Source organism: Alosa pseudoharengus, unplaced genomic scaffold, assembly GCF_046254945.1.
Source record: "Alosa pseudoharengus isolate Yale_2024_CS ecotype anadromous, Long Island Sound unplaced genomic scaffold, YU_APseudo_1.1 YU_APseudo_1.1_scf_2, whole genome shotgun sequence".
Lineage (NCBI taxonomy): Eukaryota > Metazoa > Chordata > Actinopteri > Clupeiformes > Clupeidae > Alosa > Alosa pseudoharengus.
Window position 1 is genome coordinate 36,933,369 of NW_027468663.1, and position 52,904 is coordinate 36,986,272.

Consider the following 52,904-nt stretch of genomic DNA (forward strand, 5'->3'; position numbering starts at 1 on the left):
TCGCCAGGAGACTAAAGGGGGCTCTTCAACGTGGTGGAGCCTTCAGTGAGCTACAAATACATCACCCAGCACACTGGAAGGCAATAGAGGATCTGGCCCTTGACAAGTTTGTCATGTGCCGGATTGGAGCAGAGCTCAGGGCCAGAAACCAACTGGCAGGCCAAATAAAAAAAAGAAAGGGGGGTCCACAAGATGCCACCACAAATAGAAAGCTGGCATGCTTAAATGCCAGAAAATAAAACATATTTGTTGCTGAAACAATGGTTCATCTATTTTTTTTAACTTCCAACTTCATAGCATCATTTTTTGCTTACCTTTGCATCAATGCACTTACATATCTAAACAAAAACAGTACTGCAGTAGCAGCAAAAACGACTGTACTGCTACTGTTCTCCTTTACTGTAACACTTGCCTGGGTCCCGTGCCACTTACTTAATGTTTTGCGCCACTTTCCAACTGTGAAATGGGTAACATTACAGTTTTACAGTAATGCTGGTGTACTTAGCAACAATCACAGGACAGTAAGTGGCAAGAGTAACGACACAGTGATGTTTTACAGTGGTGCGGAACAACTCTGGCAATTGGCACAAGACAAGGAGAGCCCCGTGGGACAGTGGGCCAATATCACGGGACAGTAGTTGAGTGCAACAGCACAATGCCCCAGAACAGCAAGAGTGTGGTGCGCGCCTCTAACCACAGTACAGTTTCTACTCATACTTTCGGTCCCTACTACTGCCTTCTACGTACATGTAACGCAGGGGTGGGCAAACTTTTTGGCTCAAGGGCCACATTGGGTTTTGAAAACTGGCCGGCGGGCCGCACAACAGCGTTTTACAAAACGGAAGTTCGGGAGGAGCATGACGGAATTTGCTACGCCCCTCTTCAATTAGTCAGGCTATTTATTCTCAGTCGGCCTGCCAGTTGCAGCATCAGTGTGATTTGCTCGCAAGACGCGCTACGAAGCTGGCAAAGACGTGACCTAGGCAGCCATCATGGAACTCAACCTACATGCCTCCGGCAGCGACTTCGAGGACGACTCCTCCGTCATTCCTCCAACTCCACCCGCTCTTCCCGGCCCCGCTGCTCCCTGCCGTGGGCGGCCGCGTCAGCTCGCATCTTCTCTGGAACCAAGACGACGCTCGCGCAGGTTGGCTTCCCCAGCCCCTTCCCGGGCTTCCAATCATTCACCGGGTTTGCAGGGCAGCGATAGCCGCACGACCCGTAGGCGAAATGCCAACCCCTGGACCGTCTCAACCCTCAGAGCGGAGCTGGAAGCGCGTGGGATCCTGTTCCTCCGTTCCCCAAGGAAAGCAGTCCTGTTTCAACTCCTCCAACATGCAGATTCCCAGCAGCAAGCTTCCCTGCATTCACCAACGTCTAATCAAGGACAATATCAATATTTTCCTGATTTTTCTCCTGAGCTTCTCCCCAGTCAGGGCATCGAGCAGGAACCCGATCCCCTTTCTCTTTCTTCTCCTTTCACCGAGCACCAGCGCCGCAGCGCGGAGCTCCGTTCCTCCGGTGCCTTTCCCTCTGTCTCTACAGCAGGCTTTTCCGACCCAGCAAGCTATGGCCGCCCGCACGCAGCCCTCTACCTTGCCCTCTGCTACAGCTGTCTCTTTCTCTGTTCCAGCCAATCAACCCTCACCTCGTTTCTCTTTGCCGAACCAGGGTGCTGTGCAACCTCCTCCCCCTCCCCCTGTAGCGACCGCGTCGCTGCCCTTCCCCTTTCCCCATCCTCTCCCGCCGGTGCGAACCGCGTTCGCGCCCGTGTCCTTTCCCCAGCCAGGGACCGCGTCCCTGGTTTTCCCTCACCCCTCTTTCCCTGGATTGGTGCCACCACCCTACCCGGTTCCGGCTTCTCATCAGCTCCTTCCTCCCGCTCACACTCAGCCAGTCAGCCGCCCCTACAGTGCATATCCCCAGGGATCCGTTCCACATACGGGCTTGACAGAGGCCAGCGCCTCTTTCCGTCTGCCCGCCTACTCATTGGCTTCAGCGGTACACCTACCTCCTCCGCCGCACGCCCCCGCTAACGAGCCTCCTCCGGTGTCTCCCACTCTTCGGAATCAGGTCTTGTCAGGTGCGGACACTGATTTGTCTTCCCTCCTTTCATCTCTGCCAGACATGTTTCAAACCAGGGACATTGAGTGCGGTCCGGTTACTTTAACACTCAAGTCCGCAGGCCCCGCCACTCGCATCTTGTCCTTCCCTGAGTTCGCGGTGGCTTTCACAAGATACACAGAGGTTATATGCTCCGTTTTCCCCCAGAGGCGCCGCGAGTTAAACGAATACTTTTCAATCATAGCGGGTCTATCCGTTTCCTTTGGGGGTACTCATTTTTACACTTATCACCGGCTATTTTCGGCTAAATGTGCAGCCAGTCGGGCTATGGAACCAATGTCCTTATTGGGGTGCTTTGGATGTTGAATTGCATAATCGCGTGTTCCTGGGCTGTCGCATGGCTACATGTGCCATCTGCAGCAGCTCACAACATATTTCAACAGCCTGTTCCTTTATTGAAGGGAAAGATAACAGGAACGTAAACCACACAGACACTAGGTCCACATCAGCTATTCCCAAACTCCCTAAGTCGGCCGGAACAGTCTCCAATTCAGGCCAATCCACTGGGCAACAAATTTGTTTCCGCTTTAATGCTAAATGCATGATGTCTAGTTGTAAATATCTGCATGTCTGTAGCTACTGCGCTGGCGCTCACGCGCGTCCTGTTTGCCCTGTCTATGCCTCTAACAATAAAAAACCTAAGAAGTATTTAAGTACTCCTATTAATGTGTCCGCTCTTGCTATGGAGCTAGTGTCTCATCCTAACAAAGAGTTTGTTAACTATTTGCTTTCAGGTTTACAATTTGGTTTCCACCCAGGCGTTTCAGCCATGCCAACTCAGTCCTTCATTTGCAGGAATCTTCTCTCCGCTGAGGAAGATCCAGAGGCAGTGAACACCCTGTTGGCAAGCGAGGTTCAGTCCGGGTTCATGATGGGCCCGTTCAGCGAACCTCCATTTCCAAATTACAGGATTAATCCTATAGGCATTGCGGTCAGGAAATATTCAGGGAAAAAGAGGCTAATTATCGACTTGTCAGCTCCCCACAATCGTCTCGTACCCAGCATTAATAGTCTCATCCCCTTCGATGATTACTCAATGTGCTATCAGAAGGTAGATGACGCCATTAAATTGATTAAAATAGCCGGCCTAAACAGCTGGCTGGCTAAAGCAGACATCACCTCGGCTTTTAAAGTCATGCCCCTTCATCCCGATTTCTGGCACCTGTTTGGAGTCTATTGGCAAGGGAAATGTTATTTCTCTGTACGTCTCACCTTTGGCAGCCGCAGCAGCCCCAAAATATTTGATACCCTTTCAGAGGCACTTTGCTGGATTTTACAAAACAACTATAACATTCCCCTCTTAGTTCATCTTCTGGATGATTTCCTGACCGTTACGCCTAACTCACACCCTCCCGCCGTTGGCATTACTACCGTGTTGGAGGTCTTCAGGAAGCTAGGGGTACCCATTTCAGAAGAGAAAACCAGCGGCCCCGCTCATTCCCTGGAATTTCTGGGTATCACTCTAGATACCCAAAGTTTCACCTCGTCGCTCCCTAAAGAGAAAATCGACCGCACCATAACCATCATAGCCAGTTTCATTGACTCTCCCAATAAAACTAAAGTCGAAGTGCTATCTTTACTAGGCCATCTCAATTTCGCCATGCGCGTGATACCTCAGGGCCGACCGTTCGTGTCTCACCTCATCACTGCAGCACATTCGGTTCCGGCTCTTAGAGATCCGGTAGCGCTCGATTTCCAGAGTTTAAGGGACCTCGAGTTGTGGCGGCTATTCTTAGGTCAATGGAACGGTCTCTCTCTGTTCTATGATGAACATGTGTGTTCCCCCGCAGACCTCCAGCTCTTCACCGATGCCGCGCCATCGGTTGGGTTTGGGGGTTATTTCAGTGGGCGTTGGTTTGCCAGTACCTGGCCAACCGAGCTCGCTAATTTATCTCCAGAAGAGGCATCTTCTGCCGTTTACGAAATGTATCCCATTGTAATTGCAGCACTCCTCTGGGGTGGCGAATGGTCGGGCAAAAGTGTCCTCATTTACAGCGACAATCAGGCGGTAGTTCATGCGATCAATAAGGGCCGGTCACATTCACCCACTATTTGCCCTTTTTGCGTCGCTTAATCTGGACCGCTGCCTGCAATCAGTTCATTGTAATTGCTGCTTATATTCCAGGTAGCCATAATGCAATTGCTGACTCTCTCTCTCGCTTCGAATTTCAGAGATTCAAGAAATTAGCTCCAGAAGCGGACCCAGAGGCGACTCCAGTTCCACCCTATTTGGAAACAGTCTTCCACTAAACCACCCACTCTTTTATCTCAAGACTCACTCCATTTATCTAGCTCTTCACTCTATAGCACCAAGGACACTCCAGTCTTACTGGACTGCTTGGTCTTCTTTCAAATTATTTCATCGCTCACACTGTCTACCATTACCTACATTTGATCTCTTAACACTCTCCTCCTTCGTGTCATATGCCCACTTAATTTTAAAAATTAGGGCCGGCACGATTAAAGTCTACCTAGCCGGTATTCATTTCTTTTACAAAATAATATTCGGCTCCGATTGCGCTGCACTTTCCAGCCATCATATTTCGCTCCTCATCAAAGGTATCCACAAGCTGGAACCAGCTACCCCTGACCGTCGCCTTCCTATCACCATCCACATACTAAGCAGCTGCATCCAAACCTTGAGATTTGGCTTTATTTCCCCCAACTCAGATCTTACACTAACCGCCATGTTTACACTCGCGTACTTTGGGCTGTTGAGATGCAGCGAGTTTACCACAAGCTCCAGGTTTAACCCATCCATTCACCCGCGGGTATGTGATCTTCAGATTTTGGATGCAGACACAATCCGCTTTGTCATTAAACAGAGCAAAACTGATCAACTTAAGAAAGGACAGTCAGTATTCATTTTTAACATTGACTCTCCCCTGCAGCCCTATTACATTTTGGCTAATTACATTACTTATCGCACTTCCCTTGCATCCCCCTCGGAACCCCTCTTTGCTACAGATGACGGACGCTCCGTTACTCGCTTTTGGTTCCAAACACAGCTCAAAGCTGTTCTAACGCAAATCGGAATCCCAGCAGACCGTTACTCAACTCATTCATTTAGGATTGGTGCGGCCACCACAGCGGCAAATAACGGTCTGTCTGATCAAGCACTTAAAACACTCGGCCGTTGGTCCTCTGACGCCTATCACACTTATATCAGATCAAATCTCTCCGATCTGAGGAAAGCGCACCTCGCGCTCTCCCGTTGAATTTGCTCGCGTAGGTTCAGGCCATAAGATCCTTCATCTTCAAACGCAATTTTTGGTGTGTATGACGGAATCCTGCCCGACTCCTGCCTGCGCAGTCGACTCTGGCACGATTCCGCAAATGCCCTTCAGGACCATGGCCAGAGACCTCGCCAAACTTGCTCTTCTATTATGATGTTATGTATTATGCTTTATGCTTTATGTTTGTTGCAAATTCAGGAATGTGAACTAGTGAAATGGCGTTTTACAAAACGGAAGTTCGGGAGGAGCATGACGGAATTTGTTACGCCCCTCTTCAATTAGTCAGGCTATTTATTCTCAGTCGGCCTGCCAGTTGCAGCATCAGTGTGATTTGCTCGCAACCCACCACCTCCCCTTACGCCTCCCGTCTTCCACAGTTAAAGAACAAGGGGGTGTATGACGGAATCCTGCCCGACTCCTGCCTGTAATAGCGAGCAGCCTGATAACCAAATGAAATGCTCGGCGGGCCGGATGAAAGTGCACTACATTATCTGAAAAGGACACACGATAATATACATTCTAAAGATGATGAGTTCTGGACACGCAATATGCAAAATATGACTGAATGCTTACCATCACTTCGATGGGCAGGTACATGTGTCGATAGGTGTTCACCATGTGTTCACAGCTGCTCGTTGCTCCCTCCCTCCAGGACACTGTTACCCTAGAAATCTAGACGCACCCTAGCGTAAAATTAAAATTAAACTTCTATCAGGCCAATCAAATCGTGTATAGAGTCGTTAGGCGGGCTTAACATAATGATTGATGGCAGAGTTGCAACGGTTTGGCTTGAATTCCCTGTTACTTGAAAACAAATAAGATGGATGTTGCTGTTGGCACGAGTTAAACTTTTATTAAGTTGGCAAAAGTTTGAACTAGCCAACTAGCTCCGCTGGTGGGAAACGCATGGGACTTATAGCGCTGTCCTATTGCGTGCAGAGGGAATTTGAAAGACAACCGATTATCCCGCCCCTCGGACTGAGCACTGCGAACGGTGAGTGCCCAGACCCTACATTTTAATGTGGGTCTGGCTCATCAGGCTAGGACACTGTCGTAAAAGGTTAACTGTGCGCTTGCGCCATTGCAACCACATGATTGGCACAATGTTTTCATATGTCGGCTTTTGGTGGCGGAAGGGGCGGGATATGTGTAGACGGCGGCCATATTTGCGTGACAAACGAACCCCATGCATTTCTATGGAGGGTTTTTTGAGTGCTGTGTCTCCACATTAGAAAGTCTCTGGCGAGGCTTCCTTGGCCTTCTGTTGCTGCTTACACAGTCTGTCCATTGTGAAGCCCCCCTGGGATGTTAAGGCATCTCCCACAAGTTCACATACTTCCTCTAGTAGCAGTAATAATTATATCAAAGCTCTCCTTGACCTTTGCAATGTACCTTGAATGATATTTTGTATGTCGCTTTGAGTGTCCCCCTTAGCACGACACAAACACTGTTACGGGGTCTAGTATAGCTGCTTTTATTATGATATGCATAGACCCCGGAAGTTAGGAACTTGTATGGCTTTTGCTGAATACAGAGTTGTGTGCACCTTGCTCTGCGTGTCATTTATTGAACATTCATACACTGTAACAAACACATGCATGGTCTCCCTCTTTTACTTACATACACACATGCACAGCTACAGGCTCCCAACATCACTGCCCATTATAACTGTGGGAGACAGTGTTGGGCATTCTGGAGGTGCCTGCAACACTGCATGAATGTGAAGCTGCACAGAAATGATACAAATGAAAAGGAAGACAGTGACAGAAATAAGAGTGAGAGAGAGAATGGAGAGGGGAGGAAAGGAGTGGGTTTAAATCTAGGCAGCTCATGATTCTTTTTGACAGCAAAGGTCAGCAACTGAAATAATCTCTATGGCAATCAATCACTCAGCAACAATATCAGGAGTCTCAAACATCATCCTTATAAAGACCATGTCTATGCTAAGGTCTAACATCTTTATCTTGTTATGCTGAAGGATAAAAACACATTGACTTTCATGTGAAATAGAGTAGGAGATATGGTTTGGGCCCTTTGAAAATTCAGGTGTTTGTTTGGTGCACTTATCTCTAAAACCAAATGTTCAGCCAGGTGAATACATCTCACCTTGCAGTGAATTAATCCAAACTTAACTTGAATTAAGAGAGAGAGAAGCATGTATAAGCGAAAGGTGGTGGTTATTAAGGGAAATAAGAATGTTGATTTGTGGCATTGATCACAGATAAGTGAAAATTAAAAAGCTCTGAATCAGGAGCTCTGATACTGCTCTGATACTCAGCCAAACGGTGTGGTTCAGACAAAACACAGGAGAAGAAGAAGGGTTCGCTGGCCGGCCAGAGTAACCTTCTTCTTCTGTACCAAAAGACCAAATGTGCCCAACCATTTCATCATACCTGTCAGTGCCAAGGAGCACCAAGACTACTGGTGGGAGAGATACTGGGTGCTTGCAGACAAGAAATCACTATTACCAGATTCTGTTATGTGTTTGAATACTCCACTTGCCAGTTGCTTATGTTGCTACACCTGTTCATCTTCATTTGTGCTCAAGAGATACCTCACTTTACTCAATGGACTTCCCTATGACTGCACCTCCAGCTTTTAGGCCACCTAATGAAGGGTTGAACACCTCAGTTGAAATGTCAGTCAAACAGATCAAACACTTCAAGAGCTACAAATGACCCATCCCCTCCTCCTCATACCATTGACCTCCAAAATCAAGGTTCCCTCGATACACCTGGACATGGAGGTTCCTTAGTATCGGACATCAGCAGTTGGCGGTTCAAATGATCTACAGTTCCAGAATGGCCACATTTTGTCATATTAGCTGTGCAGGTCAAGGACAGGTCAGGTCAAGAGCAGAGCAGAACAGTGTTTTTAGAAGTCACAGTCTACACAACTGCTGAGGTGACCATGCCTCCCATTGAGCAATGCTGTTCATAAAGACAATGGAGCTATAGAGCTCTTCCTGCTACTGTGAAGGACAACAGTGAGACAGAATATGACATTTAATGGAAAGAATTAGTCAGCTACACTGAAACTACACCCACTACCACACACACACACACACACTTGAATTTTCTTTAATTTCCCCTTGGGGATCAATAAAGTATCTATCTATCTATCTATCTATCTATCACACACACACACAAGTGCATGCATTATTGCAATAACACAAATTGCTCTCCATGCTTATAGGTGTTTTGTGAATTAATTTCCTAAATCAAGAGAGAACTTTTGAGTAACTGCATTTTCATAACCGTCGACTGTCAAGGACAACTTCATCAGACACTTAATAAAATCATGGACTATATGCAACGGAAGGCTTGTCAGCCAGCAATATATTTCCGGTGGAGCGTCAGTGTAACATCTTCTGTTATATTCTGCTCCTTTCATGTTCACTGCCCAGCAGGGCAACTCTCTATTTCATTTTGACACGTGCATAAATCCTTCAGCATCTTAACATGCTCACTCACTATGTGCAACACCCTACCGGGTCCATGTAAACAGGTACACTAAAACAATAGCCACTACAACACAGCTGATGTTCCATCGGAAATGTTTGTGCTGAAAAGCCTTCCAGGAAGGACATGATATACTGTAGGCAATTCGATTTGACTGTGAATCAACTTACTTCCTTTATCTTCAGTTGAAATACTGTATCTACTCCCTCCAGTGATTTTTTTTTTTTACATTTTATTTGAACTTTTACACAAAATCCAATCATATTAAAATGGCCAGAATTCACATCGAAAAGTTGGATGGAAACCCAGGTGTGTTCACATTTTCTACCTGTCCCCCGGGCTCCAGCCCTGAATTAACACACCTGACTTTTATTAAGCCTTTGATTGGCCAAGGCCTGTGAGTGAAGGGGGTTGTGAATACATGCCCCAGATTTTGATGGCTGGAATGAGGAGTGAGATTCTAGTCATGTTTCAGATTGATGGTGTGATGGCAAATCATTAACAAGTTTTTGGCGACCCCATTTGGGGTCGCGACCCCTAGTTTAAGAATCACTGGCCTACATAACCAGTTCTCTGACTCACTCCATCTGTACAGCTGTCATCTGCTTAGTTGGACATTTCCCAATTCCATCCTACTGCCTGCGATAGATACAGGATACAGGAACACATCCTCTCTTTAATGTCACTACTAACACTAATGTCTCTTTTTGTGCAGGACTTCTACAGCCACAGTAATTGGATAGAGATGGGGAACAGGGTACCATTGTCCAAACTGATCAGGCCAGATATGCCTTTGGATAATTTGGCAGGTGTGTGTGTGCGTCATTTTTGGATGGCATGAACCATTCTCTATGAAAGGCAAATGTACAAACACACACTGCTAATGAAACATGGGACTTCCCTCACTCTTGCACCCGTATATGTGGGGGAATTTGGGCGGCAGTGAGTCAAGGGAGGGAGGAGCAGATGTCGGCTTAAATACCAGGGACTCACTCATGCAGCTGAGAAGCACCTGAGCACTCCCAGGCCGGTCCTCACCTGAACAGGTAGAAAATCATCTGACTTTTTACATTTGTTGAACTTGATTACATTTCTAGAAACATCTTTTTGATTTTGCTTTGAAGATGTATCATTCTAGTTATGTTTCATATTGGTGGTGTGATGGCAAGTCATAAACATTTTTAACCAATCACTGATACTGCACTGATAACAAATGTACTAAACTTTATTATCCTGGCTCCTTTCCAATGTGGTCTTAACATGAAACCACTCTTATCTCAGAACATGAGCTGTGTTTAACCAGCACAGCACAGCACTCCCTAGAATAAACAAAACATTACAAATGTTCTGATATCAGCTGCACTAGAACTTGGTCTGAACACACCTTTGCTTATTAGATGTCAGTAACAGAACTTTACTCACTCTGTAAGGCTCCATTTATATCAAAGCTGTGCTGAGTTCATTGCCTTCATCAGTTTCTGGCAAATCAGTAGTGCTGCTTACTGACCAGTTTGGCTCCTTTGTACCTACAGCTTTGAAGGGGCGAGTTTGGATCATTTTCTGTCACTACAGTATGTCTTTGAAGCTGTGATCTCTTAGAATAAGTGACCATCTATAAAGAACATACTTTTAAAGAGCATTTAAACGAGCACAAATGTAAATTGGTCTGTTAGGAACTTTTGCCATGTTGGAGAATGAGCGAATGCGTAGGAGTGAGGATGTGTGTTTATGAGAGAGCGACAACAAGGAACGATTAATAAGCCCATTTCAGTGTCCAGGGACGTATTCCAAGTACATGGTGTAGTGATAGACCTGGGTAAGTAAACTCAGAATAACTAGTAAACCTCTTACAACAAGGGACCTTTGGCATTGTTTTGTTAGGAGAATGAAGCCATACAGCTCTTCTATTAGGAAGTTTACTACTTACTCAGAGTTAACTGACCCAGGTTTGTCACTAAACCACGTACTTGGATTACTCCCCAGGTGTCCGGCCTTGTTGATGTTATGATGCCTTAACTGGCAGGGTAAAGGGTCTGACTGTTTCTGTCTTTCCTGTGAACTGTGTTGTTGTAGAGGAAATTGGTTTACACAGTGGCAACTTCTTGTAAAAGGGGCAAATAATTTACTCTTCACAGGAAGTCTTTGTGGGCATGGTCTCTGAGATGACCACCCACGCGTCTCTGCTCTGGGCAGTGCTGCTCATCCCCCCTCTCACCGAAACCTTCAAGCCACTTCTCTCCCCAGGGGGCGGCTCACTTACACACCGGGACATCACCCAGAGGGCCATCTTCCGCAAGACTGGCCAAGTGTGCCGCGCAATGGCCACTGCCCAGGGTCAGAACTTTACCTTGGCTGTGAGTGTCCAACAGGGGGCGCCAGAGTGAGGGGCACTCTGTATTGTCAGCCAAAAATCCCAGATCTGAGTAAAACAAAGCACTGTAGGCTCTAAAATATGTCCCCTCCCACGTGGACCCAAAACATTTCATGGTCCAATAAGTGTGATGAAACACAAGGGCGCCGCTAAGGGTTGTATTCCATAGTCCGCACCATAACGTGCACCGCGGCGGTCGGCGGCTGCGCTGCGGTCATAATAACGATTTGCTCACAACACTCTAAATACATTGCACTGCTGTTCTGGTTGTCCCAAACTTTTAGATGATAAGCCTAGGCAGTCAAGGACGAGAAGGTTGAGAACCTCTGCTCTACGCATTAACTGAATCCCTGTTCCAAACAGTGCTTTATGTTTTTAAATAAGCCTACAGAGGAAGGCAAACAATTCAACATTTTAAACATGTGTAGACCGTGACCGTTGAGGACAATCTCTCACTGCTGTCAGTGTCAGCATCACTGCTACTAAGAACAGTGCGTCTTTTAACGTTACCTGAAAAATATTAAGCTGCTGCTGTTGTTTTCTTTTCATGACTGAATGATTTAGGCTATTATTCTATAATTGAATGGAACGTTGTGTTCTTAAGCGTCAGAATTGACCCATGCAAAGCCACGCCACACAGGCCAAGGCATGAGGATGCGTTTTCATATTTTATAGCACACCATATTCCGGTTTTATTTGGAATAGTGCCAATATTCAGATTGCACATGAGTAAATAAATATAGGCTAGTTGTCACACAAGGTTTTTTTTTTATTGTTGTAGGCTAATATTGAATTTGTATGCACAGTGCGTACAGGATTACGCCTGCCGGCGCCACTGATGAAACACAGTATGAAAATAGAGCTTAGGTGAAAAACAAACGGACTCACTTTTAGAGACAGCCTTTTGTAAAGTTCCACTTCATGAATTTTAGCAAACCTGCATGAGTCAGACTGTTGCTCTATGTTCTGTGTTCTTATGATCTGTGTTCTCATGTTCTGTGTTCTTATGTTCTGTGTTGTGTGTTATGCACTCTAGTCATTCAGTAATCAATGTCCTGCTTTGTTCTACACGCCACTGCTCTCCCTCATCCACCGCCGTCTGTCAGATTGATGACAAGCTGACGGCATACACCCTGCAGCGGGCGTGTTTCTCAGGGGGGTCATCTTTCCAGTCGGCCCTGGCCTTCCAAACAGCTGTGACTAAGATGTACCTGAGCAACGCGGCCATGGACGTTCTCTTGGCTCTGAGCGCTCCGCACCACTTTGACGACGAGACGTTCGTGGAAGGGCGAGAGGTGGTTGCCCAGGCGTCCGCCGCCGTCAAGGCTGCCGTGAAGCACGGGAGCTTCATCTCCGCCAGAATCAGCCTGGGCGCTGCCTGTCACACACTGCAGGTGTGTGCGTGTGTGTGTGTGCGCTTAAGTAGTTGTTGGATGAGGTTGTTGTTGGAGGTTTTTTTTTTTTTTTTTTTTTTGGCCTCGATGATCTTGAGGGAGATTTTGAAATCCTAACTACAAAGGTCAGTTGAGTTTCACTAATGTGCTCTATTGTAAAGACAGGTTCCAATCATGTAATGTAGTACATTTACCAGGTAGGGTAGGCTACTGTGTGGATGGGCTCTGTCATTGTGTGTAGGCGCTAGCTCATGTCAGAGTCCCTGATAAAGGTCAGATAGGGCCTGATGGTAGCCAGATAGTGCCTGATTGTAGCCAGATAGGGCCTGATAGTGGCCTGATGGTTGCCAGATAGGGCCTGATAGTGGCCAGATAGGGCCTGATAGTGGCCTGATTGTAGCCAGATAGGGCCTGATTGTAGCCAGATAGGGCCTGATAGTAGCCTAATGATGCCTAATGGTGCCTGATAGTAGCCTACATAACCAGTTCTCTGACTCACTCCAACTGTACAGCTGTTATCTGCTTAGTTGGACATTTCTCACCTCACATGCCCATTTGTAGCATACGAATACAAATAGCATACAAATACAAGTATTAGCTCATCAATCAGCCCTTCTTTGTAAGAAGCAGGTGTTGGTAAATAGAACATACTGTAACAAACTGCGAAGTTGTCTCAGAATGGTTTTATTGGTTATGCACCAAAACACACAAACGTCATTACACAGGTAACACAAGGGAGGTCAATTAAACAAGCACGATACACAAACAGGGTAGTCACATACAATACACGGGGTAAACACATGAGGTACAACATAAAGAAAGACTATACCAGCTAACACATACATGACAAGGTAAACGCAATTAGTCTCACTAAAACCAACATCAACATTACACACACACACACTGCACAGCATTATGGGAGTTCAGTCATGAACCAGCTAGGCTCAGTTCGCTACACAGCCCCCTGAGACTTAGTCTATGTCCCTTTGACTCAAGTCTTACCCTACGTCAGTCCATGAGCCTGGCTGGGACGCAACGCTGGCGTTGTGGGCCCCCGCTGTTCCGGGGACGGCTGCACGGTGACCGGTGTTAGAGCCACAGCTCCATTGTCACCAAGGTCCACAAAATCACTGTCCAAGTCTCCACGACCCTCAGCTGAGGCCATGGGTCGATACGGGGCCAGTCGATCACGGTGGAGAGCCACATCTCTCCGACACTTGATCAGTCTCACACGATAGACCACGTCAGACAGCTTCTCTAAGACGGCCCGACCCACTGGCTAGTGAGCTTCGGGGAAATGCCTTTCTTTCTCTCTGGGCAGTACACCCAAACTTTATCGCTGGTTTGGAACTCCTGGCCGCGACAGCGCGTATCGTAAGCTCGCTTTTGACGTATTCCAGCTTCACTCATAGCCTGCCTGGCCAACTCGTGTACTCCTTTCAGTCTCTTGCGTAGCTGCTTGTAGTATTCCAGCCCTGGCTTACCTCCAATCTCCGCTTCCGGAGGCGAACCGAACACCAAGTCCACAGCCCGAACATCAGAGCTGCCGGTGTGCATTTCATTGACTCTTGCACCGCTTTGCGATATGCCCAGAGCACCAGGGGCAAGTGTAAGTCCCAGTCCTTTTGTCGGCGGTTGGCCAATATGGCCAGCTGCACTGCTAGCGTCCGATTAAACCGTTCCAGCCTGTCGCTTTGTAGATGCAGAGGTGTCGTTCTCGTTTTCCGGATGCCCATGCGCTGGCAAACCTCAGCAAACACCTCTGCCTCGAAATTCCGCCCTTGGTCGCTGTGGAGCTCTTCCGGTGCCCCGAACCGGCAGAACATTTCAGTGACCAGTCTGTCCGCTGTTGTCTGGGCGCTCTGATCTGGCACTGCATATGCCTCTGGCCACTTAGTGAAATAGTCCATGGCCACGAGCACGTAGCGATTTCCCCGCTCTGTGACTGGCAGTGGGCCCATGACATTGACTGCTACCCGCTCCATGGGAGCCCCGACTGCGTATTGCTGCAGCGGAGCGTGCGAGCGTCGCGTGGGGCCCTTCTTCGCTGTGCAGGAGTCACAGCAGTGAACATGCAGTTCAACGTCCAGCCTGCATCCCGGCCAATAGAAGTGGCTTCTCAGCCGACGATGAGTTTTTGCAATGCCGAAATGAGCCGCCCTCACTGCCCCATGTACCTGTTCCAGTACACGGGCTCGTAATCCAGCAGGAACCAGCAACTGGAAAATGTCAGATTGTCTATCGGGGGCTCGCCAGTGTCTATACAACAGTCCTTGACGTGCTACTATTCCCGGCCACTGTGAATAAATCGCTTTGGTCTCTGGATCGAGTGCTGATACGTCAGTCCATGGCGGTCGCTGACCGGCTTCGATCCATGCCCACACTCGGCCGAGCGTGGCGTCCTCAATTGCGCCTTCCGGATCTCCTCCCTTGACATCACGTCCACCGGCGACTGCGCGTCCATGGCCCCAGCTGCTGCTCTGCAGTGCTGCGTTGTGGCGTTGGGCTGTGGTGCGTTGTCTCCGGTCTCTCGATCACTGTAGCTTGTAGCTGAAGGCGGCGAGACGACCTCGGGGTGCTGCTGGCGAGCGTTGACTCTCTCGCTGGCGTGAAGCTGGCGAGCAGTGGCTCTCTTGATGGCGCGGCGCTGGCGAGCGTTGAGTCTCTCGCTGGCGTGCTGCTGGCGAGCGTTGGCCCCCTCACTGGCGTGCTGTTGGCGAGCGTTGACAACAGCGACTCTCTCTCTCTCTGCCAGCGGTGATGCAGCCTGTAGCCGACGAGCGGGCTCCTCTCCTCCCTCCGGTGGCAGTGCTGGCACTGGTCTGCTGCACACGGACGCCTGAACAGGGCGTCCGCGTTGCTGTGAAGGCGACCCGCTCGGTGTCGAATCTCCATGTCGTAGTCCTGGAGTGCCTCCAGCCAGCGAGCCAGCTGGCCCTCTGGTTCTTTGAAGTTCAGCAGCCAGGTGAGCGATGCATGGTCCGCTCTAAGCAGGAACCATTTGCCGTAGAGGTAGGTTCGGAAATGGCGCACTGCCACCACCACAGCCAACAGTTCTCTGCGGGTCACGCAGTAGTTCTTCTCCGCTCGGTCCAGTGAGCGGCTGAAGTATGCGACCACCTGCTCGCCCTGCTCGCCTGCTTGAGAGAGGACGGCGCCGACGCCCACGTTGCTGGCGTCGGTGTCCAGGATGAACGGCAGTTGAGGGTCAGGGAAAGCGAGCACTGGGGCCTCACATAGCGCCCTCCGCAGCCGCCGGAATGCTGCGTCGCACTCTCGCGTCCACTCGAAGAGCTGGCCTTTGTGCGTCAAACGATGCAGCGGGCTGACGACTGTAGCAAAGTCCCGGATGAAACGCCGGTAATATGACGCCAGGCCCAGGAAGCTCCGCAGCTCAGCACCATCGTGCGGAACAGGCCAACATCTCACCGTCTCCACCTTAGCTGGGTCAGTGGCCACTCCGGCGGCCCCCACGACATGGCCCAGGAATCCGGTTTGCCTCCGGAACAGGTGGCACTTTTTCGAGTGCAGTTTGAGCCCAGCACCCCGTATGGCGTCGAACACCTTTTCCAGATGTCCTATGGCACCGGTGAAGTCTGTTGCATGACACAGGATGTGTCCAGGTAAACCACGCAGCATGTTCATAGAATGCCCGCCAGGAGACGCTCCATCAGCCGCTCAAAGTTCGCTGGCCCGTTGCATAGGTCGAACGGAAGTACCCGGAACTGCCACAGCCCTTGCCCGATGGTAAACGCTGTCTTCAGCCGAGCTTCCGGGGCTAGCTCAATCTGCCAGTAGCCACTGCGTAAGTCCAGCGAGCTAAACCAGCAGGAGCCGGCAATGCTGTCCAGCGCATCGTCAATGCGGGGGAGCGGGTAGGAGTCTTTCCGGGTTACCTGGTTGAGGCGCCTGTAGTCAACACAGAACCGCCACGAGCCGTCCTTCTTCCGGACGAGTACAGCCGGCGCAGCCCAGGGACTACTGCTTGGCTCTATCACTCCTGCCGCGGCCATTTCCTTGATCTTTTCTTCAGCTGCTTGTCGTTTGGCGAACGGTAAGCGATGAGGCGGAAGTCGGATGGGCCGAGTACTTCCGGTGTCGATATCGTGTTGGACCAGGCTCGTTCGGGTGCAGTCCTCATCTCTTGCAGCGAAGATGTCGGTGTACGCACGTGTACGTCTCCGCACCTGGCTACCCTGTGCTTCACTCAGCCCCTCACAGCTACGAGTGCAGAGTTCATTTACGGCTTGCCTTGTCTCTAAAGAGGGCCGCGCTCTCTGAGCGGAGAGTGGTGTTTGCTCAACCCGCTCTCTTGGCTCCTCCCTGGTGGGTGTGAGCTGAGCAGTGGCGTCCTCAGCGAGCGGACCTGGATGAGACCTGTTGTTTTCGCGGGCTTGAGTTTCACGGGCTTGTGTGGGGAGGGGCGGAGTCTGGGATGACGAGTACTCTTTGCGAGTTCGCTTCCTGCAGACTTGTGTGGAGCGAGTTGGAGAGTTCTTCGTTGCGCCAGCTCTCCGCACTTCATGCTCTGTTTTCCCCACCATGTGCAACACTACGCTGCTCGTCCCCAAGTGTAGTGTGAACCGGGAAATGTCCACCACAGCCCCCCATTTCTCTAGCACGTCCAGGCCGAGAATGCAATCATCCTTAATGCTAGCCAACCAAAGCCGGCGGCTCGCCGTCTCACCGTTGATGCACACGCACACCACTTTTTGTCCATACAGTTCCGCTCGCTCTCCGGTAACTGTTGTGATGCGCGTTTTTGTCTTTTCCCAGCCTCTGGGTCTGGCTACCAGCGTGCCGGGTAAGAGACCGGGGCGCACAAGCGAGATGGTGGAGCCAGTATCGATCAAGGCACGACACCGAGTCCCATCTAGCGTGCAGTCCACATACAGTCCTCTGGTTTGGCCGAGCCGTATGCAATCCATAGCCCCTCCCGCCGCGCCACCTTCTTCTAGTAACTGGGGCGCGAGCGTGAGGGGTGCCGGGGCTTGGCAGTACCACGCGATGTGTCCCGGCTCGCCACACCGGTGGCATCCGTCTCTGCTGGCCGGCCTCTTCCACTCGCGTGGGAGCCGTTGTGATGGCTGTGCCGTGGTCTGCCGTGTCACCTCCAGTTCCTCCCCGTCTTCGTCCATCGATGTGTGGCGTACGCAATGCCGCGACTCTGTTGTGCGGAAGATGTTTTCCACCCGTTCGGCTTCCGCGAGCGCCACGGACAGCGAGCTGTGGGCGCTCAGGCGAAGGTGTTCTTTTAGCCGCTCTGGGTGGATGCCTCGCACGAACGCTTCCAGTGCCATCTCTTCATGTAGACCCTGGCTGTACGTTGGGTAGCCCCGCCAGGCATACAGCTGCAGGTCAGCCGCGAACTTGCCCAGTCTCTCGTCCTTGTGTCGCCGTCTGGAAGCGAGTTGTTCTTTGGCATCGCTGATGAAGATTCTCTGGCCGAATCGTCGTTGCAGAGCTGCTTCGATTGCGGTCCAGCTTACTTGCTCCACCGGTGGCAGGTCTTCTAATACGTGTAGCGCTTCCCCCTCCAGAGCCAACACCACCTGTACGCCCGTTCTCTCCGCCGACCAGCCATTCAGCTCGGCTGCCAGCCGGACCTGTACCAGGTATGTCGCCAGCGGCCTTTCGCCATTGTAGTGGGGCAACTTTACGCTGGGGCGCCCTTCTACCGCCGCCGTCGCACTGAGGACCGGCCGGTTTCGATCGCTCCCGTGTGGAGCGGGTTCAAGTGGCGGGATGCTGCCATCAGCCCGGTTCGTTTCCTCCTGTGGCCGGGGGCGGGTCTCTTCGTCACGGTCACGCTGCAGGCTGGCTCTGTCTGCTGGGCCCAGCAGGTGGCCATGGGCGAGCGCGCTGTCGAAGAGCCGTCTTGGCAGGAAACTCATGATCGCCAGGTAATCAGTTGCAGCTTTCTCCTCCTGTCCAGTAGGGGTCGTCATCCCACTTCTGACACCAATGTAACAAACTGCAAAGTTGTCTCAGAATGGTTTTATTGGTTATGCACCAAAACACACAAACGTCATTACACAGGCAACACAAGGGAGGTCAATTAAACAAGCACGATACACAAACAGGGTAGTCACATACAATACATGGGGTAAACACATGAGGTACAACATAAATAATAATAATAATAATAATAACTTCAATTTATATAGCGCCTTTCAAGATACCCAAGGTCGCTTTACAAGAGTGGGAGTAGGGGGGTAGGGGCAGGGTGGGGGTTTAGGGAGGGTAGGCAAGAGAGAAGAGGTGTGTTTTGAGGTGCTCTTGGAACTGTGTCAGAGAAGTGGCGGAACTGATAGGAGGGGGCAGGGTGTTTCAAAGGGTAGGGGCAATTGCACAGAAAGCCCTGTCACCAAAGGTCTTGAGTCTGGTGCAGGGAGTGGAGAGTAAGTCCTTGCTGGTGGAGCGCAGGGACCGTGACTGGGTGTACGGGTGGAGGAGGTCAGTGATGTACTTGGGTGCCAGTGAGTGAAGTGATTTGTAGGTGAGGAGAAGGATTTTGTAGCTGATGCGTTGTTTGATTGGCAGCCAGTGGAGTTTCTTGAGGATGGGGGTGATGTGCTGCCAGGGCTTGGTGTGGGTTAACACCCTGGCAGCTGAGTTCTGGACATACTGCAATCTGTCTAGGGCTTTGTTGGGCAGCCCAGACAGGACACCATTGCAGTAGTCCAGACGGGAGGTGACAAATGCATGAATGAGAGTTTCGGTGACTGAGTCGGTGAGTGACGGCCGGAGTCTTGAAATGTTACGGAGGTGAAAGAAGGCAGATTTGGTGATGCTCTGGATGTGGAAACTGAATGAGAGTGTGGAGTCCAAAATGACGCCCAGGTTCCGCACTTTGGGAGATGGGGAGGTGGGACAGCCGTCGATGACCAGGGTGAGGTCTCCAACCTTCCTGAGCAGTGGTGCCGGGGCCACCACCATGAGCTCTGTCTTGTTGGTGTTGAGTTTCAGAAGGTTGTTGGTCATCCAGGTTTTGATATCATGCAGACAGTTGTTGAGTTGTATTGGTGGGAGTTGTGAGGAGGGCTTGGTGCTGACATACAGTTGGGTGTCGTCTGCATAACAGTGGAAACTGAGTCCATGGTTGCTGATTATCTGACCGAGGGGGAGCAAGTAGATGGTAAAGAGGAGGGGGCCAAGGACAGATCCCTGGGGGACGCCATGGGTAACTGTTGCAGTGGTGAAGTAGGAGCCTTGCAGAGTTATGTATTGTTTACGGTTGGAGAGGTAAGACTGGAACCAAGAGAGAGCAGTGTCGGTAAGGATGATGAGCTCAGAGAGACGGGAGAGGAGGATGGAGTGGGAACTGGTATCGAAGGCAGCAGAGAGGTCGAGGAGGATGAGGAAGAAAGACTATACCAGCTAACACATACATGAAAGGTAAACGCAATTAGTCTCACTAAAACCAACATCAACATTACACACACACACACTGCACAGCATTATGGGAGTTCAGTCATGAACCAGCTAGGCTCAGTTCACTACAATACTGTACAGTACCTTCCATGCTGTGGAATAGTAGAGTTTTGACATTCAGGTGGCACACCCATGGCTTGACCTGTCAGTAAAAGCTCGGACAGCTTGGACACACAGACTGGGCCATGAAAACAGATTGACTAAGCGTCTTTCAACTCCATCCTACTGCCTGCAATAGATACAGGATACAGGAACACATCCTCTCTTTAATGTCACTACTAACACTAATGTCTCTTTTTGTGAAGGACTTCTACAGCCACAGTAATTGGATAGAGATGGGGAACAGGGTACCATTCTCCAAACTAATCAGACCCGACATGCCTTTGGATAATTTGGCAGGTGTGTGTGTGTGTGTGTCATTCTTGCATCACCTGAGGTTTTCTGGGAACAGAGGGGTATTTCACAAAACCTAGATAAGGGATTAAGCTGGGATTTTTAGGTTATCCTGGATGAATTTAGCCTTGACTTGGTTTCACAAAAGAGATGGCACATAAGTTACCATGGGGATTTATTCTCTGCACCTAGCCTGGTCCCGACCTGGCTTAACAGCCAAGCTAAGTTAATTCTAATGGTAATTATGTCGTCTTATTGGTTCAGCTAGCTGTCATTCACATCAGACCTCCGTACTAATTTTTAAGGAGCTTTTATAAACTATTTGCTAAATGTATTTGCTCGCAAAACAAAACAGATTGTCTGCCTACTGCCATGTTATTATAATTTAATTGTGACAGCCTTATAATTATTAACATAGGCCTAGGTACTCTTTGTTTGCTTATTTTATTGATAGACGTTTGATGAATAGCCTACTGTAGTTGATTGGAAGTGGAGGGGCAAGTTCTCGGAGGTATTTTCAACTATAATATTAAGGTCATACTATGTGCATCTTTGCAGAGGCAAGCGCTTTCTTAATGACGTTGCGTGCCGAGACAAGAAAGCACTCACACGTGGGTGCATACGTAAATTTGCATTCAGTTGGTCTACCACGCCTACTCCCGCTATTTTACAGAAATAGCCATGATTCCCCATTCCAAAAAGGACAACTTTACTTCATTGTTAGTCTATATCAAAAGCGGTTGTTCACTTTGTGTGACTGACGCTATTTTCTGCGTCTTTTTTATTCCAACCGTGGGCATTTTGGAGCAGAAACGAGAACGCGCACACATCCTGAATTACTTACACCTGGCTTGACATAGTTGCTACTCCTCTTGGATTGGCGTTAGTGAAATGAGTTTAGCTAGGATGACCAGACAACGCTATGTCAAACCTCGCTTTATCACTTATCTTGGATGTCTTAAAGGGGTGGTTCAGGATTTTGGACATAAGACCTCATTTCCAAGTAAGCAAGTGTGATATTTATCAGTGGAGACCGTTTTCAACACGTTTCATCCAGTCCTTCTAATTGCAGAGTTCGCAGGTGCTAGGCTAGCGCAAGTCAACGGTATGTGCTAGCCTGCCACTAAAGACAGTCTTACCCACTCCAAAGTACACCTGAGGCAAATTCCAGACAATCGATGTAAATGTCTGTGTTGATAGAATAGTGTAAGAAATACAACTACCCTTGCATCGCGTTGCAATAGTTATACTTTGGTCCCTTAAGTTGTTAGTAGTCATTTTGCAACTCAGCGGCGGACTGCTATTACCAAGGCTACTACTAGGTATCCCCATTGCAGTGCGCTTTATTGTTTACTTTTCGGCGCAGTATTACTAACCGGATCAAGTATAATTCCGCCGCTGCTAAGAAACTAGTCCCTCAAAATGTAATGCGATCGTTGAAATGCAAGGATAGAATAACGTTAGAAATAACACTATCAATACAGACATTTACATCGATAGTCTGGCGTTATAATTTATTTGCCTCGGGTGTACTTTGGAGTGGGTAAGACTGTTTTTACTGGCAGGCTAGCACATACCGTTGACTTGCGCTAGCCTAGCACCTGCGAACTCTGCAATTAGAAGGACTGGATGAAACATGTTGAAAACGGTCTCCACTGATAAATATCACACTTGCTTACTTGGAAATGAGGTCCTATGTCCAAAATCCTGAACCACCCCTTTAATTCTGCCTTTGTGAAATACCCCTCTGCTCTTTTTCCTCTTGGCTTCTACATTTACGTTTATGTTTATATTGATGTTTACTTTTAAGTTTGGTTCTAAAAAATGCTCATTTAAAGCATTTTAAGTGGTCAGACAGATTTAGAGGGTTTTACATCAGGGGCCTGTTGCACAAAAGCAGAATTAAGACATCCGGGATAAGTTACTGAGCTGCGCTCAATGAATCCAAAACAAGAGTGTACAGGCTTAATTGGTTGCACAACGAGCAAACCAGGATGAGCAGACACGGATTCATCAAGCCAGGTGAAACCTATCCTGGATAAGTGCGCGCTCACGGCTCCCTCAAATAGACCCCGCCACCGATCACAGATTCACTGATTCACCATGGCAACTAGAGCGGCTTCATTGCTTCTTCTACGGTGTGAAGTAGGTAGATAGCCTTCTCACAACAGCAACAAACAGCAACACCTCTGTTAAGGAGAATATTGCAACTAGTTCCGCGACCACCACGCGTGAAATGGTTAGGCACTCCCGTGACGTCACATTGTCGCATGACAGGTCGGGAATGGCGAGTATGTAAAAGTTAATTAATGATCACAAACGTTTAAATAATGACAGTGGGTCTAGGTCAGGGGTGGGCAAACTTTTTGGCTCAAGGGCCACATTAGGTTTTGAAAATTGGCGGGCCGGATCCGGCCCGCGGGCCGTAGTTTGCCCATCCCTGGTCTAGGTATATGTGATAACAATGTGTAGTGGGCAGTGGAATAACTATTGGTTTCCGTTTGTGGTGACTGCTGACTGAGATAAGGGATGAGATTAAATAGATCCTGGAACAGCCTGGTCTGGAGCAGGCTAGCTCCACAGAATAAATCGCCATGGTGATTTATACCATAACATATCCTGCTGCCCCCTATCCTGCTTTTGTGCAACTGGATCACGGATAAATTGAGCCAGGATAACCAAGATATCCCGGCTTAATCCCTTATCCTAGTTTTGTGCAATAGGCCCCTGAACTCTTCATATACAAACCACAACTCTGTAAGAATGAACTAGTTAGATACAAGGTAAACACATGCCTCATCACTTATGCTACACCTACTGTACTCACCTGTCATCTGCTCAGGTCAGTTATCCACATGTGTTTTACAGGCAGAGATTCCTGTAGAAACATTACACAATAGTTTCTCTCTCACACTCACCGTCTTTCTCTCATCTACGCCCCAAACACACACTATGATATTTGTTTTCCAGGCCCTGACCTAGCCACCTGCAGGAACTGCACGGGAGGAAACTGTACGAATAACATCCTGTCGCACGTCCTGCAGGAGAAGAAACTCACGTCAGGCTACTTCAGTCTCTTCTCTTCAGCCAAGCCAGCAGGTTGCCACAAACACCCTGATTCTCTTTTCCAAAGACAAATAGCAGTGCCTTTAGGCCAGATTGCTAATGGGTCCTTATAGTCTATGTTCCAGAGGAAAGCTCAATGTTAATGTTCATGTTCATGTGTGCTCACCTCACTGCAGGCAAGTGCAGCCATGGTGGTTCCTTTGACCGGACCAGTGGTCAGGACCCAGTTGGTGGCATCAACAAGGACGACACCTCGGAGAGCCACGGGCATCTGCACCTGCAAGCTGCAGAGGTGGCCATCAACGCCACCATGGAGCTGCTGGAGGACATCCGACTGGCCACCAGCGACAAAGACTTCCTGCGGTAAGGTTGGTTGTGCAGCGACAAAGACTTCCTGCGGTAAGGTTGGTGTGCAGCGACAAAGGCTTCCTGCGGTAAGGTTTGTTGGTTGATTGGTTGATTGACTGACTTGTTTGATCGAGTGATTTGAAACATGTTTGTATTTTTTAAATATACAGACAGTCAAGAAGTGTACACAGGGCTGTGAGTGGAAAACATGGCTCTCCAAAACATCTGTCTCTCTCTCTCTGTCCCTCTCTCAGGTTAGTGGGTATGTCTCAGTCGTCTTTGCTCTCCTTTGTGATTGACACCACAGGCAGCATGGCAGATGACATTGCCGAGGCAAAGCGCGTCTCATTCTCTGTCATCGACCTCAAACGGGGCACCCAGGAGGAGCCATCGGAGTACATCCTGGTCGCCTTTAATGACCCAGGTCAGGCCAACAGGGGGCGCACTCTCATCCAACAGGAGGGACGATGGTGGACCTCAGCAGTCATGGCTGTTCTGTGTTCACAGCTGGTCATGTGCCTTTTTATCATTAATGGCTCATCTCTGTGACCAAACAGGCTTCGGTCCACTCATCAGGACAAGCGATGCAGATGTTTTCAAACAGGAGATTAACAAGCTCAATGCTGCAGGTGGAGGGGATATCCCTGAAATGTGTTTATCAGGACTTCTGGTACGTGTGTGTCTATCTATACCTTGGCCTCCTCAGAAAATTAATGAAAGGTATCGCTAATGTATCTAAATTACTCCACATAATGGGATATACTATCGTAATGAGTGTCTGAAAGAGTGTATGAATAAACTTACTATGAAAATAACAAGAAATTTTGGAAAATTCATCATAAAGCATTCTCTGCGTAACTAGAGGAATTTAATGGTCTGTCTGTTATTGTCCGGTGAACAGCTGGCGCTAACTGCCGCTCCCCCTTCCTCGGACATCTTTGTGTTCACTGATGCTCCGGCCAAAGATGCGGAGCTGAAGACCACCGTGACTGCGCTGATTGAGAGCACCAAGTCCAAGGTGGGTTCGGTGGGATTCACCTCACACTTGCTCTCCATGACACGTGATCCTGCACCGTTGCCTTTTCTGCAGTGCTATTCCAAGCACATGTTTATTTGTATTTGTTTGTTTTGTGCCATGCTGTTGCACTGTATCTTTATAGCGGTCACAAACTCTTCTGAGTGTAAGTGTCTAGGTTCAGCTGTCACTTTTTCTCCTTTATTATGTGTATATATATATAAAAACATCTTGTCTCATAGGTCACCTTCATGCTGACTGGCACCTCGAGCTCAGCACATCGCCGCCGCCGTCGCTCTGGGAGCCCCGTCTCCAGGGCTCTCTCCAACGCGGACGCTCAGCTGTACCGGGACCTGGCGCAAGCTTCAGGGGGCCAGACCATAGAGGTGTCCAAGTCCTCACTGCCGAACGCCACCGTGGTCATAGAGGACACCTCCACCTCAGCTCTGGTACCAAGATAGGAGTCCTCAGTACACCGACACCACTAGAATGTTGGGGCCCTATAAAATAATAATAATCCCGCCCCACACACACACTAGAATGTTGGGGCCCTATAAAATAATAATAATCCCGCCCCACACACACACACATCAATATTATAATGTTTTCCCCCTGGGAATTGTCCCAACTTGTCCTTATAGCACCTCTACCTCTGAGTAGGGAAATGTGATTCTGTATATTTGAATGACAGTTCAAGGTTTGTTTGATGTTGGTTTGGTGAATTGCCTCCATGCTGCCCCCTGCAGGTGACTTTGCTCCAGGCAGTCAGGACCCCAGTGAGGGCGGAGAACTTCTCCTTCCTCCTGGATGAGACGGTGTCCAATGTGACTGTGTACATCACAGGGTCCTCCTCACCTGCGTTTACTCTGTACAGTCCCACAGGTTTGAGAGGGGATACAATACAATATATATTTTGGATAGATATCAGAATTGTTTTTTGAATTAGGTGTTTTATGATCCATTTTAAAAGATTAGTCAGAAATGTCTTTTATTGCTTCAAAGTGAATTTTTTCTTTGTAATCCATTTCAGGTGAGTCACAGAACCATGGGGTGCCAGAGGGACCGCTGGGTATGATTCAGAGGGTGGGAAACCTACAGCGTGTACAACTGAATGCCCACAACCGCACAGGATTGTGGGACATCACCATCAACTCCACAGCAATATTCACTGTCAAAGTCACAGGTCGGCTTGTTTCAAAATAGTGTGCAGAGATATTTCGTCCCCTTAGAATTATAAGGTTCTATCTGACATTTTTGTCAAAATTGAGTTATTTACATATTCTTATTCTGTGACACCTTAAGAAGGTGAGGTGAGGTGTTTCTTGTAGTTGTATGCATTTTTGGATATTATATCTGAAGAGGTTTGTTCCACTTATCAGTATAGGTCTATGGAATTCTAAGACTTTGAAGCTCAATATCTCAGAACTACTCAGAACGTAGATAGAACCCTATAATTCTAAGGGGACGATTTGATGGAGCATAAAATCTACCAATATTAGGAGTAACCTCATGTTGTGTGTAATCTCTGCAGGTCAAAGTTCCATCAACTTCCTGTTTAACTTTGTGGAGGCTTTTGGTGGTGCACATGGAGATTTTAGCCTAAAACAGAGTCGTCCATCCATTGGTATGATCATTTTATGTTGCGTCTGAATTTCTTCTTTTACTACTAACCTCAATATCATTCTATATTCATATCTATTGACTCTTATCTAATTAAGCCACAGCACTGACACCTAGTGGCAGGAGGTAAAACACTACAAATCATTACATTTGTGACTACTGAATGATCAATTACCTTTCTAAAACAGGTAAGAACGCAACCCTGCTGATGTCTGTGACTGGCAGTGATTCGTTGAAAGTGACTGAGTTGGCTCTGGTGCCTGTGTCTGGATCCGGGGTTGTAAATGGAAATGTGGAGGCTATAGGAGGTGGGGACTTCCTGGTGACGATAGAGGAACTGCCAGCGGGGGACTTCACCGTCCATCTGAAGGGGGAGACCAGCGGAGACTCCCGCTCCTCTCCCACCCTCTTCCAGAGGCAGTCGTCCACTCAGCTCAGGGCCTCCAGCGTGGCCGTCACGGTGGAGTACTATTATGTTTTTTGCAGAATGGAACAGTAATTGATTATGCTATACACAGTAAAGGTTCAGTGTAGTAATGGGATATGAAAAATGTCTCTCTCTTCTCTCCAGTTGTCTTACTGTTACTGACCCAGATGCATGTCATTTACTCTGGAGAATCTAGACACTTAAAGATGGAGCATGTCCATTTCATCAATGTTCACTGATATTTCATTAAAATCATATTTTATACACAAAGGCAATTAAAACGCATTTCGGTTTGAGAATACACTGACCATCAAAATCGGGGGCACCAAAGCTGTATGCTTAATGTTTCCTCATTGCAGGCCTCAGTCAACAGCACTCTGGAACCTGGAGCGATCATTACTGTGCCCTTCACCGTGGAAACCAACACCACGGCAGGCAGCTACATCGTCCAAGCGAGAAATGATCGTGGGTTCAGCTCATCTTCCCCCAGCAGCCTGACACTGGAGGCCGGAGGTCGTGCTGAGGGCACAGTGACCCTCACCGCTCCGTCAGACACACCCTCAGGCACCGACGTCACACTGACCATCGAGGCTGAGGCCCCTGGGGCCATCGACTCCAACTATGTTGTCGTGAGCTTCGTCGTTGCCTCTAAGGTAACCGTTTTATTTTCTCTTCAAGTACTTTTAGTACAACCGCCAGCTGTTGAACGGCAAACGGAAACTTTTAATTTCTTTCCCACAGGTGACTGACTTCACCCGTCCTGTGTGTCAAATAGTCGGCATCACTGCCAGCTGTCCACAGGACTGCAGCCAGGCAACGTGGCAGCTCTCCGCCAGCCTGAGCGACGGCAACGGCACGGGCATCGCTTCTGTGACTGTCCAAGAGGGCAATGGAACGCTCAGCACCAACTCCTCCGGGGTGGGCATCACCACTGCGCTCTACAGCGCCTCCTGCTGCTCTCAGGCGGTGGAGCTGGTCATGGTGGATAACGTGGGCAATGCTGCCATTTGCTCCGCCTCCATTAGAAATCCCTCCTCTCCCATGACCGCTCAGCCAATGACCACCACAGCCAACGCCACAGCAACGCCGGTATCCACAACCTCCAGTGCGCAGCTCTGCAGTAACCCTTACCTCTGGCTGTGGGTCATAGTGGTGTTGCCGTTGCTTTATCCCCAGGCTTAAGGGGATGATGCATGAAGGAACTTTTTAAGCAGTGTTGGTGGGCAATCACTTGGTCCTTGTATTCTAATTAGACAATTGCGATAAGCTGGACATTTGTGATTTAAAGTTTGTCAGATAAAATTTGTTACATAGTATCTGTAGCATCAGGAAAGTGCCTGAGCGTCGCTCAGTAACATTGCTAAAAAGTTGCCCTGTCTAGCATCATATGTGGAGACCCAGAGCCCAGGAAAACAGGACCAATGGCTGCAGTTCTGAGTCTGGCCTGGAGGTGGCAATTATGCTTTTTGTGCCTGACTCTTGACAGAAGGAGAGTGAAAGAGATGGGATGATTAGTGATGCCTACAGCTTGCCTACTTACACACACACTGTGATTGTTACTCCAATAGACCTCTGAAGTTCGCCTACAAAAAAGAACCAAAACGGCCATCTTTGCCCATATAAGGAGATCCGGTTGTTAATTGAAGCTACCAATTGCAAGTTGCATTGCAAGTTAGCTCTGGAGTAGCAAAAATCTAAGTGTGCCGCCTTCACATACCGGAGATCACAGTATCTACTCAAAGGCAGAGGACAAAAGTGTGTTCAGGAAAACGTCTGCATTTCAGACTTTTTCATCCCCGCAAGAGTTTAACAGGTGCGATAATTCAAAATCCCCATGTTATTTTCCCATAGGAAAAATCGGCAGATACCGGATGTCAAAGATGGCAGCTTTTTTGTAGGCGAACTTCAGAGGTCTATTGGTGAAGGTTTAGATCGTGTCATAAACCTAGAGAAAATAGTAAACCGTAATTTCATCTACTTATTGCAAAAGGGTTTTGGGTTTCAAAATGGGGACAGGGGTTCCTACTGTTCAGAAATATCTTTATAGTATGTGTGCAATTGTTGTATTTCAACTACTGTCAGGATTGGTGTTTGAAGAGATTAGGACCAAGCACAGATACAGTTCATAGTTTACTTAGTCCCATCGCAACACAGGTTTAGGATTATTAAAAAGGAACAGAAAGTTTGTCTGAGAATAGCTCGTACAGAAGGCTTCACAAAGTAGCAAAACCAGGCTGTTTAATAGTTCACAAAGATAGTAAGACCATTTTGTCATCCATAAGCGGGGGTCAAAAACAGACACATATAGGCTTTTATACAACAATTGGGTTCTATGGAACTATTTATTTGTTTGGATTTGATTGGCCGAGAGACGTTCCATGAGTTGGAATATCCCTGGATATTTCAACTCAGACTTTGCACAGCTAATAATAAATCACTCCGCTATACAATGCGAAGATTTGACACAATGTTCTCATCTCAGCTCTCCACTATTTCAAGCAATGGGTTACTCCTTAGCAAACCATAACGAAACAGTGCTTCACCACATCTGTGGATTAAGCCACACAGTCAACTTAATGTAAGTAAGATAAACGAGGATGTAATTGTTCTCAGCATTGCCAGCATTGTGTATAATATGATTGTCACTTGGAGGAGACTTGTAGATAACTAACGTTAGCATAGTTAGCTTACCGCTGCTAATGTGCTAGCATCGTCACGTCAGGCTGTGCATAGTAGTGTAACATTTATTCACCATAACTTCATAAAGTTGAGTGGATCTGGAATGTTGGTTACTGAAGGGAATATTTTGTATTCATATTTTATGTGAATGGTTTAATGATTCAAGTCTTTATGACTTGAAGACTGTATAGTTCTTATGGTCATTTGTGATTGTGTACCCATGTGTACCCTGTGTGTGTGTCTTTGGTCTGTATGCAGTGTATCCATTGTTTATGCCTTTTGCCCATCACCAAGGTGTGAATGTTTGTAGAACAGCATGTGTCCAAGCCTCTGAAGGACTTCCCAGGAAAGGGGGTAGTTTTAATTAAAAGATAATAGAAGCTGACCAGACCTGATGAAGGCCTAATCCTCATCCTCCCTTTCTATTGCATATTCAAACTGGGTTGGACCTAGAGGTCACTCCTTCTTTGTGTGTAACTTTAAATATGGTCTCTGTTAGTCAGAGAAGTTAGAAGAGAATATTGAGAATCTGGTGAAACCCATGATGGGGTGACACAAACATGTACTTTTCTCCCTTGAGGGGCACTAGGCCCCTCATTGAAAAGAATAAAGCCTGGATTCTGACCTGCATCGTCCTGATTAAGTCTCAAGAGAAATATGGTAGTAAAAAATATACTATCATTACCTAGCAACCAAGACGCTGTCTATTGAAAAGGGAACTATTTTTTGATGCGTAAGAACGATGTCGAAATTAACATTTTTAAACAATATTGGGGTGTTTTCAGATTATTTAGTTTGTGGTAGAATTGTTGTATAAAAGCAATATAGCACTCGTGATCGTGGGATTGGTCATGGATATCCATGACCAACTCCACTCTCACTCGTGCTATATTGCACTTAAGTAATCCAGGTGGGGGGGTCAGCCAAGGTCAGAGCAGACTGGGAGCATGAACTGGACTAGCACACCAAGTGAAACAATTTGAGAAGGAATCACAGTGCAGTGTATAAATAGGGCAGGTTGTGCAGGGCAGGTAGTGCAGGGTATAAATAGGGCAGGTAGTGCAGGGTATGAATAGGTAGTGCAGGGTATTAATAGGTAGTGTAGGGCAGGGTATAAATAAACGTTTGCAGAGCGACGCGAAAACTCCAGGCTCTCCCACTATCGTCATCGTTTTAAATCTTCCAATAGCACGCCAGGTGGATAAGGCAGCTTGTGATTGGTCCCGGCAAAATTGTAACGGAAGCAGCAGAAAAAGATGCACAGGTTTCCAGCCTGAGATGCAGGGCGAAAAAGAAATCGCCGTCAGATCAGTCAAACAGCCTAAATGCAGGGTATACAGCGGGGAAAATAAGTATTGAACACGTCAACAATTTTTTCAGTAAGTATACTTCTAATGAGGCTATTTGCATTAAATTTTCACCAGACATTAGTATTAAGTAAAAATCCAAACATTAAAGTCCATAAGTAGAGTTATGTGTAATAAAGTGGAATGCACAGGAAAAAAGTATTGAACACGCCTGCTGAAATTTCTTAAATACTTTGGGGAAAAGCCTTTATTCGTAATGACAGCTTCAAGGCATTTCCTGTATGACGAAACTAATCAGTCGGCGCATTCCGGTGTGATTTTGGCCCTTTTTTTTTTTAAACAGATAGTCTTTTAATATTGAAAATTTCAGGGATCCCTCTTGTGAATCCTGGTCTTTAGTTAACTTCCAAAACTGTTCAATTGGATTGAAGTCAGAGCCTTGATTTCCTTTCTCTGAAACCAATTGAGTTTCCTTTGCTGAATGCTTTGGATCATTGTCTTGCTGGAAGATCTAGCCATGTCTCATCCTCATCATCCTGGTGGATGGCAAGATTCTCCCAGAACAAAATGACTCCATTCATCATTCCTTCAACTGTATGAAGTCTGTCAGTACCATGAGATGAAAAACAGCCCCACACCATGATGCCACCACCTCCAAACCTCACTTATGGTGTTTTTAGGGTGATGCTCAGTGCCATTTCTCCTCCAAATATGGTGTGTAGCATGACATCCAAAAAGTTCAATTTTGCTCTCGCCTGATCAGAATACATTTTCTCAGTATTTCATAGGCTTGTCCAAATGTTGTGTAGCAAACTTTCAACAAGCTTCAACATGATTTTCTTCAGTAATAGAGTCATGCGGGGTGAGCGTGCATAGAGGCCATGGTGGTGGAGTGCATTACCTATGATTTTCTCAATTGTACCTGTCTTTCTGGAGCTTTCTCCAAGTGGTACTTAGCTCTTGGGCTACTCTTCTGACTATCCTTCTGATTTCCTGGTCCGAAATCTTGCGAGGAGATCCTGTGCATGGCCGGTTGATGATGCAGTGATGTTCCTTCCACTTGCAGATTATGGCTCCAATACTGCTTACTGGATGATTCTGAAGTTTTGAAATGCATCTGTTACCAGTTCCATTGATATGTTTTGCAACAATAAGGTTGCAAAGGTCTTGGGAGAGCTCTTTGCTTTAACCCATCATGAAATGTTTCTTGTGTGACACCTTGGTAACGGAAAACCTTTTTATAGCCCATCAGTATGTACTAACCCAGTTTATATTAATTTGCACAGATAGGAGGGATTATTACTCTAACAATTTATAGATTCCAGTTTGTTCCTTGCCTTTGTGTACTGCTTTTTCTTAGCGTGTTCAATACTTTTTTCCTGTGCCATTCCACTTTTTTACTCATAACTCTACTTATGGACATTAATGTTTGGATTGTTTTAATATGTGTGGATTACCTAAGTTAATACTAATGTCTGATGAAAAGTTCATGCGAATAGCCTCACTGGAAGTATACTTAGTGAAAAAAAAAAATGTTGACGTAATCAATACTTATTTTCCCCGCTGTAAATAGGGCAGGTCAGAGAGAAACAATTAAAACAGAAATGGCCAGTTGAGGGCTACTAAACAAGAGTCTCAGAACAGGGAGTAAGGTTGCATACCCATGAGTCACAAAATACTTAACAAGAGCAAGTCAAGTCAAATTTTATTTCTATAGCACATTTACAGACGGCTGAGCCGCACCAAAGTGCTTCAGAAATATGTGCTAAGTGCAATAAACAAAAGAATGACCTAAGGCAGAAGGAAAATAAAAATGAAAAGGGCAACAAGACAAAGACCGAAGGAGTTAAAGGTGCGATTTGTAGGATTGTTAACGAACGTTCTGTAGGCCAAAATCAAAACACTGGTGAACGTTCTCAAGACGCGAGCCTCTTCTGGGTTGCCAGATGTAATGAAGACTTAGCTAACGTTAGTTGACCTGCAGCTGCTTTAACGTTTCTCCAACCATGACCCAGCTACACATTACGGAAACAGTGAAAACAAAAAATACCTCTCTAACCAACGTAACATATTTAGCTGAAGTTAGCGATGCAGATGAAGTTTAGCATAGGCTACCTGTTGTGGAGAAATATGGCCAGCTCTGCGTCAGACTTGATATTCTTAGTTTGACGAAGACGTCACCATCTCAGGAAGCTCCTCCGATGTCCACTTAATTTGTTTCTTGTTTTAATTTTGGAAATTTGCCTGCCTCTTGTAGGCGTTCATGACTACAACTGACAGCTGTTGACAGTTGGCCTTTGCTAATTTGGCAACCCAAATAGGAGGACGCGCTAGCCCATTATTAATACGCTATTCTAGAATTAATCGTTCAAAACATAAACGAAAATTCCAAGAGATTCCACCCCGTAACTGATTTTTTTTCATGGGTTTTACGGGGTTTCACGGGTTAGAGTAATGTTGTCAAATAAGCCATTACTTCAATTCATCGTGTTTCCTCACTCTCTGACAACATATGGTGATCATTTTTGGAATTATTTTCCATTATTTCCTACATACTGGACCTTTAAAATAATGTAAAAAAAGAGAACATATAAAAAGAGAACATATACAAATTGAATAAAGCTCAAAATCCTTAGAATAGCTGTTAATTCCATAATATCAATTCAATTTAAAATCAAAACATGACCAAAATTGATCAAGTTTGTGTTATACCTTTACAGAAAGTGAAGAAAAAGGAATGTAAGGCTGTTCAAAAAAAATAGCAGTGTTTGCATTTTTCTTTACAAACATTTACTGTATTAACTGAAAAATGTCTCAAGATTTTGCTTTACTTTGAATCACTGCACTAATATCTAGTTGCATTACCATTATTTCTGAGAATTGCTTCACATCGGTGTTGCATGGAGTCGACCAACTACTGGCACCTGTGAACAGGTATTCCAGCCCAGGACGATTGTACATTCCACAATTCCTCTGCATTTCTGGGTTTTGCCTCAGAAACAGCATTTTTGATGTCACCCCACAAGTTTTCTATAGGATTGAGGTCTGGGGATCGGCCTGGCCACTCCATAACATCAATCTTGTTAGTCAGGAACCAAGACTTTGCTCGCTTACTGGTGTGTTTTGGGTCATTGTCTTGTTGAAACACCCATTTCAAAGGCATTTCCTCTTCATGACCTCTTTGATGTATTGAAACTGATCCATGATCTCTGGTGTGCGATAAATAGGTCCACACCTACACCGGACTCGAACCCGTGAACAGCAGCACCTCGGATCGGGAGGCGAGCATGCTGACGGTTGAGCCAATCGCCCAGGCTACTGGCTCGCATGCCAGCAGCACTCTTGAGGCGTCGGGGAGTGAGGTTTACCAACGTTCCACAAGCACAGCTAAGCTAGCTGGCATCCGTTACACATTGGGGCCACAGACAGTTTGTCCAACGACCCACATGCACTGAATTACACTCCTCAATCAGTGCCGATCACGTGATGGAGGAGTGTATTCCCATTGGTTAACGCCTTGTGTTCTCCTTCAGAGAACCGTGGTTATGTTCATAACCTTTACGTTATTGTGGTAGTGGGTATTTTTGTATTTTATTTTGTTACATTTCATCATCCAGTATTTGTAGTTTGTAACAAAATATGTATTTGTATACATAGAGATGTATTTGTGCACCTCTGCACGCACGGGCACACACACACACACACACACACACACACACACATGCAATACACTCAAACATGAATGTGATTCAATCATGCAGGCTGTTCCTAGCTAGATCAGAGTCCTGCACGGGTCCATTTTTGGAGACCCACTCCCAGTAGGAGTTAAGTAATTTACAGACAAGACAGACGAGTCCAGGAAATGACGTCAAACGCCTCAATATGCGTCATACCGGAAATGAGATTCCAGAAGTAGGTAAATCATTTACTTTACTCTTTATAGAGAATACAGTAGGGAAAACTTGTTTTCTTTAACAGTCTATAAAAATAGTCGCATTAGGTAGAACCTTTTTATTATTATTTGTAATTCACATAAATAATCGATTGCGTGATCTGCCCGAGTCAGCTGGGAGGAGTTCAAAAAGACAACCCTGCACACACCAGCTAGGGTTGCCAACTTCCTCAACCCCAAATGAGGGACACTTCACTTCAAATGCGGGACCCCCCCCCCCAAAAAAAAAAAAAAAAAAAACTAATTTACAAATGGTGTACTGTCACTTTAAGAGCATTGTCTACACGGTATTCATAATATTTTGCCAGCTCCATTCAAATATAGCCTATGGTCATTCCACAAACTCTAACATTGTTTGTGCCACATTTAGGCCTATAGCATAATGATAAGTATATTAAGTTGGTGTAAACAACCTTCATTCCTGTGGAAATAGAAGTAATGATGCTAGGTAGATATTTTCTGTTTGCAATTAAAAGTGAATTATGAACCTGGTAGCCACCTAGCTATCTGAGTTGAAAGTGTTTCAATTGGCATAGCCTATCATGTGCTTCATGTAAATGCTTAGTTTAAGGGAAATTGATTATTGAAGACTTCAAGACTCGCCAATTCCATTACACAAAGGCAATTGACCACTCTTCATATTCTATCAGTCCAAATCACAGTGCGTGCAGCCTATGTCAAAGTGCCCTCACATTTTGTAAATGGTCAGTAGCATAGTGTGAACCGGATAATTCCGCAATCTCCTCGCATTGTTTTTGTTGTTCTCATGATTTCCTTTTAAAAGTTTCTTATATTAAAAAGGTGAAATCAATTACCAACAATCACAAGCCAGCTGGAAACTTCCCCTCTCTCCCTCTCGTTCCCAATTAAAACGAGTAGCATAACGTTCAAGTTAGATCTGCTGCATAATAGAGAGACTGAGAGGACCCAAAAAGTATCATCCTTATGTAAGATGCTGTTGCTGCATTTTGACATTGTAATCGTTCTCTAAGAAGAGTGAAAAGCAGTTTGCAGTAAAGCTTCTCTGGCTAAATTATGGTGCCCCTTCTGTCCCTTGGTGCCGTGCGCACAGTGCGAGATGCGCGTGGTAGCGGCGGCACTGGACACTTTGTTCCAGGTGCGTTTACAGTAGCCTACTATTGACAAGTTAACAAGGCCGATGAGCTGTGATTGAAAATCGGGAGTGGTGCTGTCCCTGACGGGACAAATCAAAATCACCCAAAATACGGGATGTCCCGCACAATTCGGGACGGTTGGCAACCCTAACACCAGCTGACATGATCCACGGCAGATATTGCAGAATTTTGTCTGCATTGGCTATGGTTGAAATTTCCTTCCTTTTCATTAAAATGAACATGATGACGGATGAAATAAATTACTACACTCTAAAAAACATTGGGTTAAAAACAACCCAATTTCAACCCATCCACTGGGTAAATAGTGGTCGAGCCCAGCACTGAGTTATATTAGCCCCGAAAATTGGGTTGTTCGGTCAACCCAATGAGTTGGGTTGATAGTCTAACCCAAACATTGGGTTATCGTAACAAAACTGTTAGGTTAAGTAAGGGATAACGGCCGCCGAGGTGTCCTGTTATACGGAATTAATGGACGAGGGCGAGGGGCAAAAACTCCCCGACGCGCAGCGGAGGGGAGTTGCCTCCGCCCAAGTCCATTAATTCCGTATTAACTGGACACACCTCGAAGGCCGTTATCCCGCTTATCACCCGGTTGCCACTGTAAACACTGTAAACACGCGGTTCTGTTTAAAAAGAAGCTCATTAGTTCAGCTTGTTGTACAACTTTAGCATGGACAGTTAGCTTGTTTACAGTTGATTCCATTGTTGGGAAGCCTGCAACCAAAAGATTCTAGAGCGCTGTAACCGTCGTCCTACTATGGTTGTTATAGTTACCATTCATAAGCATTGATATGGAACGGTGTCCTGTTATTCAGAATTAAAGGCCACCCGCCAGCCAATCAGAAAAGAGTATTTCTTCTCTCCGGGTGATAAACCTACATAATTGTTGGGTAGGCTCTTATACAACCCAGGATTTATATTATTTTCACTGTCATTTCTGGGTTATGCTGACCTAATTTATGGGTTATTTTAAGTATCTTATTTTTCTCCTTAATCCAATCACTATTAATTGATAATAATTCAAATAAATGTTTGCAAATCATTAATGTTACAATATAATGTTTTAAAATCCACCCAATGGGCAACAATAACCATGCAATGAAATAAAACAGTTCGACATTTATTTATTTGGCAGTTTATTTTTTTAACAGATAGCTAGAAAAAGCTTGTGATACTTCCATGAAGGCAGGCAGATTCCACCGTCCGTTTTGGGGATCACCCCTGTGAATCAAAGAAAAAAAAAAGAGTGCATTAATCACTGTTATTTACAGAACTTTATCTCAAGATTTTCATGAACCATTATCATTGAATGATGTTGACAAACATAAAAAATCCACCAGGAGACAAAATATTAGCCCAACACACTCGGAAACCATGACCACCTATATGCAGTTATAATAACTTGTAGCTGCTAGCTTCTAGTTCTAGATGCTAACGTTACCGGGTAACGTTATCTAAATGACTGTCTGATAGTGCTACTACAACCAGAGCCCGTCTTCTCTGCTACAACCAAAAACACCCAGTAACGTTAAGTTACATAGCTATAATATGAAGCTACCCTGAATGAATTAATAAGATGTTGTTTGCCATTATTATTACTGTATGTCTGGCTTGTGAAGAGACTAACATTACTTCAACTGTGTTGGCTAATATTAGCTGACAAACGTTAGCTGCAACCATAGTCTAGGCTACAACCACCAAGAAGCATATTTAATTAGCATTGATGCTAGCTATATGGTCTGCTAATGTCAACCAGCTTGGTATGCTCATTTTAGTTCGTTGTAAAAGTTCGTTTTGTTTCTGTCAGCGGTTCATACCCAGTGAACAAAGAACTATGTTTTTATGAGTCTGTCTTTGTGTATATTTAATATGAACAGTAATTGTAAGTTAATGTTAGCTAACGTTAGTTAGCATGAATGACACAATTGTTAACCTGTTTGAGGCTGAACGAAATTGGCAGGCAGAATATCCATTCATATCATGAAGGGTAGAACTAGCTTCTACATCTCTGGGTGGAGTTTTAAAATCAGTCTGGATAAAACATTTAAAAAAAAGTTAAAGATACATACCTTACGAAATCGCCTGATTTCCATTGCATGCTGACAGCTGGTGGACTCACTGATCTATAAAGATCAGTGGGTGGACTGGACGGTTGAAAGAATAACGATGTTTTTTCGAACTCTCAAATAACTATGCAGCTGTGTTAAAGTCACCCAGGTGCTGGGTAGTGTACTCCACGTCAGGTGGGAGAGAGGAGGGGCGCTGTCCTAAACTATCAACCCAACAAGCTGGGTTACAGAAAATAACCCAACATGAGTAAAAACAACCCCACAAAATGCCCTGACAGCCTCAACCCAACGTTTGGGTTGAGAAAATAACCCAGTATTTTTTAGAGTGTATGATGTGTCACGGACCTGCCGGGCTCCTCCTCCTTGTTGCTCTTTTCCTGTCTTGCGTCTCCTCTACAGGTGGGCCAAGCACAGGTGTGGCGCGACGCGTGTGATTACTTCCTGGATCTTGGGCTTTAAGAACTCTCCAGACCTGGTTGTGGAGGCCGCCGCTTATCCTCCTCTCCTGCACCATTTTGGCTATTTGTTTCTTTACGCACAACACCTCAATTCTCATATCGCATACACTTTTATTTCCCAACCTATCATTTATACTGACTTTACTTAACCTACGTTGTTAATCCTTTAACTTAAATAAATACATATTTTTATACGGCAAAATCCGTGTGGTCTTCCCTCTCTGGTTACATAGCCTATAGGCAGAATGTAACAGATGTTAAATAAACCATTGTACAGTAGGCATGCATTTAACAAGTCATCATTATACCACATCAATTCAGTGTTCTCTGTAGGCTAGGCTACTGTGTGACATGCTTTATACTACAGCAAAAAATCAACAAGTATAGGCTATCAGCATGTTTTCAGTACCACTGTTGCAGAAATCACATGCAAGAAGGTATCATTTTGATTTGTTTTTGTACATTTTTGCACATAAGGAAGCAGCATGAGACATTTGTAATTTTTCTGCCTTATTTTCTAACTAATTTTCCGAGCCTGCCCTACAGCCACAGCTGTTACAAGAGGGTCTGGTGTCCCTTTGTTACGATGCACTTCCTGCCATGGTCACTCGTCTCCAAATGACTTAACTCCCTCCTTGACATAACTGTGCGTTCATGGGCATCGGAAAAATCCTTTTCCCCGTGAAAATGTCATCATACACAAGTTGCCCAGTTAGGGGCTCGTCCTCACTTTTGTCGTCACATTATTGCTCATTTGTAGTCCATGTGGCCTTTCATGTCCAACAGTTTTCATGTGAACTTGGGAATTTGCTATCTTTGTCACTTGAAAGCTGCATATCTTTCTTTCACAAGCATCTTACACCATATTTTTAAGCAAATACAGTTTCTTATTTAAGATTAGTAAGCGTATGTTTTAACCTTTGTTGTGGCATCCATTTTTTTCACACATTCCGATGGCAAAGCACATGAATACTCGCGGTGAAAAAAACAACGTAATCATGGGGGCGGTCTTTGTCATTCCCAGGTGGCATGAACGGATCATAATGGGTCTTTCCATTTGTCTCGTCAGTCCCACGCCCAAATTGGAAAATGTAAATTACCCAGCTTTCTTGCAGCATTTCACGGAGGCACGCACCCTTTAACTCAGAGCTCTTGAGGGTACCCCGAGGTGGCCATACGACCTTACGAATAACATGGCTGCGCCCATAGTTGAGATGAGATGACATGCATTTTCTTTGTATTTGTACTATGTTGGTCGTCTTAATGTCGATGCAATGCTCTTACACAGATTACATTGCTGCTTCAATCCGGTCACCAATTAGCCTGACGAGCCAGACCCACATTAAAATGTAGGGTCTGGGCACTCACCGTTCGCAGTGCTCAGTCCGAGGGGCGGGATAATCGGTTGTCTTTCAAATTCCCTCTGCACGCAATAGGACAGCGCTATGAGTCCCATGCGTTTCCTACCAGCGGAGCTAGTTGGCTATTTCAAACTTTTGCCAACTTAATAAAAGCTTAACTCATGTCACACAACATCCATCTTATTTGTTTTCAAGTAGCAGGGAATTCAAGCCAAACCGTTGCAACTCTGCCATCAATCATTATGTTAAGCCTGCCTAACGACTCTATACACGATTTGATTGGCCTGATAGAAGTTTAATTTTTCGAGCTCACAAGCCAACGGAGAGTTGCTAGACTAGCCCCGCTAGGGTGTGTCTAGATTTCTAGGCTAGTCACCAATTCATGCATTGCACGGTCTTGCTGTGCGTGCAATACAATGTAACGATTTTTTTTCGAGCCGGTTTGTTAAACAGGCTAATGTATCACAAAACAATAACAATAGCCTGCTAATGCCCCTCGCGGCTTGAAACGTGACAGCACTTGTTGAAATTGAAATAGGCGAAATTGAGTTACTATGTTTATATTATTAATTCACATTGACCATACCCAACAATTTTATGTTTTATTTTAGCAAACTAAAATACAGTTTTGGTTATCATACGCTATCTGCCCGCATCCCCGTCCTTGAATTTTAAGAATGTCACAATCCACCCGTTTTAGCAACTTTTATGCAGGTACCCGACCCGTTGCAGGACTCTGGGCTAGATTGTTTTCCCATGTAGCCTACTTTGAAGCACATGCAGGTGGGAAAAATTTTTTAAGAATGAAAACCCTGGCCTGAAAATATATTTGTCATGTCTTGCATATCAAATTATGGTTCGTCTGTGTTTTTAGTGAGGCTGTCATATGCAAGAAAACGTCTAATCATTATTCAGGCAATTCGCTCAACTATAGTGTACCGGATTGTGAAATGAGGATAAACAACCCCAGAAAATGGACCAGACACATAACAAATATTTTAAATGTTTATTGGTGAAAAAAAAGTGAAAAGTAAGTAAAAATTGTTTAAAAGAAAAAATAAATAATAACTAAATGAATTTAATGACAAATAATAAATTTAGAATAATATAAATGTGATCTTATTTTCTTTTCCTATCCCAGCCAATCATCTGTTTCCTCAAGAGTTTGTTCTGGGAGGAGTATATTTTAGTGCCATTATACGCATCAAGGTTCCTGTCAGCCTCTTCATTCAGTTTAAGAATGCGGGCCAACTGGGCTTGGCTTCTGGCCTCTTTCTTCTGCTCTTTCCTCTTTATCTTTTTCTCTTTCTTTTCTTTTTCCCACTCAAGCCAGGATGACTCTAGATTTTGTCTTTTTGCCTCTGCATCCAGTAGGCTCTTGCGTTTCTCCAGCTCTCTTTTGGCCCGGGTCATGTATCCTTTGAAAACTGCAGAGAGAAAAGATTTGATGACTCATTAAAACATTAAGATTAGCAGTGAAATTTAAGGTTGATGAAGACATAAAAGCACACAATTCAGATGTAGGCTGATGTAGCCATACTCAATTCTATTTAGAATTTGATTCTGGTAATGCATGATTGGGATGTGATTATGGAGTGTTTCAACTTATGCAGGGGGGAAAAGCATCTGCACTCAATTAAATAGACCTAACCAATCAGAACATCGAAATTGCCTATTATGAATTTTGTAGAGAGAACAGCCAAAACATCCCTCTTCTCGACAAATGCCTTAAAGGTATACTATGCAGGTTTAGGTATTTTTGGCGACCGCAGAAGTCACGATGTATTTATATGTTACTCTGCTATTGTAAATATCAATTTCTTACGACTTATCCCCCCTGTACACAATGCAAATGCCTTTGTTGTGGAGGTAAAGGATTAACAACAGGCAAAAACTCTCCAAAAAAATCTCCAAAGAGCTACTAACAAGGTAATGTTTCAGGATTCTCGTGAGATTTGGCGGGCCGCCGCTCTTGGAAGTTGCATGGCTGGTTTTATCGATAGGGACTCGCTACATATGCTGTATAGCTATGCTAGGTGAACGATTTGCCTATTACAAGTTTGTTTACTATTAAATTGGCTAAATTGGCTTCTCTGCCAACAACCTTTTTGGTTGTAAACCAAATCAACCAAAGTGAGTTCAGGTGACGAGATGGATAGGCACCCTTGGTCATCTGTCAATCATCTTATAAAGCCCGCCCAGACAATTTGATTGGTGTTAACTCGCCAAACTGCTCTAGTTCAGGCATAGTTGCTTCTCAATGGAACAAATCCAGACCGAATTTCCTAACCTCAAATTTTGTGGGCAGGGTTAAATTGTGTCTGACTTCCAGGCCAATTTAGATGTGTATTTAAACAAGGATCTCAGTCAGAATATTTACAGATTTATTGGGTACTTACATTGAAAATAAGGTTCTTCACCTTCTTCCTCTTCTCTCATGATGGTCCTCTCAATTTTTGTCTCATATCGCTCTTTCATCTTTCCATTGACCCATCCAATGAACCTCCTTCTCATACTCTTATCTCGGACCGGACCATCTGTCTCATCCTGTGATTCCCTCTCATCATCATTACTCTCATCACTACTCTCATCACTACGCTCATCATCAGTTTGTTCCCAGAATGTTCCCTTGTCCTCCTGTTGTTCCTCCTTTGTCTGACTCTCCATTTCTTCTTGTCTTTGCCTCTGCATTTCTTCCTCTTGTTTTTGCCTCTCCATTTCTTCCTCTTGTCTTTGTCTTTGCATTTCTTCCTCTTGTTTTTGTCTTTGCATTTCTTCCTCTTGTTTTTGTCTTTGCATTTCTTCCTCTTGTCTTTTTGTCTTTGCATTTCTTCCTCTTATCACTTTCATTTGTCTAGCTTCCACTTCTTCCTTTTCCACTTCTAACTTTCTGTTGTCCATTTCTGCTTGCCTATTTTCATTTTCCCTCCTCTGGATCTCCAGTAGACTTTCTGACTCTCTTTGTTTTTCCTCTTTAGTTTGAAGCTGCTGTTGATGTTTTTCCCTCTTGTACTCTATTTGTTTAAGCTCAGACTCACATTTTTCTTTCATGCTTTTTTCAATTTCCTTCAGTTTCTCTGGTTCTTCCTTTTGTAACTCCAGTTCTTGTTTTTGCTCCATCTCTCTTTTTCTTTTCTCAGCTTCTTTTCTCTCCATCTCCATCCTTTTTTGTTCCATCTCTCTTTCTTTCTCCTCAATATACTGAAGTCTTTTATTTTCTTTTCTCTCCATCTCCAACCTTTCCTTTTCCATCTCTCTTTCTCTCTCCTCAATATACTGATGTCTTTTCTCTTCTTTTTTCTCCATTTCCAATGTTCTCTCTTCCATCTCTCTTAGGCTCTCCTCCATCTCCATTTTTTGGATCTCTAGGAGCCTTTCTCTCTCATTTTGTCTCTCCTCTTCTATTTGAATCTGACTTTGCTTTTTCTCCTGCTCAAGGTGTTTCACCTGTTCTTCCCTCGTCTTTGCCTCTTTTTCTGGCTCTTCTCTTTGTTCTTCAATCTCTCTGCATTTCTCTTTCCACTCATCATCCTTTTGCAGGGCTACTTTTGTCCACTTTTTCTCTGTTTGTTTTAGGTCAGCAGTGTTTTTATCCTGTATCTTTCTTTCAATGTCCTTGATCTTGTTCTCAATCTGTGCTTCTACAACTTTCTGTAACTCCAATTCCTTTTGTTTTTCTTTCACTTCACTCTGGCTTTGCCTCAGGTTCTCCTCTTTTTCTTGTCTGTTTTTAGCCAACTCTCTCTTCTCCACATCTCTCTGTCTCTCCTCATTCTCCTTTCTTTGGATATCCATCAGTCTTTCTATCTCTTTTTGTTTTTCTTTTTCAATTTGAATCTGTATTTTCTGTTCTTCCCTCCTTAGCTCTTGTAATATTTCTTTCTCTTTGATGGCATCCTTTTCTGCCTGTTCTCTCTGTTTTTCTATCTCTCTGTATTTTGCTTCCCATTCCACCTCCTTTTGTCGGGCTGTTTTTCTCCAGCTTTCCTCCATCTGTTTTAGCATATCTTTATTTTTCAATGTCATTGTTTTCTTAATTTCTTTGAGTTTCTCCTTTTCTTCAGCTGCTGAAGCTTCTTGTAATTGCAGCTGATATTTTTTCTCATCTATCTCCCTTTGTTGCTCCTCCAAAACTCTTTCTCTCTCTCTTTGCTTCTCCACCTCCATTTGCATCTGTCTTTGATGTTCTGCTCTCTTCTGGTCTTTTGCTTTTCTATCCAAATCTTTTTTCTGATTTTCATTTAACATGGCCATTTTGTTCAACCCCTCCAGCTGCTTCAGTTCCATCTCCCTGAGTCTCTCCTCTTTCTCCCTCAGTTCCATCTCTCCCTTTTTCTTGATATCTCTCTCCATCTCTTTCAAGTGCTCCATCTCTTTTTCTCTTTGCTGCCTCTCCTCCTCAATCTTTTGCTGTCTCTCATTCAAACCTTGTTCCATTTCTTTCTGTTTTTGAAGAAGTTGTCTTTCCATTTCTCTGTGCTTTTCCAACATTTCTTTTTCCATTGTTTTCTGTTTATCTTCCAATTGTTTTTTCAGTTCTTCTTGTCTCTTGATCTCTTCCAATTTCTCATGATGTTGTTTTCTTGCCTTTTCTCTTTCCAACTCGTTCAATCTATCCATCTCTTTCTGCGTTTCTTCCTCTGTCTTGAACACTTTTAGCTGTTCTCTCTCTGTCTTCTGTTTCTCCCTCTCTAACTCTTTAGATCTCTCCAGCTTTTTCAACCTCTCCTCCTCTTTGGCTTTTCTTTCCAACACTTCTTTTTCTTTGGTTTTCTTGTTCAACTCGTCCAGTTGCTTCAGTTCCATTTGTCGGAGTGTGTCCTCTTTCTCCATTAATTCCATCTCTCCTTTTTTCTTGATATCCCTCTCGATCTCTTTCAAACGCTCCATCTTCTTCTCTCTCTGCTGCTTCTCCTCCTCAATCCTTTGCGATCTCTCACTCAAACATTGTTTCATTTCTTTCTGTTTTTCTTGAAACTTTCTTTCCATTTCTCTTTGCTTTTTCTCCATTTCTTTTTCCATCATTTTCTGTTTCAGTTCCCACTGCTTCTTCAATGTTTCCTGACTCTCAAACACTTTCTCTTTCTTCAGCTTCTTCAGCTCTTCCATCTCCTTCTGCCTCTCTTTCTCCCTCTCCAACTCTGTATGTCTCTCCTGCTCTTTCAACCTCTCTTCCTCCTTGAATTTTCTCTCCAACTCTTCCTTTTCTTTGATTTTCTTGTTCACCCTCTCCAGCTGCTTCAGTTCCATCTCCCTAAGTCTCTCCTCTTTCTCCCTCAGTTCCATTTCTCCCTTCTTCTTGATATCTCTCTCCATCTCTTTCAAACGCTCCATCTCCTTCTCTCTCTGCTGCCTCTCTTCCTCAATCTTTTGCTGTCTCTCATTCAAACCTTCTTCCATTTCTTTCTGTTTTTGAAGAAGTTTTCCCTCCATTTCTTGTTCCACTTTTCTCTGTTTTTCTTCCCATTGCTTTTTCAGTTTTTCCTGTCTTTTGATTCCTTCCAATTTCTCATTGTCTTGCTGTCTTGCCTTTTCTCTTTCCAAATCTTTAAGTCTATCCATCTCTTTCTGCTTTTGTTTTTCTCTATCTAGCTTGCTCAACTGTTCTATCTCTTGCTGCTTCTGTTTCTCCATCTCCAACTCTTTGATTCTCTCTAGCTTTATCGGATCCACTTCTTTTTGTGGTTCTAGTTCTGTCTGTCTCTCTGTACCTGTATGAACTGATTTCCCCCTTGTTTCCAACTTCATCTCTTTCTCTCTTCCTGATGCTTTCAGGTTCTCCATCTGTATATGCCTTTCCCTTTCTCTCTGCATTTCTTTCAGCCTCTCCATCTTTTGTAACCTCTCTCTTTCTCTTTCCAGCTCTCTCAATCTTTTATTCTGTATCTGTCTTTCTGTTTCCAATTCCAGTTTTTGTAATTGTTCTCTTTCTCTCTGTATCTCGTTGTCTCTGTCCAACTTTTCCTTTTCTTTCTCTAGGTTTTTGAGCTGGTTCATCTCCATTTCTTGCTTATTGGTACCTTGATTTCTTGACCTCAGCTCAATTGCATGTGTCTCCCTTTCCCTCTCCAATGCTAGAATTCTTTCTTCAGCCTGTTTCAATCTTTCCATCAGTAGCTTTTGCTCCTGAGCTCGCTCAATCGCTCTCAACCTCTCCATGTCCTTCTGCAATTGGAAATTATTTTTTAATGGCTTATAGTGACCATTTTAATTGGATAAAGCACAGAGTACATGAATGTTGCAAAGATGTACAAATAAAAGTCTTGTTTTAGAGACACTTACCTTCCCTTCATCACCTGCACATCCATAAGACTGGCCAATGCCCCACAGCCCTGTTCGATCCGAGCCAACCAGTCTTTCTATATCTCTTGTTAGAGCTCTCTCTCGCTCTTCCTCCTTCTTCCTCTCTCTTTGTTGCCTCTGCTCAATTTTTAATGTTGCCATTTGTTGTTTTCTCTCAAGAGCTTTCCTTCTTTTGTTTTGGTAGAACAGTTGAAGTTTACGCAGTCTATCCAACTCCTTGTGAGCCTGTTGAAAAGATAGGAAAACATTTTGTTTACCTCCACATAGGGTAATAGAAAGCACCATGGAGGCAAAATCCAGCAGTTAAACTTCTAAAAAGAGAGTGTAGGAAGACTGAAAGAAAATGGCGTAAATACAAACTTCAGATCCACTATGAAATCCATAAAGAGATGCTCCGCACATATAACTCTGAAATATGCAAAGCAAGACAGTCTTTCTTTTCTAACATTATCAATAGAAGTTCAAATAACACTCGTATTCTATTTTCAACTGTTGATAAGTTAACAAATCCCCCCTCACAATTAGCGCCTGAACTTCTCTCAACAAATAAATGCAATGAGTTTTCATCTTTTTTTAAAGGTAAAATTGACAAAATCAGACTCAACAGCAGATATGCTCAATTACAAATTCAACAACCTGAACTTCCAGCAACAAACAGAGGGAAACTAAACTTGATGCCAGAGTTCAGCTTGATGGACTACGAAACACTTGAAAAAACGGTACAGAATCTCAGCACTTCCACATGTGTCTTAGACACTCTGCCTACCAATTTCTTCAAAACAGTTTTTCACCTCATAGCGGCGGATGTCATTCAAATTGTAAATGTATCACTGCTGTCTGGCACTTTTCCTAAGTCACTGAAAACAGCTGTTGTAAAGCCACTTCTCAAGAAGAATAACCTGGATGCCTCCATGCTAAACAATTACAGGCCCATATCCAATCTACCTTTTATTGGCAAAATTATTGAAAAAGTAGTCTTTAATCAATTAACCACCTTCCTAACATCAAATGGGTATTTTGATTACTTTCAGTCTGGTTTTCGGGCAAATCACAGCACTGAAACAGCTCTCATTAAAGTTTCCAATGACATACGCCTCAACACAGATTCAGGTAAAACATCAGTCCTAGTGCTACTGGACCTTAGTGCAGCATTTGACACTGTTGATCACAATATTTTACTACACAGACTAGAACACTGGGTTGGATTTACAGGCATAGTTATCAGCTGGATAAAATCATATCTACAAGAAAGGAGCTTCTTTGTTGCCATCGGAAACTGTACCTCAACACCAACGTCCTTGACCTGTGGTGTTCCCCAGGGGTCAATCTTGGGGCCACTATTATTCAACCTCTATATGCTCCCACTTGGACAAATCATTCAAAATAATTTGATTTCATATTATAGCTATGCAGATGACACACAAATTTACTTAGCTCTATCACCAAACGACTATGGTCCTCTTGAATCTATGTGTCAGTGTATAGAACAAATCAACACCTGGATGTCTCAAAATTTTCTTCAGCTGAACAAAGAAAAAACTGAAGTAATTATATTTGGTAAAAATGAGGAAAGACTTAGGGTTGCCACTCTCCTTGGCACAAAAGGGTTGAAGGCAAAGGATACTGTTAAAAATCTTGGTGTATTAATTGACAGTGATCTAAATTTCAACAGCCACATGAAAGCGATAACTAAATCAGCTTTTTACCACCTCAAAAATATTGCCAAACTCAGAGGGCTGATGTCAAAATATGACTTAGAAAAACTCATTCATGCATTTATCTCCAGCAGAGTTGATTACTGCAATGGACTGTTCACAGGCCTTCCTAAAAAGACTATTAAACAGCTTCAGGTGATACAAAATGCAGCAGCTAGGATTCTAACAAAAACTAAAAGAACTGACCACATTACTCCAATTCTTAAGTCCTTGCACTGGCTTCCAGTAAGTCACAGAATTGACTTTAAAGCACTATTGCTTGTTTATAAATCAGTAAATGGAGCAGGACCTAAATACTTGTCAGACATGCTTCAGCAGTACACACCTTCTCGTCCTCTCAGGTCCCAGGTGAAAAACCTGCTAGTAAAACCTACAGTTAGAACTAAACATGGTGAAGCAGCTTTTAGCTGCTATGCGGCTCAGCTGTGGAACCAACTTTCGGATGACATCAAAAAGGCCCCAACTGTAGCCAGTTTTAAATCTAGACTTAAGACCAAACTGTTCTCAGATGCTTTCTGCTAACTGTGCCGAGTAACAAATTCTGAATCTGCCTTGATAATTATTGTACTTTGTCTTTTATTACTTTTTTTTACTACTTTTGCCTTTGTTTTGCTTACTAATTATTCTTTATTTTTAAATTATTTTACCTTGTTTTATGTTTCCTTTTTATTATGATCTTTACCTTTTAACTATTCTTTGACTATATTGCCCTTCTATGCTTTTATTTGTTATTATTGTTTGGTTTTGTTTATGTAAAGCACATTGAATGACCTCTGTGTATGAAATACGCTATATAAATAAACTTGACTTGACTTGACTTGACTAATATGGTTGTTATTAATAACCATGAAAAGCCAGCTAAAACATACAAGTACAAATGCAATATGCAATTAAATTAGCAAAAGTGCAATGTGTTAATCAACAATAAACAAATGAAGAATTTGGTACTGACAAATATTTAGTGTAAAATTGAATTCTGGAACAAACAAAATGATCAACACCATATTTAAAGTGATTTCTGTTCCAAAGCATGTATGTAAGGGACTGTACGATATTTAGCGGGGGAGGGAGGGCCGGTCGCCAGACGATCGGGTTAAAAATGTTCTGCCTGGCTCTCCCCCCTGGTCAAATTGTTTTTTCCAGGGGCCTCCCCCCGGCTCAAAACAATTCTCCTAGGCCCTCCCCACTACGTGAATCAAATAAAACTGTGTCTTTATTATTTTAACTCGCGTCTTCAGCTTCTTTACTGTTGACTTACTGTATTGATGCTTTACTGTATTGATGCTAGCCTTCTCGTGATATTTTAAGTAGGCCTATTTGTAGAAAATATATATTTAATTAATTTTAACTGACCCGCCCGCAAATGACCCGAATATCATTACAATATTTGGTTTATGACTCATAACCGCAGGTGACCTGCAAGCTTACGAGGGGAGTTGTGGGAGATTCAGGGTTGCGACTTTTTGGACTCGCCCACTCTGTCAAAGAGACGTGAATCATGTTTTGGCCTACAAACCTTTTTAAATATCGAAAACGGATCATTGATCAGGGGAAAAAAATATCATGGATCAGGAAAAAATCCCCCCCCCCGACGACCGGCCCTCCCCCCCGGTAAATATCGTACAGTCCCTAAGTTTAAGTAGCGTGTTAAGTGTCCTACCATCTCATGCAGTTCCTTGTCTGTTTCTGACACCTTTTGAATGAAATCTTTCAGTTGTTTGATGTCATGGGATAACTCCTGCTCCTTTATTGCCACCTCTCTCTGTTTTTCTGCCTTCTGTTTGGCCTTGACGTCCATCTGCCTCTGTATTTCACTGTCCTCTGTCCTCATTCTCTGTGCTTATCTGATACAACTGACTGTTTCCATATTCTGCTGTGTTATATGTTAGGATTCCAAAACCATGGCAACATTCCTATGATCCATAATGTGACATCAGAGCTCTATTACGTAGGCCTAGTTGTCACAAACCTTTTCACAGCACAGAACATTCTACAGTACCGAAGTGTGACGTTTCGTTTCCATGACAGCAGTTTCACTGGATCTAAACAGCTTTCGAAGTGGGATAATTCCTACCTAATAAATTGAATGTAGAACTAGACATGTGGCATCATTTCTACCTAATAAATTGTTTGAAATGTAGGCTATAGCCGTTTAAACGTGTTGTAGCCTGTTTATTGGGTTTATCAGTTTTTCTCAGTTGCTTTGGTGCATTTCTCAGAGACCCCAATAGAAATTCTTAAAAATGCTTGTTCAAACATACATCGTATAACTTGTATGGTATGGCATGGTTATGGGATTTTGCAGACCCCTAGCTTTGTCCAAAGCGACACACAAATACAAAAACCACATACTATTTAAAATATAACAGGGAACAGATTAGAATGTTGGTCAAACTATAATAAGTAGAATAGCAATAAACAACAATGTCAATTCAATCATTAGCCTAATAAAATAAGCACTTGTGCACATCATAAAAGCAGTTTCTCCCAATCTTGGTAAGTGCTTCTCCTAAACTGCAAATACTTTTGTGCATCCATGCAACTTATTGTGTCTGCTGTTTTACGTTTTCGTTTGCTAATGTCATGTTTGTCAAAATGCCGAATAGCCTACTATAGCCAAAGATCCTTTAGAACACAACCGTCTCTGCTAGGCTACGCGATAAAACAAATAGGCCTTATTTAATCGTTTTCCTTTGCACAATGCACTAAAAGACTTTGTCTTTATAATGTAACAATTACTTGCAAAACTTTGAGATATATCCAATGTTGCATTAAATCCCCCCACACAATAATGTTTAACTTAAAAATAAAAAACTAAATAGCCTATGCTTCCTTGTGCATTTTGCATTAGAAAACACAGAGTAGGCCTACTGCAAACTGTCAAATTGACAACGTGACAGACTACTGATGTTTCCATTGGCATGAATACATGTTTCCTTTTGAGACATAAACTAAGCATGATTCGAGATTCGAGAAATGCACCAAAGCGACTGAAAACAACTGTAAGTGCCCAAATAAAAAGGCAACACAGCGCCATCTGCTGCTGCTCTACTTTCACTTTTCCACTTTACATTTAAGCTTACTGTGTTCGTCTCCTAGGCTGACACCAGATATAATTTCACTGCATTTATTACTTCCAGTAACTATATGCATGTGACAATAAACTTCCTTGTATCCTTTTGCATTCTCATCTTGGCACTTTAAACGCAAGGCACGACGAAACATGTATATATATATAATGGGAGAAGAAAAGGCAAAGGTCGGCATCTTCATTTGATTGTTTTAATTATTGTCATTTCATTTCTGCCAGCTTTTGCCTCCCATTCTCGTCGTTCCTCCCACCCGAATGGGTTGAGCGCCCCACAGCGTTTATGACCAATGAAAAAGTAGGAGTGCCGAATTGAGTGATTTGATTGGTAAACCTCGCACTAAGGAGACCGACAAAACAACGCTGAACACGGATTAAAAGGCTGGGTCTCTCCCTCTTGCGAGCGCATTATAGGCTGCATGTCCGCTCAGCGAATATTGGGAAGACGAAAATGTCCGTACATGGCCGGATGTGACATTCAGTAGGGACATTTTAGATACTGACGATTTTCCTAACTTCATCTGTCCCGAAAATATGGTCGTCCCAGGACCTGATCATATAGAGGAGCGAGAGAGGGTTTATCCTCCGCCGGAGGAACTGAAAGCGGATGCGCATGTCCCTGACTTCAGCTCATACCTCGCACTGTACAAAAAGTCCATCGAGGAACCCGAAGGTATGTCATTGCATACGCGCTTATGTACATAGTTGCATGGCTTACATTATTGCAATATGTATCTGTGCGTTTGTCTGCTGCTTCTGTGAGTGGGTCTATCTCTTATGAAGGTCATGAGATCGGCCAAAATTCTGAAACCCTGTGAATGCCCCGCAGAGTTCTGGGGAAACGTGGCAGACGAGTTTTACTGGGAGAGCCGGCCAGCTGCAGGGCAGCCGATCCTGCAATACAACTTTGATGTCACCAAAGGCAATGTTTTCGTCAAATTCATGGAGGGGGCAAAGACCAACTTGTGCTACAACGTCTTGGACAGAAATGTATTGGAGAGAAACTTCGGAGACAGAGTGGCGTACCACTGGTGAGATTGCACCCTCCACCATGAAAATAAAACAACACATATTAGCAAATTATGGCTGCATTGCATGCATATTTTGCATCTCAACTTCATGACACCTGTGCTCAGCAAACACAGCGGCCACAGACATGTCATTTGAAAGACGTAGGTTAGCCCCCTGTATATCAGATGCAAAAAGCCAGGATACAAGCTGGCATCACAAAAAAAGAGCTCCATATTGCCTGTGCCCCTGTAATACAAATTTAGCAATTGTGTAAATGATTATATAATTGAGCTCTATGACTGTGTGTAGAGGGTGGGTATTCTCAAGTCAAAGTCAATTGTGCAACTCCGCATTGTGACATTTGCTCTTTCACAAGTATTTGACGAGAGTCCCACTTAGAGTTGGTAAAGTTTGCGAGAGGCCCCACCATAGAAATGCTACCTGTATTATGTGTTATTCCATCTCAGTGCATATAGACCCTTTCAACAATAAAAACAAAAACAATGCTTGAACGTTCTATTTGGGCCCCAATCTACTTCCTCTGCATTAAGATAACATATGGAATGTTAAAAAGGAAGTCTTGTGGGGCCAACTATGATGCTGATAATGGAACTCTCTTGAAAGGGTCCATAGTAAACATCCATTGCATAAGATGCTGGTATGGAGTTCCTCCAAACTTGCACTTTTAAATGCTTGGTTGATTACACCACAGGTCTGTAAGAATATCTTGGTTACCCCACACAACTTTTCACAATCTTATCAAGATTAGACTGTACTCATAGAGACTGCAGACCTAAACCCATATAGGTGGTGAGCCTGGATCGTTGCTGGATGGCCCATATGGTCTGGAGCAGAGTTGGGCCATATAATCTGCCCCAGAATAAGGTGTCATGTATCTGTGAGGGGAACATGGCTCAACTGTGTGTGGCAGTCTAT

The 52,904-nt window shown here is 44.7% G+C and overlaps 2 protein-coding genes across 2 annotated transcripts in view; both read left to right on the plus strand.

Annotated features, from left to right (window-relative positions):
- The first annotated feature begins 992 nt into the window (after positions 1-992).
- LOC143133490 (von Willebrand factor A domain-containing protein 7-like) lies at positions 993-28,071 on the plus strand. Its single transcript, XM_076293252.1, has 19 exons — positions 993-1,147; positions 1,433-1,521; positions 1,706-2,083; positions 3,915-3,946; positions 10,957-11,175; positions 12,299-12,586; positions 20,326-20,419; positions 23,384-23,512; positions 23,656-23,842; positions 24,082-24,251; positions 24,385-24,497; positions 24,729-24,845; positions 25,085-25,291; positions 25,589-25,724; positions 25,873-26,025; positions 26,374-26,466; positions 26,651-26,922; positions 27,249-27,542; positions 27,631-28,071. Exons 1-19 carry the CDS (start codon positions 993-995, stop codon positions 28,069-28,071), a joined length of 3,567 nt encoding a protein of 1,188 aa, XP_076149367.1.
- A 23,357-nt stretch (positions 28,072-51,428) lies between these two features.
- LOC143134444 (acetyl-coenzyme A synthetase, cytoplasmic-like) overlaps positions 51,429-52,904 on the plus strand; it is a 27,937-nt gene continuing 26,461 nt past the window's right edge. Inside the window, exons 1-2 of the mRNA XM_076294852.1 lie at positions 51,429-51,630; positions 51,787-51,988. Coding sequence (XP_076150967.1) covers positions 51,492-51,630; positions 51,787-51,988 — 341 coding nt within the window. The 5' untranslated portion in view covers positions 51,429-51,491. The remainder of the gene's footprint in view (positions 51,631-51,786; positions 51,989-52,904) is intronic.

Coding starts and splice junctions, on each gene's coding strand:
- LOC143133490 (XM_076293252.1), top strand. CDS start 993: ATGGAACTCAACCTACATGCCTCCGGCAGCGACTTCGAGGACGACTCC. Junction 3,947..10,956: donor TCACCGATGCCGCGCCATCG/GTTGGGTTTGGG, acceptor TACTCTTCACAG/GAAGTCTTTGTGGGCATGGT. Junction 25,725..25,872: donor TACTCTGTACAGTCCCACAG/GTTTGAGAGGGG, acceptor AATCCATTTCAG/GTGAGTCACAGAACCATGGG.